The 71,830-nt window shown below is 47.0% G+C and overlaps 1 long non-coding RNA gene and 2 pseudogenes across 2 annotated transcripts; 1 reads left to right on the forward strand and 2 right to left on the reverse strand.

Annotated features, from left to right (window-relative positions):
* Window positions 1-19,700: 19,700 nt before the first annotated feature.
* Window positions 19,701-24,579, reverse strand: LOC141420251 (serine/threonine-protein kinase RIO2-like; annotated as a pseudogene).
* A 274-nt stretch (window positions 24,580-24,853) lies between these two features.
* On the forward strand, window positions 24,854-25,999 carry LOC109679538 (C-terminal-binding protein 2 pseudogene; annotated as a pseudogene).
* Window positions 26,000-60,980: 34,981 nt separating this feature from the next.
* Window positions 60,981-70,355, reverse strand: LOC141420250 (uncharacterized). Of its 2 annotated transcripts, none has more exons than XR_012444892.1 (4): window positions 70,047-70,355; window positions 66,832-66,916; window positions 65,543-66,038; window positions 60,981-65,205 (listed from the first exon to the last, which is right to left on the reverse strand). It is a non-coding gene; the product is annotated as an uncharacterized lncRNA (long non-coding RNA). The 2 variants fall into 2 exon arrangements; XR_012444891.1 differs by having other exon boundaries at window positions 70,086-70,130.
* Window positions 70,356-71,830: the final 1,475 nt, after the last annotated feature.

The following is a 71,830-nucleotide window of genomic DNA, read 5'->3' on the forward strand; positions in this document are numbered from 1 at the left end:
AGCTGTCTCCCCTGAGTCGCCCAGCATTCCCCAGAGTCAAGGAGACTTGGAGCCAATTCTCACCAGGTGAGTGGCATTTGACCTTGGCTCAGGCAGATTGAAAGCCACACCCCGTGGAACTGTCAACACAGCCCTAAAGAGTGAGGGCATCTGCCTTGCAGGACCTACTTGGTTCTGGTCAGCCCTGGGCTAGTACAGCACCCCAGTCTGGGACAAGTGTGTGTGGGTAAGTCCACAGAGGACAAGGCCTTGATCATGGATGAGCAGGGGGTCTTGCGGGATTGGTCTTCCAGGTAGCAGTGTTATCTAGAAGAGGGATTCTGTAGTGTGAGGCCTTCACACAGAGAGACAGGATCCCAGGCTGTCTTCCAAGGCCTCAGCAAGCAAGCCAGGGAACCAGAGGCAGTGAGATATGGCACCGTGGCAGAAGCAGCTCAGTGTGTCTGCCAGGCAGGCCATGGGGGAGGAGGCTGTGGGCAGGCTATTGCACAGCACACCTCTGTGGAGTTGGGCTGCTGTTTGTCACCCATGCTAAAAGCTGACCCTCAATGTGTCCTTTATCGTGATCAGGGCCTGAGGTGTTGACCTGCCATTGGTGTGTCTGGACTTGAGACAGAGGTGCATCCAGCCTGTGCAGTCCATGGCCTGGCCACCCTAGCCCAGTCAGGCTTCCAGAAACCCAAGTGGACCAACCACTAAGGAGTTTTACACTCTGGATCTGTGACAGATTCTATGTGGACTCCATGATCATGGAGGCAAGAAGGACCCCCTGTTTCCACCCTCAAAAGTGTGGCCAACCCAGTTGTGACTCTCGATTGTGAACAAACCCTTACTTCCTCTTGATCTTCTTGCTAGTAATGGCTGTTTCTGTAACTCTTCCTCTTCCCAGAAAGGGAAAACAGTTGCAGTCTGTCGGGAAGGCACCAGTCCTGAAGAGCTCTGTGTGCTCAGAGGCCCAGCTCCCTGCACCCTACTGGCCACGGAGGAAGCAGGTGAGAGTTCCCAGGGTGCCCAGCAGGCCAGGGCCCCATCATTTTGGCCCACTTGGCTGCCAGCCACAGCATTGGGTCCTCCTATGCACATCTATTTGCGTGCATGTGTGCACGTGTATGTTTGTGTCTGCATTTCTGTCTCTGCGTGTGTGTACGTGTGTCTCTGTGGCAATGAATTCATATACTGTGATTGTCTCATCTCTTAACTTTGTATGATAGCAACAGATGACACCAGCCCTCAGGTTTCATAGGTAATACAGGCATTTATGGGCATGTACAACTGATGACAATGTGTGAAGTAGGTGCTGCAGTAATCTTGAAGGAGCAGGTGAAGAAACAGGAGAGGCCCTGAGAGACTACATGATCTGTTCAGAATGACACACCTGGTGCAAGGGAGGGCCCAGGTCTGAACTCAGCTCTGTCTGCTTGAAGCTGAGGTGCTCTCTGCACCCACTCTACCCAGATAAGGTGGAGTGGGGTGGATAAGTTGGCAGAACTGTCCAGATGTGCTCATGCTGATGGGGGAGGGAACAGCAGGCAGCAGTCCTTGGGGAGGTCTTGTGTGACGAAGAGTTTCAAGTAGGGGACCCTGGATGGTGACCTCATTTCCTTGACAGTGGACTACACAGAACTTGGAACTCTGTAGCTACACAGCTGCATAACAGAACGAGCCCAGGCCAGCTCCCTTAGTCCAGGGACCTAGAGAGAGCAGGATGTTTCTTTGCTGTGTCTCAGCTTCTTGCTCAGGCCTCAGGAAAACCCAGAGTGGCTGCCTAGTCTGAATCTGGAGATGGTGGGTCAGCCCTTGCCCCCGACCTCAACGTTTCTAGCCATTTTTCCACAGGGACTCAAACGTGACTCAAGGAAGGTTCACACACGACAGGAAACCTCTCTTGACTCCCCCTGCCCTAGTCACAACCCTCCGCAGATAAGTGTGTTGGAATGAAAATGTCAAGCAGTGTTTTTGCAGTTTTCATGTCACTGTGTGGTATTCAGTCATTTTGCAATTTGATATCATTTCCATGTTTGAATCAACCCTCCTTGGACATCCCAGGGTGAAAATGAGTCACCGAGCCTGGATGAGGCCTGCAGGGTAAGGCCCCTCGAGGTAGGCACACTGGAGAAGCTGGTGAACCACCTGGTGCCTTCCATGCAGAGTGGGGACCCCTTCTTTGTCCCTGCCTTCCTGTGTGCCTACCGAAGGTTTGCCACCACCCAGCAGGTGCTAGAGCTGCTGTTCAGGAGGTGAGTGCCCCTTCCAAGCCCATGGAGCTGTCCTCTTCCTGGCCAGGAATGTTCTGCACTGCTCTGAGCTCGTGTGTTCACATAGGACATTGTAGAACCAAGTAGGACGAGCCCCGGAAGTGCTTGCCCTGGGTCTAGCCCTGCAGAATGGGCTGCCCAGGGCTGTAGGCCCAATATGTGTGACTTTCCCCTTCCACATAGAAGCCATCTTCCCTAGGGTTCCCTTATCTGAGCCTCATGGGTAGCACTTTTCCCATTTGTAAGGAGGTTCCAAAATCCATCTGCAGAGTGTCTGACATATGTAGCCAAAGCAGGGACCCCAAGGGAGGACTGAGAGAGGCCTGTGCCCACTGAGATATCTGGGAAGGAGCTGGTTGGGCTCACTCCTTGCACAAACATATATGAAGCACATACTGTGAGAAAAGTCACTTAAAATATAATTCAGGGAAGAGTGCAGAGAAATTTCCTGTCCCTCCTAATTTTCCATTTCCATCTGGAGTCAACCAGCCCCCTATATGTCCTGGCAGGTGAGGACACAGATCATTAAAGGTGACACTCTCCTGGCTTCCTCTAGGTATGGATTCTTCCACCCTGATTGTGAGGAGGATGAGCAAGTTAAGAAGTGAGTGGGCGTTCGGTCAAGGGGGAGGGTTCCCATCTCCAGAGTAGGAGTATTTGGGGAACTTGGTTTGGAGACTGGGAACCCCTCTTGCTATTTCCATTAGAGGGCTGAGGCCTGGGGCTTCACCTGCAGGCAGAGAAAAACAGATTTGATGGAGTCCTGTGTGCCCAGGGAGCAGAGGGGAGGCTGGGGGCTCAGATTCAGCCCCTGTGAGAACCCACCCCTACCACAGGCTTGTCCAGCACTGTGTTCCATCATGGCCTGGACAGAGGTAAAGGGGAGCACCTTGCTCACAAGGCTTTACACCTCTGCCCACCATGCCCAGCTGCACATGGGCTGAGCAACCTCTGCAAGGTGGAGCGGCTGGGGAAGCAGAGGCCAAGCCCTGACTCTGCTGCCCTCCCACCTCCCCCCAGAGCCATCTGCTCCATCCTGAGAACATGGCTAGACAAGTACCCCGGGGATTTTTGCCAGTCCATGGATCTGGCCTGCCTGAATCAGCTTATGGCCTATGTGCTGCTCAACATGCCCTGCTCAGACCTGGCAGTCCCTGTTGACCTTCTCTTGACCCAGCTGGAGGACCATAAGTCCAGTGAGGTGGAACCCAAGGATGAAGAGGACTTGGGTAAGTGTCCGAGTGGGTGTGAGGAGGGTGTAAGCTCCTCAAGGAAGAGGAAGTAGTTCAGAGTGCCCAGGTACCCAAGGCCCTGTCTCTCATCCCACTTGACTGCCTCTCCCCCAGCACGCCCTTTGCACCACGGCCTCAAATCCCTCCCAAACAATTTCCCCAAAAGCTTTCTTAAAATGTAGACGATGGCTACAAAGCCTTGGGATGGCTTAAGCTCTGTCTCCGGGTCACTCCTGGGAGTAGGGGGATGAGGAGAAGCCGCAAGTTAACCTGACCTGCTAAGGACATGAACGGGCTGATTGCATGAAACAGCTCTATGGACTTTGTTTTCTGGTTCTACTAAGGAACAGTACTTTTTCTTTCATGTCCAGCCCTTCACTGAAGATCTTGGGTTAGGTTCAGACAGGCACTCAGTTTCCATTACCCCTGGGTCTCTTTACCATTTGGACCGGAAGCTCCCTGTTTTCGCACCAGGGTCCTTCACAGGCTTGGCTCCCTCCTGTCAGCCTGTGCTGCTCATGTGCTGGGGGAGGGGGAGGCTGCCCAAGTCCAAATCACTGCTCTGGTTACATCTCAAGTCAATGATCAGAGACTTGGTTTTTATTTGGCAGTACTGGGAGCTGAACTCAGGGCCTTGAACTTGCTAGGCAAGCACTGTACTACTTGAGCCATGCCTCCAGTCCTTTTGCTGTTAGTTTGTTTTCAGACAGGGTCTTGTGCTTGCCTGGCTGGCCTCGGTTTCTCCTTCTGGGGAGCCAGAATTACAGGTGTGAGCCACCATGGTCAGTCAGAGACTCCATTTCTGTTGTGAAGTGGACACAGTACTTTGTTCTTTCAGTTTCTACAGGTTCTTTCTACTCTGTCAGCTTTCTGTGTGTGTGCATCATGGAGACCTCAGGTCCATAGACCACTTAAAGAGATATTCTCCAAAGGATTGTTCACTGGAGTTTGGAGGGGAGTCCCCTGCACCCCTCAGCCTGTGAGATTTCATGTGAGGTGCTCCCCAGAACACACTCCCTTTTTCTGTTTTTTATTCTTTTTTTAAGGGTTTCAGAGGGACCCATCAAAAAACTTGTGGGTTTTTTTTTTTTTTTTTTTTTTTGCTTTCAGCTACTTTTGTAGCAAGTGGAGTCTGTCTTTTATGTAAGGAAATTTTTTTTAGAGATTGGGTCTCACTGTGTTCCCTAAGGTCGACCTGAACTCCTGGGCTCAACTGATCCTCTTACCTCAGTTTTCTGAATGGTGAGGGACTCACATTCCTCCAAGTCCTGCTGTCATTGTTTTTTTAACCTTCTTTTCATTCCTGGATTCTTATTGCTTTTACTACCTTCCAAGTCCTTCCATATTCCATAGGGACAGGTCTAGGAGAAAGCCTGAAGGATTAAGACCACACTGGGAAGGGAAGTAAGTCTGCATATTGACCTCATGCTGGGGGAAACAGCTACCTCCTGATAGAGTTCTCTTCCCAGGGATGAGCTCAGGAAGGAAAAGCAAGTCTGAGTAAAGCATGAAGAAGATTTTGTATTGCATGTGTGGGGTTTGTTTTGGTGGTCCTTTTGTAGGGGGCATGAGCAAGCATAACTGTCCCTGGGGAACTTGGAGTACCAGGCAGGAGGAGCTGCTTGCACATGGAGTAGAGCCCATCCAAGGCTTTGCAGGTGAAGCTTTAATAGAAGGGAGGTGGTACTCACAGCTCCAGGGGCTGAGCTCGCAAGGGACAGGCGTTGCTTTAAGGACTGGGAGTGATACCCTTGCAACCTGCTCTAGGGGCTTAGGGGGAGGAACAGCCCCTCTCCATCCAAGACCACCAGGGTCTCACCTCTTCTCTGGGAGGAGGGAAATCTGGGTGATTGCTTCCTCTGCACTTGTCATTTGGTCTTCTCTGACAACCCACTGTTGGATAAGGACATCTCTCCTGTTCATTTACAGACTCCCTGAGAAATGTGTCCTCAGCCAGTCCAGAACCCAGCTCTTCTGCAGCTGAGCTCAGCAGCTCCACTCAACCCCTTCCTCAAGAACAGAAGCCGTCGGCATTGTCACGCTGTGGTCAGCCCACCATCCCCACATCTGATCTACCTGTGTCCAATGTGCATCGCACCTGGTCCTCTACAGCATCTGGGGATCACGTGCAAATGAATCAGTGCTTGAGTGGGAGAGCAGGAAATTCAAGGTAGGGGCCTGTTGTGAACACCAGCTGGTGACCATGCTCGGGGCCTGTGGTTCTCAGCCTCTGCTTCATAACCCTAAAGACAAGGGATTGAAATGTCCTTTTATAAATACAAAACAAAATGTGTCCTTCCTTATGGAACCACAATAAGGGTGGTGTCTGTCTCAGTAATAGTGACTTGATTCCATCCCAAATCATGGAAAGGGAAGCCGAGCATGGTGGTACACTTCTCTAATCCCAGCACTCATTCGGAAGACTGAGGCAGGAAGATCACAAGTTGGAATAAAGCCTAGGATACATAGCGAGATTCTGTCTCAAATAAACCAAGGGCTAGGAATGTGGTTAGTGGTAAAGCACTTGCCTAAAATACATAAGGCCCTGGGATCTATCCCTAGCACCACAAAAAAGCAAAAAGAGAGAAGTCATGGGAAGGCATCAGGGGCTGTAGTTTCAGAATTGTAAAGACAAACTCAACTGATATTGCTGGTCTTGTGAGTTTAGCTAAAAAACCTTAACATCACTGAATAAATCCACATCTTACAGCTTAAGAAGTGTTTGTGGTGGACTGCTGATGGTGAACCTTGACTGACAACTTGCTTGGATTAAGACGTGCCTGGGAGATTAGAAAGGCACACTCTGGGTGTGTCTGTGAGGGCATTTTCAGGGGAATTAACTAAGGGGGAAAGACCTGCCCAAATGTGGGCAGGACCATCACGTAGACTGGGGGCACAGATGGAATGAAAGGGGGAAAAGGAGAAGGCTGGGAGCCTAGGCATGTGCTGCCTTTCTGCTTTCTAGCTGCCATATGTGAGCTACTGTGCTCTGCCACACTCCCTTCCATGGGGGACTAAAAGCACAAAAACCATGAGACAGACCGTTCCTTTTTATTTGTTTACATCAGGTATTTTGTTATAACAGTGAGTAGGTGACTAACAGACTGTTGTTCCTTTCTTTCTATTAGGAATGCCACCTCCTTCCAAGACACCAGAACCTCGTTCCTTATGAGGAGTGCCATGGCTATGCAGACATTTTCCCAGGAGAGAAGGCTGTATGTCAATGAGGACTGGATCCAGGTCCAAGGCTCCTGTGGCCTCCCCAAGCCACAGTGGCATGGGGAAGAATTCCAAGAAAGCAACATTGATGTTCCCCAGAGCCTAGGCTCCCCAGGACATGCCAAGCTCAGCCCCAGGGACGTTGAGAAGTGTAATCAGAAAACGCACACCTCCAGGACACGCAGTCGTGCCCTGTGCCAGAAGTTTGAGGACCTCATGGTAGACAATAGAGATGTCACATCCAACCCGTTGTCAGCTGAGCAGATCCCTAGGAGATCTGTGCTGAACAAGAGCCACAAGGTCACAGCAGGGCCTACGCCAGAGGACACAGCCATAGCTCTTACATGCCAGCCCCACAAGCCAAGTGAGCCACAAGCACTGCAGTGGAGCTCCCCTCAGCAAAGACCTCCAGACAGTAAAAATGGTAGATCAGCTGCTGTCACTGGCACCCTCCCCAGGCACAGCCCCCTCCCTGTGGTGGACAGCAGCCATCTTCACCAAGGTCAGTGTCAGCCCTAGCTGAGCCCAGAGGGAGGGGAAGGTAGCACAGTGTTCCCAAGTTGTGACCCTCATCATCCATGCTCAGGGGAGATTTGGGAACCCCCTCATGGTCACCAATACTCACGGTGGGTCTTCTGCCCAACCACACCATGCCTTTGCCCTTGCGAGATTAGCTCCAGCAAAACCAAAATGTGAAAATCGGAACATGTGTTTTGAGGGGTGATGGCTTGGTGAACAGAACAAGGGGAGTCAGGCAAAATGTACAGTGAGGGCAAAGTCAAGGAGGACTCTGGCAGAGCCACCCCTAGATCCCCGCACCCACAGAGAGATTTCTGAGCAGGGGCAGGGTGTGTCAGAAGAAAACTACTCCTGTGGGGTCCAGAGCAAGGTCTCTGGGTATCACTGAGATGCTAAGTAGCTGGGGAGGTTGTGGGGAGCGTCTACATGGGATAGACGGGTTCATGTGCTCTCTCGTCCTCTGTCACAGCTGTCTCCCCTGAGTTGTCCAGCATTCCCCAGAGTCAAGGAGACTTGGAGCCAATTCTCACCAGGTGAGTGGCATTTGACCTTGGCTCAGGCAGATTGAAAGCCACACCCCGTGGAACTGTCAACACAGCCCTAACGAGTGAGGGCATCTGCCTTGCAGGACCTACTTGGTTCTGGTCAGCCCTGGGCTAGTACAGCACCCCAGTCTGGGACAAGTGTGTGTGGGTAAGTCCACAGAGGACAAGGCCTTGCCCATGGGTGAGCAGGGGGTCTTGCGGGATTGGTCTTCCAGGTAGCAGTGTTATCTAGAAGAGGGATTCTGTAGTGTGAGGCCTTCACACAGAGAGACAGGATCCCAGGCTGTCTTCCAAGGCCTCAGCAAGCAAGCCAGGGAACCAGAGGCAGTGAGATATGGCACCGTGGCAGAAGCAGCTCAGTGTGTCTGCCAGGCAGGCCATGGGGGAGGAGGCTGTGGGCAGGCTATTGCACAGCACACCTCTGTGGAGTTGGGCTGCTGTTTGTCACCCATGCTAAAAGCTGACCCTCAATGTGTCCATTATCGTGATCAGGGCCTGAGGTGTTGACCTGCCATTGGTGTGTCTGGACTTGAGACAGAGGTGCATCCAGCCTGTGCAGTCCATGGCCTGGCCACCCTAGCCCAGTCAGGCTTCCAGAAACCCAAGTGGACCAACCACTAAGGAGTTTTACACTCTGGATCTGTGACAGATTCTATGTGGACTCCATGATCATGGAGGCAAGAAGGACCCCCTGTTTCCACCCTCAAAAGTGTGGCCAACCCAGTTGTGACTCTCGATTGTGAACAAACCCTTACTTCCTCTTGATCTTCTTGCTAGTAATGGCTGTTTCTGTAACTCTTCCTCTTCCCAGAAAGGGAAAACAGTTGCAGTCTGTCAGGAAGGCACCAGTCCTGAAGAGCACTGTGTGCTCAGAGGCCCAGCTCCCTGCACCCTACTGGCCACGGAGGAAGCAGGTGAGAGTTCCCAGGGTGCCCAGCAGGCCAGGGCCCCATCATTTTGGCCCACTTTGCGGCCAGCCACAGCATTGGGTCCTCCTATGCACATCTATTTGCGTGCATGTGTGCACGTGTATGTTTGTGTCTGCATTTCTGTCTCTGCGTGTGTGTACGTGTGTCTCTGTGGCAATGAATTCATATACTGTGATTGTCTCATCTCTTAACTTTGTATGATAGCAACAGATGACACCAGCCCTCAGGTTTCATAGGTAATAAAGGCATTTATGGGCATGTACAACTGATGACAATGTAGGAAGTAGGTGCTGCAGTAATCTTGAAGGAGCAGGTGAAGAAACAGGAGAGGCCCTGAGAGACTACATGATCTGTTCAGAATGACACACCTGGTGCAAGGGAGGGCCCAGGTCTGAACTCAGCTCTGTCTGCTTGAAGCTGAGGTGCTGTCTGCACCCACTCTGCCCAGATAAGGTGGAGTGGGGTGGGGTAAGTTGGCAGAACTGTCCAGATGTGCTCATGCTGATGGGGGAGGGAACAGCAGGCAGCAGTCCTTGGGGAGGTCTTGTGTGACGAAGAGTTTCAAGTAGGGGACCCTGGATGGTGACCTCATTTCCTTGACAGTGGACTACACAGAACTTGGAACTCTGTAGCTACACAGCTGCATAACAGAACGAGCCCAGGCCAGCTCCCTTAGTCCAGGGACCTGGAGAGAGCAGGATGTTTCTTTGCTGTGTCTCAGCTTCTTGCTCAGGCCTCAGGAAAACCCAGAGTGGCTGCCTAGTCTGAATCTGGAGATGGTGGGTCAGCCCTTGCCCCCGACCTCAACGTTTCTAGCCATTTTTCCACAGGGACTCAAACGTGACTCAAGGAAGGTTCACACACGACAGGAAACCTCTCTTGACTCCCCCTGCCCTAGTCACAACCCTCCGCAGATAAGTGTGTTGGAATGAAAATGTCAAGCAGTGTTTTTGCAGTTTTCATGTCACTGTGTGGTATTCAGTCATTTTGCAATTTGATATCATTTCCATGTTTGAATCAACCCTCCTTGGACATCCCAGGGTGAAAATGAGTCACCGAGCCTGGATGAGGCCTGCAGGGTAAGGCCCCTCGAGGTAGGCACACTGGAGAAGCTGGTGAACCACCTGGTGCCTTCCATGCAGAGTGGGGACCCCTTCTTTGTCCCTGCCTTCCTGTGTGCCTACCGAAGGTTTGCCACCACCCAGCAGGTGCTAGAGCTGCTGTTCAGGAGGTGAGTGCCCCTTCCAAGCCCATGGAGCTGTCCTCTTCCTGGCCAGGAATGTTCTGCACTGCTCTGAGCTCGTGTGCTCACATAGGACATTGTAGAACCAAGTAGGACGAGCCCCGGAAGTGCTTGCCCTGGGTCTAGCCCTGCAGAATGGGCTGCCCAGGGCTGTAGGTCCGATATGTGTGACTTTCCCCTTCCACATAGAAGCCATCTTCCCTAGGGTTCCCTTATCTGAGCCTCATGGGTAGCACTTTTCCCATTTGTAAGGAGGTTCTGGAACCCATCTGCAGAGTGCCTGACATATATGTAGCCAAAGCAGGGACCCCAAGGGAGGACTGAGAGAGGCCTGTGTCCACTGAGATATCTGGGAAGGAGCTGGTTGGGCTCACTCCTTGCACAAACATATATGAAGCACATACTGTGAGAAAAGTCACTTAAAATATAATTCAGGGAAGAGTGCAGAGAAATTTCCTGTCCCTCCTAATTTTCCATTTCCATCTGGAGTCAACCTGCCCCCTATATGTCCTGGCAGGTGAGGACACAGATCATTAAAGGTGACACTCTCCTGGCTTCCTCTAGGTATGGATTCTTCCACCCTGATTGTGAGGAGGATGAGCAAGTTAAGAAGTGAGTGGGCGTTCGGTCAAGGGGGAGGGTTCCCATCTCCAGAGTAGGAGTATTTGGGGAACTTGGTTTGGAGACTGGGAACCCCTCTTGTGATTTCCATTAGAGGGCTGAGGCCTGGGGCTTCACCTGCAGGCAGAGAAAAACAGATTTGATGGAGTCCTGGGTGCCCAGGGAGCAGAGGGGAGGCTGGGGGCTCAGATTCAGCCCCTGTGAGAATCCGCCCCTACCACAGGCTTGTCCAGCACTGTGTTCCATCATGGCCTGGACAGAGGTAAAGGGGAGCACCTTGCTCACAAGGCTTTACACCTCTGCCCACCATGCCCAGCTGCACATGGGCTGAGCAACCTCTGCAAGGTGGGGGGCTGGGGAAGCAGAGGCCAAGCCCTGACTCTGCTGCCCTCCCACCTCCCCCCAGAGCCATCTGCTCCATCCTGAGAACATGGCTAGACAAGTACCCCGAGGATTTTTGCCAGTCCATGGATCTGGCCTGCCTGAATCAGCTTATGGCCTATGTGCTGCTCAACATGCCCTGCTCAGAACTGGCAGTCCCTGTTGACCTTCTCTTGACCCAGCTGGAGGACCATAAGTCCAGTGAGGTGGAACCCAAGGGTGAGAAGGCCTTGGGTAAGTGTCCAAGAGGCTGTGAGGATGATATAAGCTCCTCAGGGAAGAGCCTCCAGAGGAAGCAGTTCAGAGTGCCCAGCAACCCAAGGCCCTGTCTCTCAGCCCACTTGACTGCCTCTCCCCCAGCACACCCTTTGCACCACGGCCTCGTCCAAGCCGACGAGATCCAGCCACCTCCTGTCAACCGTCACCTTAAGCCAGGCAGGAAAAGTAAGTGTATGTGCCCTGTCCATATCTGGACAATAGCTGGGGATGTTTGCATTTGCTTATGTATCAGGTGTATCCTGGACTTAGGGTCAGTGACTGTGGACAAAGTCAATTCCGTGAGCATTGGTTTTGGGTTTCTTGTCTGCAAAGTGTGGGAGTGGCTTCTATCCAAGGTATGGGAAGGAGAGCCACAGGGAGCTCCAGGGCAGGGGCTGGCACTGCAGTCGTTGGCTATAGTCAGGCCGGCATTCCTGCATGGACCGGAAGGAAGCACTTCAAGGTACAGGTTTTTTCCGCCTCATTCTGTGAGCTGCAGGTCAGTGGCAGGACTCACAGAGGAGCAAGTGACTGGCCCTCTGAGTCTCGCCAGTGGAGAGTTGTCTCCCAGAGTGTAGAAGTGAGTCCTCAGCCCTCAGAGCTATTTGCCTCCCTCCACATGGGCACCTAGCCTGCTTCGGAGCAGTGTAGCGCCCCAGTGACCACTTCAAATATGGCCTCTCGTTTCATATAAAGTCATAAATCTGGGGAGGAAAAGCTGTGGCCTGACCCCATGAATCCACCCAGTTTGCATTCTGAAAATAACTATTACCATAGATAGAGTGGTTAGAACGTATAGTTTGGAACCTGATGACTACCTCAAGTGCTGTGCCTTGGTTTCCCCACATGACACTGAGGGCTGCAGGAACGTGGTGTGCAAGTGCAGTATGTGTGGCACTGTTGCTTTTGCTGGTCACCAAGTCCCTGCTCTCATCCCAGTAAAGCCAGTGCCACAGGACCTGCGCAGCAAGGCCATCCTCGAACAGCCCCCCTGCAGATCAGCAAGTGCCACGTGAGTGTCATTAGCTTGTGTGGAGCTTGGGGAGGTGATGTGACGTTGGTGGCAGGAGGGTCAGGTCACTGATGCTGCTGTAGACACTCCCTTCGAATGGTGCCCTTGGCTGATGGAGTCTCTTCTCCTGGGAGTGGGTTTCCTCATCTGAGGAGGGTAAATACCCTTGCCCCAGGGCAGATCCCAGCTGATCGTGGAGTGGAGGCCAGGCCCAGCTGTGTGAGGGCAGCTGGAGGCTGCCCCTTGCTCACCTGTCTCCTCCTACAGCAGCGAACCCTTGAACCCCAGCTACTCGCAGGACTGCCGTCCCCGTGTTAAACCGAGGATCCGCAGCACAGACCCGCAAGACAGCAAGGGGGTGAGCATTCTTAATGTGAGTCCTTTGAGCCCCACTGCCAGCTTGGCTACTTTCCCCTGGCCAGGCTCCCTGCGTGAAGTCACTCATGGCTTTTCCTCCTTGTGATAGCAAAGGCAGAAGGCAACATCTCCAGCTGCCAAGCGTGACTTTGGCCCCGCTCCCAGGAGGGATCCCAGTGATGTCAACTATGCGGTCCTGGACTTTCCGCCAAGCTCCCCAAGTCATGGCCGCAAGGTGGCTGGTGGGTCAGCCAGAGCTCAGGCCCAGGGAGGGTTCCCAGAGGCAGGGGAAGATCTCGAATACTGGGGAGAAGTCTCAGAAGTGTCCCGGAGGAGGAGGAGATGTCCTAGAGACTGGGAGGAGTCCCGGAGGTGGGGGAGAAACCTGGAGGAGGAGGAGGAGGGTCATGAAGACTGGGAAGAAGACTCAGAGGGGACCTGGAGGCTGTGGACAGGTCCCAGAGGCTGGGGAGAGGTCCTAGATTCTGGGGACCGTCTATGAGTTGCAGGAGGATCCTGAAGGCTAGGGCGGGTCCTGCAGGCAGTGACCAGGGCCCTCAGCCTTTCCCACTCCATACCCAGTTCCAGTGATGCAACCTGCTTTAATCAGCTTCCCCTCTCAGTCTCAGCCTTCTCACCCAGCCCTAGTCATGTTGCCCCATCACAGGCCTAATCTGTGTAGAAGTCACGGGGTCAACAGCAGGTTGAGCCTAGTGTCCCCCATTCTGGTCTGTGCTCTTCTCTGGGGCGGGTAATGGGTGTGAAGTGCGTGGGAAGGAGGAACCTTCATGCAGACTCTGGGCCTCAGAAACCCCCAGGGGAATCTTTCTTTCCAGCCAGTCTAGACAGCAGGGAGGCCACCCCACGTTGTGGGCATCATGGGGGCCCCCCGGGCACAGGTAGAGTCCTGTGGCCAGCGCCAGGCATGCTCCCTCCCCTGGGTGAGTGGGAGGGGACGCAAATGAAGGCCTGCACCCACAGCCCAGGTCAAGGAAGGGCTGCAACCCCTCAGAAGTCGGCACAGCTGTTTCCTCCAAGAGAGAGACCTGTCCTGGAGGGCAGGCTTCAAAGGTCACACTCACAAGGACCGGCGAGGTTTCCTCCTGTCCTTGGGTGGCACCTTCCTGCCCTCCCCACTAGTGACTCAGCCACTGTACCCCTCAGCCATCCTCATCATCGCTTAGCTCCAGTGAGCGGGCAGAGTACGCTGTGGTGGACTGGGTCAAGACCCGGGGCCTACAGCGCACCATCGAGGAGTGGACGGCCGTGCGACAGTCCCAGGCCCTTACGAGGGCTCCAAGCCATGATGAGGCCCGCATCCAAGGAGAGGCCAGAGGCAGGGGCCCCAGGGCTGGGTCCTCCCTGTCCTGTCTCCACTAACACTCAGGAAACGGATCAGAACTCTCCCACTAGTGGTCTGTGTGTGATAAAAAGCAGTTGTTAATGAGGTAGATTAGCCGTTTAATAATGTCTGTATGGAAGCATGTGCAGAATAAACGTACAATTCTTGTCTGTTTGAAAAGATGAAAGACCTTCTGTGGATGTCACAGTTGTCACCTGCGGGTGTGGCCCAGCCCTGGTCCTCACCCTCTTCAGAGCTCCTCCTCTGGATGGACTGGGTGCTGCAGAGATGCAGGGGATTCATATTCACACCTGAAGTCAGGGTTCTTCTGTCACCATCTCCCGTGGTGCTACACAACACAATAGTCCAGGGTCTTCTCTGTGTCCCCAGGGCCAGGATGGAGGAGGCTGAGGGGCAGGATGTTGGTGTACACCCATCTCTGCCTATTTTCCCTCGTCCGAGTAGGAAAGGAGCTCATCCACACTGATCTGACTAGCTGAGAGGCTGATGTGGCCTCAGGAGGTCTCCAGACCTCGAGCGTGTCTTTGGGCCTCTCAAGTCCCAGCAGTAGACAGCCTGAAAGACATTCTTCCTCCTAAGACAAGGCCAGCTCACCATGGCCCTGCCTCTGACTGGACAGCCTGGCAAAAAGCAAAACAGGCCTGGGAAGACTGGCAAGGAGGAGTGGTGCTCTCAGTGGCCTGGGACCCACACTGGCCAACCTGCAGCTCTGACAGGTGATCCTGACTGTAGCTGAACACATAGGCTCTGCCTGGTCTCCACTCAAGCCAGCTTCCCTGTCTCTGGGGAGGGACTGGATAAGCAAGCGTAGTGGGAATGGGTCACACAAGTGATAAGTCTGGGGGTTCTACAGGTATGTGACCACACAGATTTGTGTGACATGCCGAGGGTGGTCTCCAGGGACTGCTGGCTGCCTGAGGACAGCTCTACTCCCACAGCAGTGACACCCAGCCACCATTCTCCCAAGCTGATTACAGGGTGACAGCACTGTTGACTGTTGGCTCCATTTGTTGCCCTGGACTGTGCCTGCCAGCCACATCAGGAGATACCCGGGTCACTTCTGTGGGGCTGACCCCATGTCCAGCCAGGTATCACCTGCTTGGTCTCGTGAAGCTGCTGATGGGATGTCAGGGAGGGCTGGTCACCTCAGAGGCTGGGACTTGTTTAGTACAGGGGCTGGGTCCACTTAACCCTCCACCCCCAGGAGCCTCACAGGGCAAAATAGACTGGGGCTTTCTCTGGGCACCCTGTGACTTCCAGCTGTGCCACTATCTAGCCCTTCAACTGCCCCCTGTGCCTGGACCTTGGAGGCAGTGGGTCTGGCAGCTCCTCAGGCACAGTAGCCAAGGGGGTAGGTTCCCAACTGGATCACCTCGAAGAGACTCCAGGCTCCCAAAGTTTTGGCAGGTGTTACTTTGACAAATGTGGGAGAGCTTGAGATAATGGCACTGTCAAAAAATAAATACGCATTTGGGGAGAAGGTGATGAGAGTGGTCACCCGCAAAGATGTTGGTTCAAAGGGAAGGGTCCCAGTGCTTTTTAGTGTGGACAGGAGGCAACTGCCTGTCTCCCACCTTTCTACCCATCATTTAGGGCCCTTGGGTCCTCCACCTTGGGCAGTGTTTTGGGGATGGCCACAGCTCTGCTGCCTCCTTCTGTTTTCCTTGGGGACCTGAGCAGGGAAGACTGGTTTGTGTCCTCTGCCTTCTCCACTCCTGTGGTCTTGCCACGCATGCAACCTGTAGCCTGTTGGGGCTACCTCCTCCTCCCCCTCCCGCAGTGTCACCCCTCCATACGAGGCAAAAAGTTGCCTCTTCCAGCCTCCCTGTCAGAAGAGGAGGCAGCGAGGTGATCACTGCCCCCACTCCCTCGATAACACCCTGAACCATGTTCACCATAGAATCGCTCAACTCGGTCAGGGTTAAATGAGGTCAGTCTTGAGGCGAGCAGACTAGGAATGGGAGCTCGCCACTCAGGGTTTCCAGGCATGGGAAAGGGAAACCAGGCAAATAGTGTTAATGCAGCATGGCAAGAGCCATGTTCTGTGTACATCTGCTGTGTACCCTTGTTGGTGCACGTGTGCTCATTGGAGCTGGAGACTGAGCCTGGGTGGGAGGCCATGTGGGGTGCGGGGTGTGGGTGTGGTGGCCAGGGAAGGGTTACACAGACGACAAAGTGAAGAGGCTGCATCCCAGGGCAGGGGGCAGAGAAAGCAGAAAAGTAGGGTAAAATGCAGAGCAAGGAAATGACCTCTGGGAACCCAGCTGGTGTCCAAGGAGGGAAGCAGGCCACTCTTGTACACACGGGTGGGTGGCGTCTGCAGGTATCTAGGCACAGTGGCTCCACCTGGAGCCCCAGGACCTTAAAGGGTCTAGAGATCAGATGGACCTTGGGCCATGCATGGCTAGGCAGCAGGACAGTGCCCAGTGGTTTCCATGGGTCTTGAATCCTACTTACATCTGCTTTAGCCAAGGAATGACCAAGGCCACGCAAGTGACAGGTGGCCTGGAGCATAGACGAGAATCCTTCGGAGCTCACTTCCGATTGGGAAGATAGGCTTCCTGTGAGAGCCTGAGCAGCAAGTTCTGAAAATGCTCGAAGTTCAAGGACTAGGATTTGTTCTGACAGAGTCCAAGAAGTCTTCCTGGAGGAAGTGGTATTTGAAACTGGTGTCAGGGAAGAATAGGTCAGACAGCCATGGCACTGTTCTGGGTGTCAAGGCTCTGATGGGGCTCTGCAGGTGCCAGGTGTAAGATTCCTTCCCGCAAAGGAAGAAGGGCTGTGTGGCTGCTCACCTAGTCCTCCTGAGATGGCAGGCCTGTGCATGGCACAGTGGCCCAGTGGCAGTTGAACAAATCAGGGAAGAATGAGGCATGCTTTGGCCAGCAGGCACGGAGCAGGAAATGACAAGTGTGGGGCCTGTGGGAAGAGCAGGAGCCCAGAAGAGCTGCCCAGCAGGAGGGGCGGGAGGAAGGAGACACTAAGGGAGTCAGGGGCTCCTCCGAAAGGCGGCACAGGAGAGGGGAAGCCTGGCTGCAAGTCCACTGCCTGTGATGCTTCTGCCTTTGAGGACAGTGCCTGGTGAGGAGGGGGCACAGGAGCCACCCTGGGCTCTAAGCTCCCCTGATGGTGGCTGGAGGCAGCACCCAAAGTGGGCCCCCAACCTGAGGTTTCCAGGGCTCTCCTCCTGGGTGAACTGAGGACAGGAGATTTCCTTGCCTTTTCCTTTTTTATTTCATGTTTTTTCCAGTACTGACCTCTCAGCACAGCTCAGGAAACAAGATGTCTGCAGGGGGTTGGCCCTTTCAGGCAGACAGCTCTCACAGGCCATGCACCCAGGAAGGCATCTTGTGACCACATGCATGCTCCCCTTCCCCTGCCTGATACCTGTGTGGATGTCCCCACCCACTAGGTGCAGGTTCCCATGCTGAGTCAGGTGCCCACATGAATGTCCACCCTCCAGTCAGGCGGCCGTACGCATGTCCCCACCCCTCTCAGGTGTCCATGCACACATCTCCACCTCATTCCAGGTGTCCATGTGCACATCCCCTGTACTCTGTGTCAGGCTCCTGTGTCCATGTCCTCATCCCATGTCACTCCCCATGTGCACATGGCTGTCTGTCACATGCTGTGACACTTTGCTGTACTGCATGAGTGCTGGCATCTCATTGCTGCTCACAGTCAAATGTCCAACTGCATGTTGCACACAGGCCATGCTGAGGCAAGGACATGTGACACAGGCAGCGATCTGGGGTGCACTGCCCCTGGGCTGGTCACCCTGACAGTTGGTGTCAGCCTCTCTGCGAGCAAGCTGCCTCCTGCAGGGTAGCAATCAGCTTCTTCCTGCACACACACTGGACATTGCCCAGGAGGCAGCTGATGATCTCTCCAGGCCACTCTGGCGGCTTTTCTCTAATTTGACGCTCCATGTCCACTTCCCCCAGGCCTGAAAGAAGTGGCTGAAAGCAGAATGTGTTCACACTCGGGAACAGCTGCAAAGTTCTTTCAAACCATGGAAGCTCAGGCCGCATTGCCAGCCTTCTTCCTGAGGCAGGGACAAGCCTTGTGCTGACTTCGCATCACAACTCCCCAGGGAGAAAACTTCCTTGTTTGCATTCATGAGCAGAGACTTGTGGCCCATCTTCCACGTGAACCTACAAGCAGCCACGAGGGGGCAGCAGCGTTTGGGCTTTTCTGGCTCAGGGCCCACCCCTCTCCTGGGTCCTTGTTGAGCACCCAGCCTTCTCCCCTTTGCCTAGACCTCATCCTCTGGGCTTCACCGACATGGGGAGCTTTGCCAGTAAGCCTCCAAAGCCCACTTGTCTGCATTCTCTTCTCTTCCACACTCTTTTTTCTGAAATATTTATTTCATTATCTTACTTGTGTAAATGGATTTAATTGTGAGTTTCCGTGCATGCATAGAATGTAGTTCAATCAAATTTACCCCTTTTGCTTTCTTATCTCCCTCTTTTAAAATAATTTTAATAAGCTTCGTTATCCTAGTTTTGTACATGCATGTAAAACACCTCAATCATTTCACCTCTCCTTTAGCCCTCCTTAGTCATTTTTTTATAAGCCTGTTTCGATGCTCGACAGTATCAGATGCCTGCTGACAGTAACAACTTGTTAGCGAGTTGACGATCTATTGGATATATTGACTTTTAGGCAATTGTCGGAAACACCTGACAGGCTATCAGTTTGCTTTTAAGTGGGCATTGGAATTTGGACACACTTCGCCAACAGGGGACACTCAGTTTGAAGGGTTTCTGGTCCTCTGCTCTGGAGCCTTACCTGGTGCTTTTGAACTTGGGGTTGTATTTCCCGTGGAGACACAGTCAGCTACTGAATTACTGCCTCATGCTGAGGATACAGTGTGGACCCAGCGTTTATAATTAAGACTTTCAGCAGCAGCGTTTGGGGTGCTGATGACTTCTCTTGTTTTGCTGTTGAGCAGTAATTTGGGGTTTTTGAGGCATGGTCCCACAGTGTAACCCAGGCTGGCCTCCAACTTGAGGTCCTTCTGCCTCAGCCTCCTGAGTAGCTTGGGTTGCAGGAGTGCCCTACCACTCACTGCCAGCACCACGAGTGAGGGTTTTGTGTTTGCTTGCTTCTTTTTGCACAATACTGGAGGCTGAACTCGGGGCCTCTATCACTTGAGACGCACTCCAGTTCTTTTGCTTTATGTTTGCTTTCTGGATAGGTCTCAAGTTAACTTTGCCTGGGCTGCCCTCAAGCCATGCTCCTCCCATGTCTGCCTCCCGTGCAGCTGGGATTACAAGACTACAGCACCAGGAACAACCGACCTGTGAGGTCTTTTCCAGTGCTGGAGGTGATTGTTCAAGTCTTACACAGGGATTGATTGGCAGTAGGAAGGTGCTCAGTTGTGGTCTTCCCCTTGTCTTGGTCCTGTGATTTGCTTATTCTAATTACATTGGGAATATATGAAATCGAGTGCTTTTGCATTAATTCAATGAATGTCTACTAAGGGCCTGGTCTTTATAAATTATCAATGCAATTATAATGTTCAGAAAGTTCAGGCTCAAGGAGAGAAAGAGGAAGAGAAGTATGACTTGTTTAAGTTGTTTCTCTTTTAAGCTGTTACTTTTTTGCTCTTTTTAAATGAATTAGCATATTTTAATAATATGAGGAAATTTAAGTGTAATAATTCTTACCCCCTCCATCATATTTGCATTTCCCCTTATAGCTGGCATTTGGTTTTTGGGGAGTGATGGGGGTTTATTAGAGAAAGCCAGGATTACATAGGACTTAAGAGTTGGCACTGTGGCCCTTCTTGTAGTCGAAGGAGGACACTGAATTGAGAAGGTGCTGGTTCCACCACTTCTCCCGGCCAGGATTCTTTTCCTCCTGTTTGACTTTTCCAGCACAGGCCAGGGACCCATGGACTTTACCTCCAGGCTCGTGGCCTACTCCCTCCAGAGTGGTCAGCACCGCTTCCCCACACCGGCCAACGGTAGCCTCTTCCTCCAGAGGCGTGCCTGCCAGGAGCACGACTGATCTTCTGGGTGAGGCCACATGAGCCTTCATCTGGTTCACAGTCTCCTGTCCGGGCACCTCGAGGGTGTGCATGTAGTTCCTGGGTGCCAGTGAAGAGCTGCATGTTGGTGACTAAACCACGGGACCAGGTGCCCATGGCCGGGATTTGAAATCGAGTGATCTAGCTGTTTATCATACAGACAAAACAAAACAAAACAAAAATGCTGATGCGAAGTTTTTAAATATGCAATACCTCTATTTAAGTTATTTTGAAAAAAGCTATTTTAGATTTGCCATAGTTATCTTGTTACTTTAAAAATAGATTGCTTAGCAGAATTGTTACAATAGTTCTTCAGAAGACATTGAGAATGAATCAAGTTTATAGATGAAAAAGGGTTTACTTATTAATATAGTGGCCTTGGTCCTAAAAAGACCAAAATGAGGGGATCGTAAACAGGGCTGACAGAATTACAGAATGGCAGAATGGCTCAAGTGGTAGAGCACCTGATAGCAAGCATAAGGCCCCGAGATGAAACCCCAGTATTGGAAAAAAAAAGAAAAAAGGAACGCCAAAAGTGGCTGAAAATAGGGTTACAGTAACTTAAAAAAATACATATTAGAAATATCCAAGATCTTAAACTAAATTATTTTCCCCCAAATCCTGCTGCTTCCACACTTAATGTAATATTTTGCTTATTTTCCTTCCATTGCTTGGTGAACATATTTGCTTCTTTCTGTAATCGACATCTGACAGCCACCTTTCCTTTTTAGTTAGTTAACATTTCTTGTAGGCTTAACAGCAATGGCAGCCATGTTAGGACCAGAACCCCTCCCTATCACAGGTGGCTGGAAACACCCCACCCACCCCAAAGACTGACGACGGGACAGTTGTTAACATTTATTTCTGGGTAGGCACGAAGGACAGTTGAACAGATGACTTATTTACAACTTACCTTCCTTAGTCGCCCACCAAGAGCATCCCTTTGTGACCCACAAAAGCTTCTTCCAGCCAGTGAGTGACCTTCCTGGCACTTTTCTACCAGCGCCGCTACATCTACCCAAGACCATACGTGGCAGTAGGGTCTAGCTGGAGACCCCCTCCGCAGGCTCTCTTTCCCGAATAAAGCCTGTGCTGATGTTGAGCCGCTTCCTACCTATCCTTCTGTGCCTCTCTTCAGTGTAACTGCTCCACGGTCTGTTTCTCCAGGTCCAGGGAAATTGCTTGCTTTGTTTATTTTGGTTTGGTGGGACTGGGGTTTGAACTCAGGTGTGGACAGGGGAAATTGTTGCCCAGCTTACAACACTGCCTGCAGAAGAAACCCCCAGTAACACTTACCTGTGGTGACTAATTCTTCTCATGTGTTCCTCATGTCAGAAAGACTCGGATTCCTTGCTAATGATGACAAGACATTCAGGGGAGCGCATTCATCTTGGTGTTCTTCAGAGCCAGGGGCTTCCTCCTTGAACGTGATGTCATTGTCAGTTGTGTTCTTGTCCTCAGAAAACCTGCCCTTTGGTTTCCTCTAAAGCTTCACTGCATGCTGTCATTTGAACATCATGTGCAGTCTGCTCTGAGGAACTGGCTTCCTTTAGCTGTTGAAGGTGTCCAGAGGCGCTGCAGCAGAAGACAGCTGACCCGCCTGACTTCACTTTCTCTCTCTGACTCACAAAGCTTTGAGTTGTCTCACACCCTTCATCAGTTAATGAGAAATGAGATCCCTCCTCTGTTTCAATATTTTTACCATCTGGAGCTGCTGGATGAAGCAGTTTATCCTTAGTCTGCATTTTTTGTGTAATTGCTGACAGAAACTTCAATATCAAAGGAATCCTCGCTCCTGGTGTCACTAATGGTTGGAGAAAGTTCACTTTCACAGGCAGGAAAGAAGACACTCCTAATGCACTTTACGCCTCTGCTGAAATACCATTCAGCATTGTAATGGGAAGTCAGTCATGGTGACATGATCGTGTTTATCCAACATGAGATGGAGTTCGTTGAAACCTCGGTGAGTCAGCCTGTGACTTGCACGTTTAACAGCTCCGCAAGCTTCTTCATCTACTGCTGTCAACCTGGTGTTTCTGACATAGAGCTCCATGGCCACTGCACAGAGACTTTACAACTGGAAATTCCCTCCCATAAAATGCCCTCCTCTATGCAAGTTCCTTTGTGGCAGAGAGACAAGATCAATAAAGCCAAGAATCATGCTTACGGTATTCATGTTGTTTTTCAGAGTTGGAAACAAGGCTCTTATTACTCCATGAAGCTTAAATGCAAACTTCGTCCTTGTTCACTGGCAAGAATGTAAATATCTGATTCTTGCTAACATGCATCTGATTTCCAACAGACTCAACTCCTGCCTGGAAGAGAATGTTTTCAAAGCTGGGCAACCACAGCCTGTGTTTGTTTACTGAAAGCCTGGATGTTTTTAGTATACTCCCAAGCTATTGGTTTACGTTTCAATAATTGTCTTTAACATTTTTGACAGGAGATTCCAAGATGGTGACCAGAGGGAGGAAGCAGAAAGCGTGTTTCCTAAAGTAAACTCTTGGACAGATGCTGAAGATACACCTGGGAGGAACAACCACCAAGAAGAGGCAAAACTGTGACAGCTCCACACCCCCAGCCCGTGCACGGCATCCACACACCGTGTTAAACGGAGAAACTAGGAGGGCTCCCGTGCCGCCAGACGCCAGCTCCTGACTGCTTCAGAGACCACCAGGTAAGTGGGTGGAACTGGAGACCATCAGAAGACCAAAAATCATATGTTCTCCCTCATATGCGGACTTCAGATCAAGGGCAAACACAACACGGGGATTGGACTCTGACCACATGACAAAGTGAGAGCACACAAGGGAGGGGTGAGGATAGGTAAGACACCCCCAAAAAACAAGATAGCATTTGATGTCCTCAATGCAAAGGAACTAGTGCAGAAACTTTAAAGTGACAGAGGCCAATAGGAGAAGGGGACCAGGAACTAGAGAAAAGGTTAGATCAACAAGAATTAACCTAGAAGGTAACACACATGCACAGGAAATTAATGTGAGTCAATGCCCTGTATAGCTATCCTTATCTCAACCAGCAAAAACCCTTGTTCCTTCCTATTATTGCTTATACTCTCTCTTCAACAAAATTAGAAATAAGGGCAAAATAGTTCCTGCTGGGTATTGAGGGGGTGGGGGGGAGAGGGAGGGGGTGGAGTGGGTGGTAAGGGAGGGGGTGGGGGCAGGGGGGAGAAATGACCCAAGCCTTGTATGCACATATGAGTAATAAAACAATAAAAAAAAAAAGAAAGCAAACTAAAACAAAAAAGATTTTTTAAAACTCAGGAAAAAAAAGAAAATTAGAACAAAATAAGGGCCAGGCTGCACGGGGCAACAGTGTCCTCGCGTGGCAGAACTCTGCTGGTACAATTAGAAATAATTAACCAAACTATAGCAGTTATGACTAGAAAGAAGCCCAGGCTTCTAGCTTAATCACAGGAAACCAGACCGGGCTAGGAAGGGCCTGCGTTTTCGTCCTGCCCCAGCTAATCTGGCAGTGGAGTATATGCTAAAGATGAACTTGGTTTTAATCGAGAAGTTTGTACTTCTAAGTAGAGGACAGCGTGTGTACTCTGATGGGACACCTTCATATTTGGAGCACTAAGTAGAATCTGTGTAGACCTCAGGACAGTACTTTGGGGGAGCTGTCATTTTCCTCCATGATAGGCAAGAGTTGTCTGAAGTTTAGAGAGATTAAGTAACTTGCCTTGAATAGCAGAGCCAAGAATCAGACCAAACTGTAAATACCCAACATGAGAAAGGGCTGGCAGAGTGGCTCCAGTGCTAGAGCGCCTGACTAGCAATTGTGAGGCCTTGAGTTCAAACCCCAGTACCACCTAGACAGATAGATAGATTCAGAAAGTTAAAAGATTCTGTAAATGCACAGATAAAACATTGTAAGAAATAAATTTGGTGAGAAGACTGAAGAACTGATAGAGCGAGCTGCCAAAAAGCACTATAGAATAGCAGGTTAGTGACCTGGAATACGGGACTCCGTCATAGATTATTTGAAAGTTTGAAAATGTGAAAATGGACCCTTTTGGAGAAGATCGTGAGCCTCTGCGGCCGCGGCCCCCGCGACCCCCCGGCGGGGCCGGACCGGGGTCGGGCTGGGGGGCGCCCGCCGCGCCCGTGCGCTTCGGGGAAGCCACTAATCCCCGCGAGAGCGATCTGTCGTGGGGTATCTGTAGGGCGCGAGACCGGCCCGTGTGGGATTGTGTCCTTGGTTTCCAGCGAGGGACCCCGCCTTTGCGAAAAAAATAAAGAAATGAGATCGTGGAGGGAGCGAACGGCGACCGTCACCTCTCCTCCCGCCTCGCCCCTGCGCAGCTGACGGCCTTTTTCCCTTTCCCTTTCTCTCGGTTTTCCTGCTCCTTCCCCGGAGGAGAAACCAAGGGAAGAACAGCAACTGGCCGGGGGGCGCTCGGCATCCACGATCTCCCTCCCCGATCAAAGCTGGAGTCAGCGTCCTCCGGGGTGGGGGGTGGCTCGGGAGCGGCCCGAGGAGCGAGGTACCGAGCCGGGAGCCACGCAGCGCGACCGCCGCCTCCCGGGTGGGCGCCCTTCGTCGTGGGCGCCCGCGGCCCAGGACAAGGGTTTCGTCGCCTTTCATGGTTGGGAACCGATGAACCTGTGTCCCCATACAAAGCCCACTGTGTGAACCATGGAGTTTGTGGACACATTTACACTGCGTTCACAGTGGCGTAATGCACGCAGGTTCCTGCGAGTTCCCCTAAGTTCTCAGAGGACCTCTTTGCCTTTTGAATCAGAGTTGCAAAGTTTGATAAAGAATGGCCCTTGTGCATAAGCACAAAGTCCAGCGACAGCCCCCAGATCACGAATGGCCCCCCGTATCCCCGCCCCCAGTGGCACTGCTGGATGGCGGAGACTGCACCGTGGGGATGCCCATCCTGAAGGACCTGGCTACTGTGGCCTTCTGCGATGCACAGTCCACTCAGGAAATCCACGGGAAGGGGTTAAACGGAGCCGTGGGCGCCAAGATGTAGCACACCATCACCCTTACCAGGGAAGACCTGGAGAAGTTCAAGGCCTGAGAGTGACTGCGCATCGGCAGTGGCTACGCGGACATCAAGGCTGCGGATCGCCGTCTACGACATCCCGTCTGCAGCTGTGCAAGAGACGGCTGATTCCAGCTCTGCCCCATCCTCAGTCTGTACCAGCGGAACACATGGCTCTACCAGGCTCTGCGGGAAGGCACACGGGTACAGAGCGTGGAGCAGATCAGAGACGTGACCTCAGGAGCAGCCTGATTCCGTGGGGATTCACTGGCGTTGGTCGCACAGGGCAGGCTGTTGCTGTTCGAGCCAAGGCCTTTGGATTCAGCGTCATATTTTGTGAGCCCTACTTGCAAGATGGGATAGAGCTGCCTTTGGGTGTACAGAAGGTCTATACCCTGCAGGACTTGCTATATCAGAGCGACTGCGTACCCTTGCACTGCAATCTTAATGACTTCACTATTAAGCACATGAGGCAAGGGGCATTCCTCATGAATGCAGCCCGCGGTGGCCTGGTGGATGAAAAAGCGTTAGCCCAGGCCCTCACAGAGGGCAGGATACGAGGGGCCGCCCTCGACGTGCATGAATCGGAGTCCTTTAGCTTTGCTCAGGTCCACTGAAAGATGCACCGAATCTCGTCTGTACTCCCCACACCGCCTGGTATAGTGAGCAAGCATCACTAGAGATGAGGAAGGCAGCTGCTACACGGGCTAAGCAATCACAGGTCGCATCCCAGAAAGCTTAAGAATCTGTGTCAACAAGGAATTCTTTGTCACATCAGCTCCTTGGTCAGTAAGAGACCAGCAAGCAATTCATCGAGAGCTCAATGGTGCCACATACAGGTATCCACCAGGCATCATAGGCTTGGCTCCAGGAGCACTTCCTGCAGCCATGGAAGGGATCACCCTGGGAGGCATCCTGGTAACTCACAACCTCCCTACAGTGACACACCCTTCCCAAGCTCCCCCTCCCAACCAGCCCACTAAACACGGGGACAATCGAGAGCACCCCAACTAGCAATAGCAAAGAATGCTGAAAGGTTATCACTTAGATAATCTTGGGACCAAGACAAGAGACCTGGAAAAATGGATGAAGTAAGAGAAAAAGAATTTGAGTCTTTTTATCTGATTCTGGACATATGCATCATTGACGTTGCAGTGTTAAAGCTACAAAAGCTAGAAAACTGAAGGTGTCGTCTGCTTACAGAAGCGCTGAAAGACTAGGACGTGATTTATTAACCACCAACTTCTGTTATTGTGTGTTAAGTTTTTCATCTGTGCATCAAATCACAAAAGAATAAATAGAGCTTTTTTCCTTTGTCAGTTCCTTGGGCACAGCAGGTCCTGAACAACTTGCTCTACAATGCTGCATCGAGAGTTCCAAACACCAAAACAAAAAATTATTGAGAGGAAATCCTCACCTTCTGACTCTAGTCCCTTTGGTCGATAGGGGCTCGTTACCTCTTTTTGCTAATAGGAAGATTAAATTACCTCGAAATGGGGAGAAACTGTTTGCCTGTGTTAGACATCTGCACGGGTAGGATTGAAGACAGCACAGGCTCCCGTGCAGACGTGTCTCACATCTGAACTGTGTTTTGAGCAGGCAGGTTGGGTGTAGGTTCCGTGATGCCCTGTGATGATGCAAAAATAAATAAATAAATAAACAAAAGAAACAGAAAAAGAGTATTAAGTTTCACGAGCTGTTTGTACTCATGTATATTTTCTCAGTTTTAGATCCTCAGCTGTTTTATTGAGTGGAAAAGTCTTGAACTGTAAGGGTTCAAGAAGAATAATGGTGCATTTCCTTATGTCTCAGGAAACACTTTTATAGTAACTTGTCAGATTGTCTATGAAGAAACCCGCTTTTTTAGACATTGATAAATTCTTTTCTTCACGAAATATTTTCTACAAGAACACTTCAGATGTGTTATTAGATGTGACTGATTTTAACAAATCCTATTAGATTTGTATCGACTAGTTACATGTTCTGTTCATAGTGTATTGTGAATCATTGCTTTTTTGTGTAAAAAGATGGCCTATTTTGAGCCTTTGTATAGGTATGTTCCTATTTTTGTGACAAAAGAAAAACTTTAAACTGTCCCAAACAGAAAATAATGATGATCCCAAGTATGCTTTGTTTTAGTGTGAGTTGTCATTGCTGTATTTGTTTATTGTAAAGGAGGACATTTAGCGTTCAGTGCAGTTTTTAATAAAAAGTAATTAAGATTTCAAAAAAAAGAAAAGAAAAACATCATGCTGTTTGGGAGGTCTGTGTACTCCTGCTGTTGTCGTTGTTGTTTGGCAGACCTGATGATCAAAACCAGGGTCTTGCTCATGCCAGGCAAATACTGTACCAGGGAGTTACACCCCCAGTCTCCACATGTAACCTTGATAGAGCCACATCAAACTGGTGTTTTGATTGGGTGGTGCACACTAAAAATGTTATTGAATTGAGAAGGGCAACAGGATTCCATCTTGACCCATTAGAACAAGTCTTCCAGGATGGCATGGAAGTGCTAGTGAGCAGGCACAACGATTGGAGGCCTGGGAGCATAAAGACTCCATGATGGAAATCCAGCTGTGGAACTTGGGCAAAGGGACATAGATGTCCCTGTGACCTTTAGGCAAACAGGCTTGGAAGTAGAGCAGGTGACGAGAGGCAGCTCTCCTGGAACCTGGAGGACAGGGCACCTGTGCCATGGGCAGGATACAAGGGACCAGGCTAAGCCACTAATATGGGGCTGTCTGTCACCATGAGCAGTCATGCCTTCCCTCACAGGTACAGGTGAGGGAGGCTGGGAAGCAGAGACTTGCTGAGAACTTCCTCAGTCAAGACATCAAGGCTACTGAGGAGTCATGTCTATGCACCCACTGCCTAAGTGTCCTGCAAAGGTGACCTGTACCTGCCCATCTGTACCGGGTCCCTGCCAGGCAGAACACCTCACTGTCACAATGCATGTGCCCACATCACTAAGCGCAGGTTAACCCTGTTCTAGGTGATTTTCCCCTTTTGACTTTGACCCATGTGTATACCACTTCTTCAAGTAAATGAGCACAATGTAAGTTAAAAGGAAATAATGAAAAACATGCTTATGCAAATTGAAATTCTGGTAAGCAGTGGGGTGGAACTCAAACATCTGAACTCCAGGTGGAGAAGAGAAAACACCCAGGAGCAAAGAGAGGGGCAGCAGCCGGAAACTGAATCCAGGAGGGTGACACTGGTCTGGAAGAAGCAGGACTTACAGGGCCACAGGCATCTTCCCTGATTAGGTGCCAGAACTGGGCTCAGCCTGTTGCAGAGTTTGTCCCAGCCCCACTGGGTGTTTCTGGTGTCAAAGAAGAAAGCCTGTACCACCTGGCCTACCAGGTGGCCACACACCATTCGAGGTGCACAGGTGACTTTTCTGCAGAGGAGTCTGGGTTGCTGTTTCTGCCACTGCCTTTCCTCCTCCCTAATCTTTTGGCTTCTGCTGTGCACACTGAAAGATCTATCACCATAACATGCCAGGGCCCCTCTTCAGGGTCTGGGTCACCCTTCTGCAGGAGCTTGAAAGTCCATTTCTGCCTGCATGACAGGTGTCAGAATGACCACATCAGGCCAGTGAGATGCAGCTCCGTCTATTTCACTTCTCTTTAGTCCACTTCTCTCTCTGAAGCCAGAAGAAGGGACCATCTGGCAGAACCCATCCTTTATTTAAGATGCTCAGACATCTATGCCATAATGACCGAAATTTAATAAGTAGACCACCCTTGAAATCTCCGGGCCCAATTAATAAAACAGTGAATCCCTGAACTGTCTCTTGTGAGACCCTGGGCAAGATGAGGGTGGAACGGCAAAAGGAGGCAGCAAGGAGCTGTCATCAATGCATAACTCCCTTCCTTCTGGGGGTCATGTAGCTAGGAAAGTGGGGTTGTCAGATGTTGAGGAGACCTTGAAGGTGGCGATTCAGATACCACCCACATTGTGAAGAAGAGCAGGGGCCATCCCCAGGCAAAGAAAATGTCCAGCAACCCAGACTATGATTCTGAGGGAACCCTGGTACTTCTGCACACAGGAGAGAAGCATGTTGGGAGCAAGTGGACAAAGGAGGGGGACAAGAATTCCATCTCCCCTGTCATTCACACAGTAGAAGTTTAATATTTTCTAAAAAGCAGGGGTAATAAGGAGATATAGGTGCCCCCATGTTGGAGGCTGCCTATGTCCGGATCAGGGAGATATATCAAGATGCCTGTGCTTCCAAATTCAAAGGGTTAAAACTAAATGTGACTGAGATTTTGTGTAACGGTCTTACTGCCTCCCTGGCACAGAGGCCCTCAGAATCTGGTACACTGTCATGTCCACCACTCAGCTGACCAGTTGGGAAATGATCTCCTGATTCTTCCACTGAGTAGCAGGGTCTTGAATTCAACTCAAGGTGGTAGTAATAAGCTGGTGCTTCCGGATCAAAGGAGGAGTGGGAGGTCCCGACATGGGCACGCCCTTTGCACCATCTTTGAAAATGGTGGCACTGCTTCCATCTTCTCCCATTTTCCACCCTCTCTCTTCTGTGCAGTCAGAACCCTTTCTGAACCCTGGGGGGCTTTCTCAGGATGACAGTGCAGGTGTAAAGTATGTGAAATACCAGTTGTGAAAAGAATATCTATACACTTCCCATGAAATTTCTGAGAAAAGGTGAAAAAATTAAGTAATCTACTGCATACATTTCAGAGAAACTAAACTCAAAGTCAACAGCAAGGACAACTTCTGTAGATTCCTCAAAGAACAAGGACTGAGATATTGGTCAAGCAGTTCCCATGCAAACAACCCTGAGACAAGGAACGGCCTGACCATTTTCCTCATACCACCGCTCACCACCAAGACACACCTGTGTTTGGAACTGTTTAACTCTGCATACCTTTTGTCCCCTGCCCTAATTCTTTGTCTAATTAACCTAAAGCTCAGGCCTGTACTCTGGAAGATGCCTGAAGATGGGCTGAAATGCTCACCTTCCCTCTTCCCAAAGCTGCCCCTTTTTCTGACCGTCACCATGTCTCTTTATTTGTCATACATGGGTGAGTGGCCCAGCCTGACATGGAAGCCCAGGAGTTTGGGCCTGGGATCAAAAACACAAGTTTCAGAATTCCTGGGGCTGCAGCTACAAATTTTCAAGGCAATCTTAGCCTTCACTAGGGGCAGAGGTCATGGTTGGGACTGTCCAACTTCTCTGGGTCAAGAGATAAGATGTGCCCAGTCTCAGGACACAGTGACTTTTAGAACCCAGGAGGGAGACCATGACCATGCTGGACTCTTACCTCACTGCCTCCCCCAGTGCCCTCTCCCAGCTCCCATGCCTGGCAACTGCAGAAAGGCACTGGGCATTTCCTCCAAGACTTCACTCCCAGCTCATGTGTGTGCATGTGGGTTGTTCAGATTCCCTCCCTTCTAGGAGTGGCGATTTTTGGCAAACTTGACCTCCATTGGTGCATGCTCAGGCAATGACAGCTACCCTCTCTAGCACTGTAGAGAGGCACATAGGGTGGGAGTGTGAAGGATCCACTGAAAGCCGTGGTTCCTGCTGGATTACATCATGCATGGTTCTGAATAACTCTCAGCTCCTGTTTTCCAGTGTGCCCTTTAGGAAGGTGTCCCTGTGCTGCTCACCATGGGTTCCTTTGGCCCTTCTGCATGGAACATATACAGGTTTGTAGTAGAAGGTATTTGCAAAGTAGGGGAATTTGAGGCCACTTGATTCCAAGAGAGGAGTAACCCTATATTTGCAGGAGCAGTAGGCTTGGTTTTGAAGTGGCCTGGCCTAATCCACAGATGCATGTCATCCTCTGTGTGACTGGGAAAGAGAGGAAAACTTGGTTGCCTCTTTGAGGAGTAAATCTGGAGCTTCCTGCACGGACACTGGGAAAATCTGAGGGACCCTGCATCCCTTAGTAAATCCTGTTTGGAAAGGCATGGTTCCTTCTGTGACAGATATGTGCTTACTGATGAACGTGCTTGAACGTCACTTTCAAATTTTTACACATGTGATCTCCATTTCCTGATCAAGAGAACAACCATAGGACTTTTTAGTTAAATGGTTTCAAAATCAATGAGGAGCCTGGTCACCAACAGGGAATGTTTCCTTCCACGCCTCATAGTTTTAGGGATGATTGTGGGCTCGTGGTGTTAGGAATTAAACCCAGAGCTCCATGGTTATTTCTTTTCAGAGTAAAGGAGAAACCGTTTTATGAAAAAATGTTGAAAAGTCTTTCTTAGTGGTGGAGTACTTGCCTAGCATGCACAGAAAATGGTCTTTCTAAGTTTGCAGATAAATTGCCTGAGGAACTATGATGTTCATTTATCTTGAATTAATACTGGTGACAAAAGTATTCAGGAACCTCTTTTAAAGAAACATACTAAAGTATCTCTAATATTGGAAAGAAATTATTGTCAAGTAGAATATGTTTCTGTAGAAATTCCAATTCTGAAAACTTTTTTCTCCCTTTCCATAAAGTACTTTAGAAATAGTTCTGAAGTCTGAGTTTTGGACTCCAGGCCCAAATTCTTGGCTTTCCACATTCAGATCTGGACACTCCCCCAAATAAAGAGATATGGCAAAGAGTAGAGAAAGGAGGCTTATTACAGGGCTCGGGGCATGTCTGGGAAGAGGTTAGCACTCAGCCCATCTTGGGCTATCTTCCAAGTACAGACGTGAGCTACATGTTTAAGTAGACAAAGAACTGCAGGCAGAGGGGAAGAGGTATGCATAGTTAAGTTTCACTCACAGTTGTGTTCCAGTGATCGAGTAGGGCCTGGTTGACCATTATCTCAGCCTTGTTCTTCAAGGGCCTGGAGAAGTTGTTATGGCTGTCATTACTTGAGGGGAGCAATCTGGTTAGCAAGATATGAATATTCCTGCTCCAGGATGCAGCCTCATTATCACAGGTAATTGTTCTCATTTGGAGGGGTGGTATGTCCTACAAGATTTTCCCATTCCCTAGCGGTAGTTTCAGTTCCTTGGCATAAAAAGCGTATGGCTCATTGCTGACCTTTGTTGATTTCAAGGTGGCTGCAGATAGAATGTCTCAGAGCAAGGACAACATGTGCAAAATGGAGACAGAGATGCCAGGCTTTTCTCTTGTGTTTAGTTAATTCATAGGCCCAAGTAATGCATCAGTGCTTTTTAGCAAAAGTGGTTTAGGCACCTCTTACAGTTCCTGGGCTGGGGATGTAGCTCAGTAGTAGAGTACACATGTGTGAGGTCCTGGCTTTGTGACAGGTGCTTAAGAGCTAACTTTGTTGAGAAATATTGACTTCTTACTGGACCCATGAATTAATTGAAGGCACGATAGAAGCTAGACACCCCGTCCTCCAATATGCATGTGTCCTTTGATCCTGAAGCATTCTCCAAGGCAGTCACTTTTCAGCCATCTTGGAATCCAGAAAGAGGTGGGCCTCCTATCAGGCATCCATGACTCTTTGTATAATAAGCCTCCCCCGAGCAATCTTCATTAGCTGCTAGACCACCTGTGACTGCTGCTTGCCACCTACGACCGCTGAAACACACTTGTGACTGGGACTGCTTAACTATGCATACCTCTTACTCCCTGTCCCAGTTCTTCCTCCTATTCTGGGATGGAAGTTTGGCTGAAGCTGTGGAGCATCTGCCTAACAAGTGGACAACCGTGAGTTAAAACTCCACTACCTTCAAAACAAAACAACACCCCCCCTAAAAAAAACCTAAGGAAGATGTTCATGGAAGATGGCTGAAGATGGGTTGAAATGCTGCCTTTCCTCCTTCCAGGTCTCCCTGGAATTTTATGGGCAATACATTTTTGGTGTGGGTGTCAAAGGTGACACTGGGGTTTGAACTCAGGGCCTTTTTCTTGCTAAGCAGATGTCTACCACTTGAGCTATGCCCCCAGCATTGTGCAGAACTCTGTGTCATTGCATGACATATTAGATTTGTGAAAGTCAGATGTTCCCTTAGTAATCAAAGGAAACATCACAAAAGTATACAAAAACCTACGCTATAATCTATAGCCGGAAAGAGCTTAAAAATGAAAAATAATGATGTCTCACTTAAAATGCATTCTGTATTGGTTTGTATGGGGGATAATGATGTGAAAACATTTTAAGAAGATGCTGTCACTAAAAATTTTCAGAATTCAATAGCTTACACACTTTCTCTCCACACGGAGACTCAGTATGTACCATCGGCATGGTTTGTGTTGAAACCATACTTCTGAAAGCCACAAACACTTCCTGTCCAAACCATGAATTGCCTTTCTTTATTATTTGGTGGTACCAGGGTTTAACTCAGGGCCTTGCACTTGCTAGGCAGGCACTCAAACTTGAGCTGCACAACCAGCCCTTTTTTGCTTTAGTTTCCTTAGGATAAGTTCCCAGGTTCTTGCCTGGGGCTGGCCTCAGACTGCAATCTTCTGACTATGTCCTTCTGAGTAACTGGGATTACTGTTATGTACCCCAACGCCTGGCCATGAATTTGCTTTACATAGGTTAGCACAGTTCTAACTGGAGACTCACTTTTGGATTTTTTTTGGGGGGGGTGCATTGGGATGGGGACAGGGGTTTGAACTCAGGACTTCCAGCTTGCAAACAGCTGCTCTACCTTTTGAGCCACACCTCCAACCCCTTTTGCTCTGGTTATTTTTGGAGATGGGCCCTCAAACTATTTGCCTTTCCTGGTCTCAAATCACGATCTTCCAGATTTCAGCCTCTCAAGTAGCTAGTATTACAGACATGAGCCACCAATACTCAGTTGAGACTTACTTATTCATTTGTCATAATATTTACACCATAGACTCAGGGCATCAGTGGCTCAGGGCTGTAATATTAGCTCCTCAGGGGACAGAGATCAGGAGGGTTGCAGTTTCAAGCCAGGCCCCGGCAAATAGTTCCAAAAGAGCTGGTAGAGTGGCTCAAGTGCTAAGAGGGCCTGCCCAGCAAGTGTTAGGCCCTGAGTTCAAACCCTAGTGCTGCAAGAATAAAATATGCACAAGATAGAATAAGACTGAATGGTCTTCCCTAACTATTGAGTCCTCAATGTCTAAACATTTTTATGTGGATTGTACTGTGTTTTAAATCTGCCTCAATATTTACTCTTGGAAAAGTCAGGAATTTCTATTAAACATATATAATTTATAACAATATAATATACAATTTTTAAATATATCATATATTATATTACATATAATTTAATATTTGTATTAAACGTGTTACATATATACAGACACAATATGTTATTATATGTTATATTTAATATACATAATATTAGCATTAAATATACTGTGTCAAAAGTGCAGGATGCATTTGAACAATGTATGCATGTTATCATGCAGTGTTAGCGATGGATCCACAGGGCTCACAGGCTAGCCAAGCTCTCCAGCACTGAGATACACCCAAGCCCATTGGTACCATACTGATATTTCTCAATATTTCCTTTCATTCCAATTTGTTGTATACCGATTTAACTGCGGACTTCAGCATTGCAGCATGCCGATTGTCATGTATTTACTATTTAATTTCATGTGTCTATGAAACTTTAGAGGATCCAGTTTTTGTCAGGGTCATTCAGTACATTTCTTCTTTTAAAAACATGCCACCTATCTGTGCTTTTTAGTTCTAAACGGTGAAACGTTGCCTGTAATGTGGTGCATACCAGACATTGCTCAGTTGGTTAAAACGCATTCTCATTTGCATCACAAATAGTTCAACTTTTCATGAAAGTGGTTAGACCTGTAACTAGCCAGGTGTCTGACAGAGAGGAGATTACTGAGTATTTCCTGGCTTCATTTCCTATTATGCAACTTCAAGTTTAAAATGAAGGTACTTCTTATCACATATATTAATAAAATGATACCCTGACATGACAAATGTATAGATGTTTGTCACAACGATTTCGTTGTTATGTAATGCCTATCCCATGCTGGGCACGCTTCTGATCACATTACATGTGACCCATTCCAGTATTAACATTGTCATCCTCAGCTCTTTAAAGGTTCCTGAATCCTCAAGTGGCCCCCTGGAACTTAGATGTGGGAATAAGGTATGACCTGAGACACAAGCTGAGCAGCTCCCACTTGCCTTCCATGTCCACTGTCCATGTGCGTGGGCTCCTTGTCCAGCCAGTGACAGGTAGACAACGGAGGAAGTGGGATTTTCAGGATGCCCACCTCTGGTCTCAGCCTCAGCCATCCTGAATGCTGCCATTTGTTTCCAGTCACCATCTGAATGAGGTGGCAGGAGGAGTGTGGCCCAGAGAAGGACATGACACACAATGAAGTCATATTGTTCATTATAGTGTGACAATGACTCCTTCTGTGATTTCCTGCCCTTGCATCCTCACCTCTATTTCCCCACAGAACATTTGGTACAAGAGATACATGTAGACCTCAGAACCCCAAGGAAATGGCACAGATAAATCCATCAGGTACCAATTCCTTCACTGAAACTTCTACACCGGGCTCAGAGTGACTACCTACACCCAGCCTCCTCGTGGGTGGTGGTAGTAGATGTCTTTCAGAGCTGCACCTGTCCTGGAGGCCTCCATGCACCCAGGTCCACTGCTGGGAAGAGCCTGCTGAGGTATAGTGACCTTCACCCAAGGGCAGTGTGTGTCATGAATCTTGCAATGAGCAGAACTGAGTGCCCCTCCCTTGCGCAGGGATGACAAAAGACAAGGCCTTTAACAACTGAGGAAGTACACCGAAGGGCAACCGGGGTTCACAGGAGCAGGCAGGATCTCTCTGTGGGGCTGACACTCATGCAGAATCCAAAGGGTCACATGGAACGAGTCACAGCTCGAGCCTCTAGCAGAGGGTGTCATTCTTAGAAAGGTCCTGACAGAAATATCTTAGCAGTGCCAGGGCAGGAAAGGAGGTCACAAGCCCTAGAGACAGCTGGGATGGGACAGGGAGGACACTGGACAGCAAGCGCTGCCAGGTTTATCCCTCTACACTTTAAAACTCCCTCTGGCTGCTGAACAGTTTGAGGGAGCAGAACATGGCTTTAGCTCTAGGAGTGAAAGGTAGAAGTAGATTTGGAGGGAACTGATGTCGTGGAGTTAAACTCACAATGAATTATGCATGGGTTGTACTGTAGGTGAAAGAGAGGGAAAAACAAGATCCCAAATCCCTTTTCCAAGACTCTTTGTATCAGATGTTTACAAGATTTCATATTTGTCGGTTTTCAGGAAGAAAGGCATATCATACACAGTTTGTACCAGGCCAGCACAACCCAGCAGCACAGTTTAAACAAGCAAACCACCATTTAGGCAGCAAGATGTACAACGGTCACATGAGGAAGACAAAGAACATGGATGGCTCTATAGCAGCTCAGGTCAGAATTTGATTGGTTTTAATTTGTATTTTGGTTTTGGTTTTTGGGGTTTTTTGAGACAATCTCCCTATGTAACCCAGGCTGGCCTTAAACGTGTGAGCCTCCTGCCTCAGCCATCCTAATGCTGGAAGTGCTGAGATTACAGCTGTGTCCATCCATCCCCAGCCTGATATCAGGGTTTGGTGCCAAATGTACTGAGGTTCAAGATGTCACTACATGAGCACTAAGAAAATGTTGGTTTCATCCTAACTGGGGATGGAGATCCTGGTCCGTGTGACCATCCTGCTTGTCAGAGTGGCAGCAGTGCAAAGGGAGTCCATGTTTTATGCAGTCACTTTGTTCATTAGTTGGCAAAGGCCTTGCCTCACGGTCACCACTAAATACGGACTTGATAAATGGGTAGTTTTACTTGATTGCCTAGCTGGTTATCATTTGGCCAAGGGAGAGTGGGCCATCCGGACTTAGCTGGTGATGGTGGAGGCTGCCGATCTCTTCATCCCTCCCCCAGTCCTTCCTCCAGAAGTCAACAGGCCGCCTGCTGCTCCTGCTGGACCACAACATGGATCCACACCAAGGCCACGTTCACTTAGGTGGCTGTCCAGAACAGCTGCCACCAAAGGCTGCATCTCAGAAAAATTGTCCTGCAGGTGCTGGCACAGCCTGCCCATGAAGGTCACCAGTTCTGATGAGGGCTAGCCCAATGCTCCTTCTACAGCAACAGGACAATCTGCGCCCTGTGTGAGAACAGCCACTCTGCCAACACAGAACTGTGAAGAGCGCACCGTCAGCAACCACGGCCTCCCAGTCCATCAGTCCTCAGGCCAATTCCAGGAGACAGGTGATTGCTGACTCTCAGGCCACAGACATTTGCAAAGTAGGATAACAGCTCGCCTGAAGATGATGTCCCACACCAACAGAATTTCATTCTAATCAGTTCCCCTGCCAAAACAAATCCTGCTGCATCTATAACCAAGGTGGATGGGGACAGGGCAGGCATCGGGGTGCCTCTGCAATCATCCATCTCACTAGTCTGAGACTCCCCTCTGTCCCAGTCCACTGTTCCTTCTCATCTTCTCTGACACAAGCTGTAACCACATTTCCTCTCACCCCTGCAGCCTCGCTGGGTTCCACAGGGGCCATGGTACATGCCAGATCGGTAGCGATGCTCCTTCTAGCTACACATATGTCCTCACTGTGGGGACAACGCTCCTTCCTATACCACCCCAGTTAGTGTCACAGATTTCCTGGGTGATGGGCCTCCCTGCAGCTGGTTCTCTTCCACTGGGAGGTGCTCTGTTTATGCTACACAACTCACTGGCCCCTCCACCAAGGGCCTCTAGGCCTTCCATGGAGGGGAAGGAGCTCTATCAGGACTAAGGTTTCCTCCAGTGGTGTCCAGCAGCTAGTGGGCAGAAGGGAAGGTGGGGAGGCCAGAGCTGGGTTCCAACCAGATGGTACCGTTAACTGAGGAAAATATGGCTCCTGTGAGGTTCCCGACCTGACACATGGTGCACTGACGGAGCCTCCCCTGCCAAAAATAGAGAGAACATTAGGTCTGTGCTGAGGTCCTACCCAGGCATCAATCCTAAATCTGGCCTAGGTCGCCTTAGGAGATTCCCACCCCTGCTTGGATTTGGGGTAGCAATCCTGACTGCCCAAGTGTATTGAAGCTGGAGAAGCCCTGAAGTGCAGAACAGACCAGAAATGAGAGGTGGTCTGCGGAGAGCTCCTCACTCACAGAGGACACACTACATGGTCCATGGAAACGCCTCTCATTGTGCACATCACAATGTACCAATGAATTTTAAACCTCAATGGAAGCTAAAATGTGCAAGTACCTACGTTATTGAACTGAAGTAAACTGAATTAATTTTATGATTATTATTTGTTGCTATTGAACTGATAGGTACCAGTTAGACACAGTGATGGGATATGCAAAAGGAAGCTAAAATGGAGATCCATGGTTCAGTGCGTACGTGCTGAGAGCCCTTTCTCTCCTTCGTGACCTGTTTGCTTGCATGCTGCAAATTAAACTTTTCTTGACGTGAGCTTTTGACTCTATATCCTTGCAAAACTAAAAAGAGCAATGATACAACCAACAGGGTTGAGGGCTGGTGTAGATCGGTAAGGGAGAGGCCTGATGCAGCTGCACCCTCCTCGAGATTGGGTTAGCTGTGGGATGTATACCTCATATGTCTCCCTATGCATGGTTCCAAATACACAACAAGCTCTGGTCTAATCCTGTTAAGATGGGCTACTTTGACTAAGAGTTGCTTTTTGCCCATTACCGTGTCATTATAATCTCTCGTATTTTAAATTTCTTCTCTGACTGTGAGGTTTTCTTAGGTGGCCTGAGTAATTGCATATGCAAAGGGATTCTTGAGGCATTTCATAATTCTTTACAATTTCCATGTCGATCACTCCCCATAGGCTGGTCCTGGGGAGGTGACTTGACACTCTAAGGCCATTAAACTTCAATAAAATACCATTTGGGTGGATGTAGCCATTGGTCTTGTCCTTTCTTTCTGAGAGGATCCACTCTCACCTCTGAAAGTGTCTGTCTATTCTAACAGTCTTTACTGCTCTTAGTAAACTTGACTATCATTTTCACTGTGTACGGTTTCTTGTCTTGCTCAGGTAGAGATACCTACACTGACCTCCAGTAACAAATTGGTGACTTTTTTCCAGTGGCCATTTGCAGAACACTCAGTGTCCTGGGTAAGGGTTTATTGATTACAAAGATTGTTTTACTTGAGCCTCCCCACCCATCTCTAAAGGAAATTTAATTTTTTCTAGATGTTCTCCACCAACACCTGTCTTCCCTTTAACTATCAGTCTCTGAAGCCTGCATTCTTTAAAGACATCTTTCACTGTGGATCCCAGGCAGGTCTGGAACTCCCGGGCTCAAGTGATTTTCCCACCTTAGCCTCCCAAGCAGCTGGGGCTGCAATGTGCCTCAGCACACAGACGTTCAAAGCCAGTGTTCTTAGTTCATCCCTTCACTCTTAAATCACAAGTGTTCTCATCAGGACAAACCGTGATAATGTGAACGTCTCTGTCTTTCCCTCCAACCTCCCTACTGGGAAGTACAACCATTAATACAGGGATTTCTACAACACACTTACCTAGGTGTCTAGATTTTTCTGTTCCATCCTGGACTGGCTACCCAGAACAGATGCCCTGTTTAGTTACTTACTGTCTATGTGCCTTTGTTACAGATGCTCTGTTCAAGAAAATGGGAATTATATGATCTCTTTCTTCATGGAATTGAGATAGAGTCCATGCTGAAAAAGTATCATCCTCATTTTGATTCCTATGTGCCCTGTTTATTTTTAACACATTTAAATTCTAGCAAATCCTCTCTCAGTACTTTTTCTTTTTAGAATTTCCCTGGAAATCCTTGCACTTTCCCCCATGGTATATAGCTGAACAAATTTTTACTGCAGGACTAGGGTTTGAACCCAGAGTCTCACACATGCTGGGCAAGTGCTCTTCCATTTGAGCTACACCACACTTTTGTTTGCTTTTGTATATTTTTCAGACAGGCTCTTGCTGCTTTAGCGTAGCCTGGCCTCTGCCTCCCACATACCTGGGCGGCGTGCATAAACACTTTATCCCTCCTCATCTTTATCACCACTGCTTCACAGAAGGCTGGAGCAATTGAAATCAGCTTCCAGGGAACCTGTCCTTCACCCTGACTCTGACACCTCCAGTGAGTCACCCTCACCACCAAAGGTTCCCTTGAGAGGTCCCCACCCTCTGCAGTGGCCCATGATGCTTTGCTGTGGCTTCTCTGTGGATAGAAGTGTCTTAGGAGGTGTGTCTACTTGAGAGCAGTCCATAGTTATTGGGGGTCAGTCCTTCCATGGGCTCACAGAACTAGAGAGATGGCCTTGCAGTAAACACTTGAGAAACATGCCTGACAGGAGAGGGGGTGCCTGATGTCCTCACAGAATCACATAAAGGAAAAGGGAAATAAGAGCAACTCCACAGTCCTTCCTCTCTGGGAGACAGGAAGTCCCTCAGAGGCAGGGGTGAATGGGGCGGTGAACAGGAACACAGGATCCTCAGTTTACAAATACAAGTCCAAGAAAAATCAAAGTGTGTGTTAGAAGTTCTGAGTGTGCAAGATTTTTATTCTATACTTTTCTGTGAAGGTACAATTTATAGAAAGTGCACACATCATGAGCGTGCATCTCGGAATTTTCTGCACATGTGTATATTTATGTTCTCACCATTTCTAGGACCCTTAAGGCTCTCTCATACTGATGTCCACTTGGTACCCCCAGCAGTAGCCACACTTCTCCCTGACCCTTGACCTGCTTTTGCACCTTTCAGAACTGGAATCCTCTCCTCGCACTCAGATCCACACAGCACCTCAGAGACATCACTGTGTCCCTTCCAGGCAGTGCCCCAAAGACAGTCACTGTTTTGGCTTCTACTGCTGAGGACTGGTTTTGCCTAACTTAAAATTTCATAGAAACAAAATTATGGAGGATATTTTCCTTTGAGTCTGGCTACCTTGCTCAACGGTGTTCTGAGATGCATCTGTGTTGTCGCAAATAGCAATAGTTCATTACTTTTTCTTGTGGTGAAGAAATCTATGGTTTAATACATCACAAATTATCCATGCACTCAATAGTGAACATGAGAATTGTCTGCCATTTGTGTATTATTAAAGATGCTATGGACATTCTTGTAATGCTTTTTAGTAGATGCATGCACTCTTTCCTTTTGAGTAAGCACCTAGGAGTGAAAATGCTGAAATATGGTGGAGGCACAAATTTGTCCTTAGAAGAAAAGTTCAATTTGTTAAGTAGCTGCAGAAAAATGCACTTCCTTCAGAAGTGCATGAGAGTTCGAGGTTCTCCTCATCCTACATAAATTTCGTATTTTCAGTCTTCATCTCAGTCATTCTGGAGGGTGTGTGGTGCAACAACATTTCTGGCGTTTGTGTTCTGTAATGTTCTGATGCGCACATTTTCATGTGCACACTGTTCATTTAGTTACCCTTTTCTGTGAAGTCTTGCCTCAAGTCCTTTGCCAACTTTACACTGTGTTGTCTTACTTTTTCCTACTGATTTCTTTGCTGTGTTTTGTGGTTTTCATTTTTTGGAGGAGGAGTTTTCTTGGGTTCTGAGTATTGAATCCAAGCACCCATGCAGGCTGTATAAGAGCTCTACCACCGATACACTGCAGCCCTGATTTTTGTGTTCTCTGTCATACGTCCCTAAAGAAACTCCTTTCCAGATGGCAGCCTTGAGTGTGTGTGTGTTCCTAGGGATTCAACCCAGCTCTTGGGCATGATCAGCAGGTAGTCTAACACTGAGTTACACCTCCAGTCAAACTTATTGCTTTCTTGAAGATGTCATTTGGAAAAATTAAATTGCTTGATATTAATGAAATCTGATGTATCATATTTCCTTTAGGGTTGAACTTTTGTATTCTATTTGATGGACTTTTGCCTTCCCAAAGGACATAGCAGTATGGTTAATTACATTAAAAGATTTCCTAATACTTTCTCAGCATACAGTGTTCCAATTACAATCAAGGTCAGCTACACCTCACAGAACCAACTCCTGTCCTACCCAAAAATTCAAAAGTGGCTCAAACACAGAGGTCCATCTTTCTTTCCTGTGATAAACAACCAGATGCAGGTGTCCAAAGCTGGAACAGAAGCTCCTGAGTTGTCAGAGAGCCAGGTCACTCCATCTCTCTGCTGCACATCCTCAAGAGGCACTTGGGTCCTGGATTGTCACTGTATCTACAAACACCATTCCTGTTGCAAATAAAAATGGGAAAGGGTAAAAAGCACAAGGTGGCTTTCCTCAGGTGTCTGCTTCTTTTCTAGGGAAAATTCCCTTTACACACCTTCTTAACACCGTCCATTTCAACTTCACCAGTCACAACTCACTATCACAGTGCAGTATGAAAGCATATTGGGCCCACTATTAGAAGTCTGAAGGAAAACACAGGGCCAGGGAGAGACAGGGACTAAGAGATCGTGGGAGAACAGGGCCATAAATGAGAGAAAAACAGTACCAGTGAGAGGGCACATCACATCAGAATCCATCACTTCTGAATGAGGGAAAGGATCTAGGCATCTCCACCACTCACCTCAGGGCCCTGTGTGGGGTTTGGGCCTGCACCATTCACCGTTCTTCTCCTTGTTCCAGATTGAAGACAGGTTTGGAGTTTGATACCTGCTGAACACACAGCCATAGACAACCTACACCAAAACTGCTTGGGATTCAGGGACTGGGAAAGATTTGCTTCACAGATGGTGTGATGTAGCTGCACTTTGGCAAAGCAAAGACTATTTGACCTGCACATGCTGGTGTCCCATGCAAGTGGGCGACTAAGAAAATCTGACCTTGAAGTGTGAAAGTCTAACATTACTAAGTATTTCACAGAAGAACCCAAGCTTTCAGCAACTGAGGAGGGAAGGCCTAAGGCAGTGCTTACACAGGGACAACAGGTGGAGGTCGCTTCCATCATCACACTGCCGTGTAAGGGGAAAATGTTAGAAGACACTTATTACAAATGTCAGAAACAAAAGAGTGTATCACGATTAGTTTCCACAGAGGAAAAAAAAATAGGCTTACAGCTCTATGAGCTAAATTCAGTGACTTACATGCAATGCACACAGTCCTCAGAAGACAGAAATTCTCACCCTCACTCGAGAACAGATAACCTGGGCTGGAGTGGAGTTCAGTGGTAGAACACTTGTCCAGCGTGCACAAAGCCCTGGGTTGAAACCCCAGCACCTTAGTAGGAAACTCCACATTTTGTAGCTAAAGGTATAGAGATTGAAAAGAAAGAAATAAAACAGGCTTTTTTTTTAAGATAGCATGATTGTTTATAAAGAAAAATCACAAGATCATAAAAAATGTTTCTGGGAAACAACAATGAGCTTAACAAAGTCAAGGGAGCAAGGTTAATCCTCAAAAGTGGGTTGTATGCCTAAATCGCAACACTAAAGAGTTAGAATTTTGCAATTAAGAAGTCACTGTTGTTTATAACAGCCTCAACTAACCACAAAGACCAGAGGAATAAAACTTTGAAAAGGATGTGCAGACTCTGTATGCTGAAAACTACAAACACAGGATCTTGAAAGGTGCCAAGAAGCCAGCAGTGGAGCATTACCTGGAGCCCAAGCTACTTGTGAGGCTGAGGCTGGAGGATGGTCTGAGCCATGGAAGGACAAGACTGGGCAACATAGTAAGACCCTGTTCTTAAAACACATTAAAATGAGAATAAAAAGAAAGGAAAATCTAAACAATGACGCGTGCACTGTGTCTATGGCTTAGAAAACTTGGTAGTATTCAGACGTAAATAACCCTCAATGTGATCTATGGAGTCAATGCAAACTAACCAAAATATGAGCAGGCAAGCATTTTATTAGCTGTTTACAAACTTTTCTAGAATTTCTATGGAAAGGCAATATAAAACCTTGAATGGCTTCTTTTTTGGTGGGACTGGGATTTGAACTCATAGCTTCATACTTGCAGAGCAGGTGATCTATGGCCTGAGCCACACCTCTGGTCCATACTGCTCTGGTCTCTCGAACTATTTGCCTGGGTGGGCCTCAATATGCAATCCTCCCAATCTCAGCCTCCTAAATATCTAGGACAGCAGAATGACCCATCAATGCTTAGCTCATAAAGTCTCTGAGGAAACTGCCCTAAGCTTTCTGATAGAAATTCTAAAGAATATAAACAATTCTCAAGAAAAACAAAGAAGGAAAGCCCCATTACCAATTTTAAGACTTACTATATGTGGTTCTGGTGAAAAGTTAAACACACGGGTGAATGAATAGAATAGTGGATCTAGAAACAAACTCCCCCCTCCCTAAAACACACTTCTCCTGAGTTTTGACATACACAATCCAGTGAAAAAAGGCATGCTTTTAAACAAATGGTACCAGAACACTTGTAAAGCTATATACAAAAATATGAAATTCAACATATTTCATCCCCTATATAAAAACTAACTTAAAATGGATCACAGACTTTATTGTAAATATTAAAACTGCAAAAAACCTAGAAAACAAGAGAATATTTGTGTGTTTTTAACTGGGCAATAAGGTTTGCAAAATGATACCAAACTCTTACAAAATTAAAATATTTTACCTTATGAAAAGCAGTAAAGTGTTATGACTATGAAAGACATGTCACAGAATGTGTAAATATATTTACAGTCTGATACTAGTTCTTTGAAAGAAGAAAGGTAAAATTATGGAGTGAGGTGGACTCTGACACTCTGCATCTTTAACAGCTTCCAGAACAATCCACATTTTGCAAACACACACCAATAAAAGACTCTCATAAAGCACAGCATAACTGGGGGATGAGGAAAGAAAAGGCAATCGAGTTGGGAAAACAAGGGAATATATAAAGATAGTAAGGTGTCTTACGGGACCCAGTTATGTATAGAAAGCCTATGAAGTGAGATGTGATTAATTCCTTTGACTCACTAAGGGTCCTCACCTCATCCCCACAAGAAAAGTCAGAAAGAAAGGAAACAAACAAGCCACCAACACAGGACTCAATTTCTGGCTGTCCTGTGGAAATCATCAGCCACTGGGATTTGTCCTGTCACTGGGCGGCCTGCCCTCTCCAGGGAGAGGCCTCAGACTCTGGGATCTCTTGGCCTAGAAACTTCTTTTGTGTGTGTGAGTTGAGCTAAGGATAGCTATACAAAGGGATTCCTAGCATTGCTTCCATGTACAAATGTGTTACATCCCAAGTTTCTTGACCATGGAGATTTCTGATCCTACCACATGAACTGTCTCCTTCCTGGCAAGGTGGGACCTGGGGACACAAGAGGAAACTCACTTTGAAGAGTGTATTCCTTCTCCCCCAGCCTCAATTGGAGGCCAGGCTAAGAGTTCTGTGGATTGTGACCAGTAGTGCTGCAAGGAAAGAGTGTCATTAATTAATTAAGAGGGGACAGAGAAGGTTTACTACAAAGAAGGGAGGATCCAGAGGAAGCATATTCCTGAAAAGACTTTCACAACAAAATACACCATGTAAATGTGAGAGAAACACAAGGAAAAAACAGACATGTTCAACTCCAGGAAACACAAGGTTAGAGACAGAAACAAAGATCCTGAGGAGACTCAGCACCAAGAGTCAGATTGTGTCTGAGCCCCTTATGGTGTCAACAGAAGCAAAAGAGTCAAACAGTGATGCCAGATAAAGACATCTTTCCCCATCCCAGCCCTAAACAGGGAAACAGCTTGCCCCACCACAGAAGGATTTCTTCTTTTTTGTGGGGTTTGGAATTGGACGCAGGAACTCTCACATGCTAGGGAAGTGCTCTACCAATGAGCTACATCCCTGCCCCAGAACGGGTTAGTAGTCTAGTAAAAAGAAAAACTATAAAACATTATTATGAAAAAACAAATGAGGCTGACAGACAGGTAAGACAAATCCAAAATATCTGCTACACACACACACACGCACACACTGTGTAACTTGGTATTTTAAACGAAGTAAAATGAAACTAGGGAAACATAACTTGGAAAGGACACACATATCACAAAAAGAAGGGCCTAGGAAGCAGATGCCTTCATCTGGGGATGGCAGAGGGCCAGCCTAGCATGCACAGGGCCTGGGTATAATTGCACCGCTCCAAAAGCAAAAGAAAGGAAAACGGAAAGCGGGGACGATCAGCAGAAGAAATAAACAGCAAGCGTAGTGACTCGTGAAGAAGATATTCACAGAAGAATTATTATAACCCACATGCCAAATATGTGTGATTCCACTGGTGGTTGAATAAGTCATCACACAATGGAAGATGACAGAGATGCTAAAAGACAAGGTGGGGGGGGGCAAGAGAACTTCCTGTACCTACCATGATCCATTTATCCACCAGTTCATTTTCACTCAGCAGCCAGAGGGTGATGCAAAACTCTAAGCAGGCCATGTTGATCCCTTTCTTAACAACCACAGGCAGATTTCCACCTGACCTGGCCTCTGGCTACCTCTGTGTTCTTCTCCTTCATCCACTGCCTCTGACCACCCAGGCCTTCCTTTCATCTAACAAAGCTCCAATCTCCTGTTGCCTCCTGGCCTGGCTCTGGCTCTTCCCATCCTGGATCCGTTTCCATATGCGCTACTCAAGGATGGCTCACTTTAGTGACTCAGCCTCAGCTTGCCTTCCCCAAGCACCCACCCTAAAGTAGCCACTCGTCTTCTGGTTTGCAGTGCTGTCCTGGGTCAATAACAGCAAATTCCCAGCAGACTCTGTAAAGAGTCACACTCAAAGAAGGACCATACAGAACATTAAGAATCTAAATGCTATCTGCCCAAGGCACTTAAATGGCACCCACTGAGAATGTTGTTTTTCTAATATAATGAGCTATCTGAGTATTGTGGTTTCATCAATTTTTCAAAGTAAGGTCATAGGTAGCTTTGGTTTTATAATAAATATATATCCTTTTAGAAGTGAGTTATCTGCACTTTCTCTGCTATCTGTTAGGATTTTCTTATTTCTACCACATCAACTAATGTTGCCCAGTAAATTTTAAACAGGACTTAAAGACTTGGACACATTGCTTACTTTTATAGGATTTTTGTCCCGTAATAATTCTCTCACATACATCAAAATATGAGGTATGAATAAACGCTTTACTACACACTACATTTGTAAAAAGTATTTTCTCCAGTGTAAATATTTTGCTGTTCGCTCAGCTGTGTATTTTGGAAATAAGTTTTTCCACAGTAATTATACATATGAAGTTTCTGTACAGTATGAATTCTGTGAAGTTCAAAAAGGTTTGAAAATTGAATAAACGCCTTGTCAGGTTCTTTAGATTTTTTTTTTCCTCCACTATGAATGATCTAATTTTAAGTAAGGTTGAATACTTGTTAATGTATTGCCCACTATATTTGAACACTTGTAAAGGGTTTTTCTCATTCTTTATATATTTAGGGGTTCTCTCCAGTATAAACTCTGATGTCTGAGATTTAAATATTTCATAAAAGGCTTTGCCACAGTCTTCACATTTAAAACTCTAGTCATGAATATAAGGCGTTGATGGGTAGCAAGTTGAGTATTGATGAAACATGTTTCCGTATTTGTTACCTTTGTAAATGTTCTCCAGAAAACAAACATGTTGATATTTATAAGGATTTAAGCCACTGTTAAAGTTTTATGAGTTGCATTATGTTCAAAGTTTTCTCATCAATACAAATATCCTGGTAAGTATTGCTTCACTTGAGTGGTCTTTTATTACCTACCTTTTGTCCTTACCATTCCTAGAGCTGGCTAAGCTGGTGACACAAAAAGGCCATAGTGGAAAATGCAGCAGAGTAGTGGAAGTGAGGGTGGTGACAGCGGCAGTAGCACTGAGGGGACAGCTGAAGAGATACAGAGAGTGGCTGGGGAAGAAATGATGGGGAGCAGAAGCCACAGAGACAACAAGGGCTATGAAGAGATGAGAACAGGAAACTGTGGGTCCTGCTCAGTGCAAGAGGTTCAGAGATCTGCCAAGCCTTAAGGACTAATGTGTAAAAACTAGAGCTGAAACACTTCCTACTTCAGGGCTCATGGTCTCAGCACCTGTGGCCTGGGAGAGCGCTGTGACACTGGACCAGCAACCTCCACCCACTGCTGGCTTAACTGTCACAGCATTTTAGCCAGAGGGAGTGTTGGCATTCCAGGTTCTTCCTTGGTCTCGGGAAGCCAAAGAATGAACTTCACAACGGGTTAGTGTAAAAGTAGCAAAGTTTATGAATCAAACAAACAAAAGCTCCCTTGGGAAGGGAGGCCTAGGGTTTTTATAGACTTGGTTCTAAATATGGCTCAACATACATGATCATTAGGTGCATGAAATGAGCTATGCTCATGGCTGATCGCCATCACGGCAAGCACAGATCGCAGAGCTAGGTTTGCCTCATTCGCATCAAGGGCAACCAACTGTCCCATTTAGGTGCCTGCTGCCTTTTCTCCCTCCTCACCCCCCTCTTTTCAGGCCAGAGGGAAAAACTCCAAGAAAACATTTTTTTCCTGGTCTGGGGAAGACGTTGAGAGATCCTCTGTGATTTCAAACATTTTGTGCAACCTTGAGTGCAAAGCTGTTTTGCAAGATAAAATGTTACTGGGTCTGCTTCCGAGTGGAATGTTCCTGGGGCCCGTTAGCTATTCTACCTATTCTCTCTCAGGTGTTGCCTGTTGCTTGCTGCTGTCTTCTGTCCACTGCTGTTGGAAGCCAAGGATCCCACCGCCTCCAAGTGCTTCTACTTAAGCCAGAACCAGTTAACCTCCCAGCTGAGTGCCTAGAGCCACGACCTACAGCTGAAGCAATGGGCTCTTAGCTCTCAGGCCTGGGAGCTGTAAGGCTCTGGGTTCAGCCCCTGTGCCTTGGACACTCAAGGACCGGGACTGTCAGAGCTAGAAGTGCTTTTCCTCCCCTACCCAGTACTCCAATCTGGCCAGAAACCAACCCCAGCCAGCAGATTGGCGGTAAGACTGTGGCTTCAAATGTTAAACAAACATCATTACAAAGTACCGGTATTACCTATGATGACATTGACCAGAACTGTGTTAATTAAAATTAGGGGCTGAGGGAATAGTTCAGTGGTTTGCAGAAATGTGACTGACCAGCGAGAATAAGACTCAAACCTATGTGGTTGGAGGAAAGGAAGGTTATTACACTAGCAGGCCAGCACCTGGATATCTCCAAAATGGTGCCGGTCCTGAGCTCAGAGGTTTTTATTCCAAGAAGCAGACTTGGCAGTTAGCTTTTCAAGGTAAAAAATATATTATGTCAGCGCACCTATGGATGAATGGGATGCAGGGGCTCTGCAAGGGGGAAGGCCTTTACTAGTCTTTGATCCTTTCCCTGGCTTTGATCTTTCTCTGGGTTTCCTTATCATTGGCAGATGGCTTCCTACCATGTACAAGGCTCGGACAGCACCAAAAAAAATAAATAAATGAAAATAAGAATAAGTTATAAATCATTCTACTACAAGCATGACATTTGGATGCAAAACTGGCCAAAATCAGTCAAAGTGGAAAACCAAAGACTATGGGGAATATTATTTTCTGCACTTGAATATTTTGAAGTTATTTTTATGTTTGAATTTTACTTTAAAAAAGCTGATGTTTTTATCTTATGTAATTTAATTTTCCTGAAATTTATTTTTCTGTATATGTGCCACTTCATAATTTTTAAATTCTTCATTTCAAAATAATTACCCTTACTTGTTTTAAAGGGAAAATCTTGTGGTGGTGGTGTTTTGGAGAGAGGCTCTCACTCTGTCTACAGTGCTGACTCAAGCTTGCTCGGTCTGCCCTGGATCTTCTTGTCTCAGCCTCCCAAGTGTTGGCTCCTAAAGGCAAAAACCTTAAAAAGTACAATATGCCTCACAAACCCTATGTGATCAGTTTTATTTTCAGTGTCACTCCTAGATTTGTTTAACATATTATTGTAAGCATAAAAGAAAGACTCAGATCCATAATTGTGTTAAAATTAAATTTTAGTTTCATCCTACAGTCATGTTAACAGGAACCCTTAGAGAAAGTCAATTCAGCAGTTTATTTGAACAAGGTAAAAAGATCCACTATATCAGGACAGGGGCACAGAACTCCCGTGGGAACATGGTGATGTACACTTTATGCCCTGAACACAGAAGTGAGGACAGAACAGCTTAACTGGACACAAAGATGGCAAGTGCTGTCTCCTCTGAATCACTGCCACCCAGCCTCGCAGAGACTGAGCAGATTGTTACAGAGTCTCACCTGAGTGAGACTTCTAGTTAAATGGACGTTTCTAGCACAGAGACTCAAGACAAATTCAGTTTGATAGTAGTGAGAAAGGCAGGAAAGCTAAGAAGAGCTTCTTTCTAAGGCCATTTGGAAGGGAGGAGTCACACTCTGCAACTGTCACATTTCAAGGCCCCCCTGTAAAAAATACACTGCAAATAGACAAGCAGGACCCTTCCCCACTTCCCACACCGCTGACTTAGAACTTGGCTCTGCACATCTGGGAACTTTGGCTACCTGTGAAGTGCAAGTACCACTGCCTGTCTGCTTGGTGGCTGTGTGACATAATGCTGGAGGCAAAGACCACCACAAAAGCTTGTAGCATCAAGGGGGTGTTCCCTTCTTTCTCCCTCCAAGGGCTGCTGGAGATCGTGACTTGCTGGGAAGAAGGTCACCAAATTTGGGGGGATCCTCACCCACTGGAGCATTACAGTAGGAATGGGTAAGAAGCTCAGCCGTCCTCAACTTCCCTCCCAGTTGACCCTCCAAGAAAACTCCATCTACCTGGAAGAGTGCACCCCTTGTCCACCCCACCCTCACCAAGGGCAGCTGGGGGCCCCTTGTCCTCCCACCTTGGCTTGTGGGGGTCGAAAGCCTTGAGCCGGGTGCAAGGCCTGGGTTCCAGCTGTGGGCGTGGGAGGGAGTTCCGGCCAGATGGAGGTTGCATGAGTGGTAATGACGCCTGTGCATGCACAGGTGAATGCGGAGGCCTTGCTCTTGTCCTGCTGTGCACTCGCCATGGATGGCAACTATGTGCAGTGCTCTGGCTGGCTGAGGAAATCGCCCCCTGAGAAGAAGCTGACATTCTGTGTGAGTGTGGGCAAGGGGCACATGGTCAACAGTTTGGGGTCCCAGAGAGGCCAGGATGGAGCCTCAGGTGGACCCCGGTGGCAGAAAGGGGTCAGGGTGGCATCTTCTCATTTGGGAAACATGGTCCCCAGTTCCAGTGGCTTCAGGAGAGGCCACAGACAGGGTGGCAAAAGGCCAGCAGAGGTCAGGGCTGCTTGTCCTTCTCCATGGGGGACGGTCACCAGCTCCTCCCCAGACACCCTCCCTGAACACTGATTGCAATTTCGAGTTTGTACCATACAGGAGCCAGCGACAGTGCATTACCACAGCTCAGGCCACCTTACCCTGAGCAGTATGGCTTGGGGACATGCCAGGAGGGGATGTAGTCCCAACCTTCCCTCTGTCCACCCCTGGGGATTGCCTGCCTCCCACAGTCCACATCCACTACTGATCTAACTGAGCACTGTACCCTCGGTTTCCATTGATTTCACTGACTTAAAAGATTTAAGAACAAAAAAAGTGACAGCACCACTCCCCAGGGCTTCTATGAACATTGGGGACACTGCGGTTTGACCTCAGGACCTTGCACTTACAAGCAGGAATGCTTACCACGGGAGCCACTCCACCAGCCCTTTTCTGGGGATGGGTTTTTTGGAGAAAGGGTCTCTGGTAATATTAGCCCGGGGCTGGCTTTGAATCACGATATTCCTGATCTTTGCCTCCCAAGTAGCTAGGATTGCAGGTTGTGATCATCTCCATCCACTGCCTCTGACCACCCAGGCCTTCCTTTCATATAACAAAGCTCCAATCTCCTCTTGCCTCCTGGCCTGGCTCTGCCTCTTCCCATCCTGGATCCGTTTCCATCTGTTCCACTCAAGGATGACTCACTTTAGTGACTCAGCCTCGGCTCAAGTTTCATCTTCTACTGGGTGCCTTCCCCAAGCACCCAACCTAAAGTAGCCACCACCCATTCTTTCATATCAACCAAGTTTAATTCTGAGTTTAACATAGATATTAAAGCTGAATGAAAACAATGAGTCCAACAGGCAGTTATGGTGGAAATAACTCTTCAATGCCAAAGTTAATCTGAACCACATCTGGTAACTGCTGTAATGCTAAGATCTCGAATGGTGTCATCCACTGTGTTACAGTGTACTAGCTGAATTCTGTGACGTAACACCCTGTCTTCTGGTTTTCACTGCTGTCCTATGTCAGTAACAACACATTCCCAGCAGATTCTGTAACGAGTCACACTCAAAGAAGGACCATACATAATATTAAGCATCTAAGTGCTATCTACTCACAGATTTAAATGGGAAACACTGAGAATGTTCTTTTTCTGATATTATGGTCTATATGAGTGTTGTGTTTCCATCAAATTTTCAAAGTAAGGTCATTGGTAACTTTGTTTTATAATAAATTCATATCCTTTCAGAGGTGAGCTATCTTTACTTTCTTTGATACCTGTTAGGATTTTCTTATTTCTAACATATCAACTAGTGATGTGCAGAAAATCTGAAACAAGACATAAAGACTTTGACACATTGGTTATTTTTATGGGATTTTTGTGCGGTAATAATTCTCTTACATATGTCAAAATATGAAGTTCATACCTCATAAAAGCTTAACTATATACTACATTTGTAAAAAGTATTTTCTCCTGTGTAAATATTTTACTGTCCTCCCAGCTGTGTATTTTGGAACTAACTTTTTCCATAGTAATTATATGTATGAGATTTCTATACAGTATGAATTCTCTGAAGTTGAATAAGTTTTGAAAATTGAATAAAGGCCTTGTTGTCGTCTTTAGATTTCTTTGGTTTTCCTCCACTATGAATGATCTAATTTTGGGTAAAGGTTGAGTACGTGTTCAATGTATTGCCCACTATATTTGTAGGACTTCTCTCCAGTATGAATTCTCTGTAATTCAGTAAGGTTTGAGCTCTGGTTAAAAACTTTGACTTGTGTACATTTGTAGAGGTTTTCTCCAATATGAGTTTTGATGCTGTCTGATCCTTGAACATTTGGAAAGGGCTTTGACACACTCTTATATTTGTAGGGTATCTCCAGCATGGAATGTCTGGTGTACACTAAGGTGGGAACAACGTTGGAAAGCTCTGCCGTATTTTTCACATTCAATGATTTTCTTAACATATGAAGCATGGGGTACTGAGGCTTGAACACTTGGTAAACGTTTTTCTCATTGTTTACATTTTTAGGGGTTTCTCTCCAGTATAAACGCTAATGTCTGAGAGTTAAATATTTCATGACAGGCTTTGCCACAGTCTTTACATTTATAAGTCTCTATATAAGACTTGAATATAAGACTTTGAGTAGTGATGAAAGATGTTCCCACATTTGTTACTTTTGCAAAGGTTCTCTGGAAAATGAGTACGCTGATGTCAACCAGGACTTAAGCCAACATTATACTTTTTATGGGTTGCATTACATTCAAAGTTTTCTCATCAATACAAATATTCTGGTAATTATAGCTTCACTTCAGTGGTCTATTATTGCTTACTTTTATCTTTATCATTAGTAGAGCTGGCTGAGCTGGCAACACAAAGAGACCATAGTGGAAATGCAGCAGAGTAGTGGCAGTGAGGGTGGTGACAGTGGCAGTGGCAATGAAGGGGACAGCTGAAGATGTATAGAGAGTAGCTGGGGCAGAAATGATGGGGAGCAGAGGCCACAGAGACAAAAAGGGCTGTGAAGAGATGAAGATGGACAACTGTGGTCCCTGGCCAGTGCAAGAGGTTCAGAGAGCTGCCAATAGCCTAAGGACTAATGTGTTAAAAACTCCAGAACTCTAACACTTCTTACTGCAGGGCTGATGGTCCCCGCACCTGTGGTCTGTATGAGAGCTGTCACACTGATGATAAGGGAGATTTGTGCAGGACCAAAAGCCTTTGCCCCAACTGCTGGCTTAAATGTCACAGGGTTTTAGCCAGAGGGAATGTCTGAATTCTGTGTTCTTTCTGTCACACAGCTAGCTGAAGGCCAAGCTAAAATTGAGAGGGTATTAAGGAAAAAAGCAAATGTCCCATGGAAGGGCAGGTCTAGGGGTTTTTATAGACCGAGTTCTGGGGGTGGCTCAACATACATGCTAATTAGGTGCTTGAAGGGATGCTATGCTCACTGGCTAATTGCCAACATAGTGAGCACATACTGGAGAGATAGATTTACCTTATCACCATCAAGGGCACCAACATCTCCCATTTATGCCCCTCTTACCTTTTGTCCCTTATACTTACACACACCACCCTTTAACCTAAGGGGTAGTCTCCAGGAAAGCAGGATGTTTTTCCCAGTGATTTGAAACATTTTGTGCAACCTTGAGTGCACAGCTCTTTTGCAACATCAACTGTTACTGGGTCTGCTTCCTAGAGGAATTTTTCTGGGTTCCCGTAGCTTTTCCACCTATTCTGTATAAGGTGCCACCTGTAGCTGCTGGCTGCTGTCTTCTGCCACTGCCTTTGGAACCCAAGGATCCCAATGGCTTCCAAGCGCTGGAACTACTGGTAGTTAATTTAAGGCATAAACCTCCCGCCTGAGTGCCCAGACCTGCAATCTACAGCCTGAAGCAATGGGCTCTTAGCTCTCGGGACTTGGAGCTGAAAGTCGGGGGTCTTCCAGTCCAGCCCTGTGCCTTGGACACTCAGAGACCACAGACTGCAGAGCTGAAGTGCTTTTCCTCCCCTACCCCTTTTTCCAATCTGGCCAGAGCAAAAGGACCCCAGCCAGCACATTGGTAACACTGTAACTTCCGATCTTAAACAAAGTTAGCTGCTACCAATATTGTATGAAATGAATAGACTTTTTAAATTAAAATTAGGGACTTGGGGAATAGCTTGTTGGTAGAGGGTTTCCTAACATGTGCAAGGACCTAGATGCAATTGCTAACACACACACAGAAAACCAAATTAAATCATTCTCCGTAAATATTACAAGAATGGCGTTTGGATGCAAAGCTTGCCAAAGTCAGTCAAAGGCACTTGAAAACTGAACACTGTAAGCAATCTTATTTTCTGCACCTTACTAGTTCAAGGTTATTTTTCCCTTCGAATTTTGTTTAAAAATATTTGTTTTTATTTTTTATGTAATTTGGATGAAGTTATCAAGCTACTTTTCTGTATGTGTGCCAATTATTAAACTACTACTTGGGTGTTGAAAATAATTAAACTTAACATTTTGTGCAAAATCTTGTGGGGTGCAGCTGGGGGTCTCTGGGTCCTCCCACCTTGGCATGTGGGCTCCAGCTGTGGGTGTGGGTGTGGGAGGGAGGTCCCTCCCAGCTCGGGGGCGGGGGGGGGGGCAAGTGGAATGCGCATGCGCACGCCCGGGTGGACCCGGCCCACTGCTCCTTGCTCTCCAGGCCTCGCCCTTGTCCTGCTGCGCTCTCGCCATGGACGGAGGGCAGGTGGTGTGCTCTGGCTGGCTGAGGAAATCGCCCCCCGAGAAGAAGCTGAGATTCTGTGTGAGTGCGGGCAGGGGGTGGCACGGTCCCCAGCTTGGGGTCCAGCAGAGGCCGGGACGGGTGGACCCCGGGTGGCTGGAAGGGGTCAGGGTGGCGTCTTCTGGGGCTTCAGGAGGGGTTGACCCAGTGGCAGGTGGACACCAGGCAGCCGCGCAGTCCCAGCTCCAGGGGCTCCAGGATTGCGCACAGACAGAGCAGCAGGTGTGGCCGGCAGAGGTCGGGGCGGCTGGTCCTTCTCCATGGGGGACGGTCACCAGCTCCCGCCCAGACCCCTCCTTGACCACTGATTGCAATGTGGAGTTTGTACCATATAGGAGCCAGATACAGTGCATTGTCACAGTTCAGGCCACCTTACCGTGAGCCGTGTGGGTTGAGGACATGCCAGGAGCGGGTTGAGTCCACCCTTCCCTTTGTGCACCCCCGGGGGGATGGAGGTCGTCTGCCTCCCACAGTCCACAGCCACTGCTGATCTAAGTGAGGATGTACCCTCAGTTCCCGTTAATTTCAATCAATTAAATGGTTTAAGGGCAAAAAAGTGGCAGCACTACTCGCCAGTTCTTCTATGAAGAAAGTTGCTTTTTCTTTTTTTGATGGTTTTTTGGATAGGTGATAAGAACTGCCCCTTGCCACCATTCTGCAGCCTGAGTCGCAGCTGGGTTCATCCCTTGCAGAACAAAGCCCCAAGGCCCCTTATCTCCTGCCACCTCTCTTTGTCCCTCCCTAGCCCTTCTTTTCTCCCAAATGCTACTTAAGGCCAGACCCCCCGAGAAAAGCTGCTGTGCCATTTTTTTCTTCTGGGCCACCCAGCATGCTTAGTAAACTTTGGACATGAGAAAACTCTAGTATCCTCCTTTGTGTGCGGTGTGCGGTGTTTTCTTAACAATAGTGTCTTGGGAACTTTTTACCTGGGACTGACTTTGAACCATGATTTGCTGATTTCCGCCTTCCTAGTAGCTAGCATTGCAGGCGTGAGCCACTGGCGCTTGGCTATATCTTGAAGTAAAACTGTAGGTGCTGAATTTTGCTTGGCTCTTCTGATGTTAAAGACTTCACTTGTTGTAGGATTTTTAATAGAGAATTCTTTGGAATTTTTCTACGTAGAGAATCTGTCATTTGCATATAGGATTTGGCATATGGTTTTATATTTTCCTATCTAATCTGTAAGCTCTGTTTCATTTTCATGCCTTCTTGAGCTGGCTAGATGTTGAATAACAGTGTTGAAAGTGGACATCTTGTCCTAAGTCCCAATCTCAGGAGAAAGCTTTCAGTCTTCCACCATCAGCATAAGGTCAGCTGTGGGGTTTTTGTGTCTGTTCTTTATCAATTGAGGAAGTTGCTCCTGTCTTTCTGAGAGTATTTTATGATGAATAGATGTTGAATCTTGTGGAGTGTCTGTTTTGTTTCCGTTGATGTAATGGTTGTTTTTCAAATAAACACAAACTGGAGCCTCTGGAATGAAACCTGGTTAGTCATAGTGCAGAGTTGTGTGTTGCTGAAATGTGTTTTGTAATACTTTGTTAACCATTTTTGTGCCTTTATTCATGGCAGATATCGTCCTATAGATTTTTTGTTTGCACTGTCACTATTTGTTTTTAATGCCAGGGTAATATTACTTTCAAAAATTGAACTAAGCCACGTGCTAGTGGCTCACACCTGTAATCCTAGCTACTTGGAAGGCTTGAGCTTGGGAGGATAGGGTTACAGGGCAGCATAGGCAACACTTCAGGAGACCCTATGTCAACTAACAGCTGATAGAATGGTGCACCTGTCATCCAAGGTACAGTAGGAAGAGTACAATAGGAAGATCAAGGTCAAGGCAAGCCTGAACAGAAAATGAGACCCTGTCTCCAAAATAAGTAGAACAAAAAGGGCAGGAGGCATGGCCCATGTGACAGTGTGCCTGCTTAGCAAGTGTGAAGCCCTGAGTTTAAATCCCACTAGCACCAAAAGAATATTGAACTGAGATATGGTTCCTTCTCTCCTATATTCTTGAAAAGATTGGGTACAATTGGTATCAGTCACTGAATAGTTCATTGAACTGTCCAAACGAAACCATCTGGGCCTGGAATTATCTTTGTTAGGGATTTTAAAAAATTATTTATTCAAGTTCTTTATTAGCTATAGAGCTATGTAAATTACCTATTTGATATTGGGTGAATGATCCTAGTTTATAATTTTGAAGAGATCACTTTACTTTGTCAGTCGTTAATTATATGTGTGTAGAGTTGCAGTCCCTATTTTCCTCTCATTATCTGCAGGGTCTGCCTTAGTTTTTCGGACCAGGTCTTGCTATGTAACCCAGGTTGGCCTTGAACTTGTTGCATAGCCCAGGCTGGCCTCAAACCACTTTTCCCTCTGCCTCACCTCCTGAGTGCTGGATCACAGATGTGCACCACCACACCTGACATCATACTTTTTTTTTGTAGTGCTAAGGTTTGAGCTCAGATACTACATTTTGAGGAACTCCACCAGCCCTTTCACTGAGTTGTGTTTTCAAGATACGTTTCACAAACTATTGGCCTGAGTTAACTTTGAACCACGATTCTCCTGATCTCTGCCTCCTGAGTAGCTAGGATTACAGCTGAGCCTCCAGCACTGGGCTCTGGCTTCATTCTTGTACCAGTAGCTTGTGTCTTCTGATTGTCAGTCTTGCTAGAGGTTTGTCAGTTTCATTGCTCCTTTATCTTCTGTGTTGTTTTTCTGTTTTTAATTTCAGTAATCTTTGCTCTTTATTACATCCTTTCTTGTGCTTGTATTAGATTTCTTTGATTTTTGTTTTCCTAGATTTTTGATTTGAGACTTTTCTTGTTTAATTGTCCATTATAGGTTATAAATTTCTGCTCTGTTTTCATATGTCCCCCAAATTTTGTGAAGTAGTTTTTTAATTTTTTCTTTGCTTTAGTGTGTTGTGTTATTTCTTCTTAGACACATGGAGAATTTGGAAGATTGTGGTATCATTTCCAAATATTGGAAGATTTTCCTGTTGTCTTTCTGGACTGATTTCATTTTCATTCTGTTGTTTGATTAGGAAAAACTGAATATTTTGACTCTTTTGAGTTTGTAGAGTTTTATTTTTTTGTGCAAGCCTGATTTGCTTTAGGTTCCATGGGTACTGGATTGTTTATTTTGCTTTCATTGGGCAAAGTGTCCTAAAATGTGCTTTTGACTGATGGTGTTGTGGAATTCTACAGCCGGTCAAATTTCTGTCCAGCTCTTCTCTCAGTTGTTGAGAGGCAGGTGTTGGCATCTGCAGCTACACCTGAGGAGCTGTTCATTCCTCACTTCAGTTTTGTGAGCTTTTGCTTTATGCATTTTAGAACTCAGTCGTTTGGTGCATATTAGTTGGGAGTCTTCTTGGAGGCCTGACCTTTTTATCATTATATGATAACCCTCTGAGTTTCTCATAGTAATTTTCTTAGTACTGAAGTCTACTTGCTACTTGATAAAGTAGCCTACATTTGATAAGATAGCTGTTTCCTTTCATCAGTGTTCACAGGATACATCATTTTCCATCTGTTGCTTTCAACCTATCTGCATTGTTGAGTTAGACATTTCATATAGACAGCAGATTGTTGAGTCCTGATTTAAATCCACTCTGCCATCTTCTGTGTAATTGGTGTGTTTAGACAATTTACATTTAATAGAATTGTATGTTATACCTTAAGTGTGCTTTGTTTATGGTTGTCATGTTTTTTGTGCATTGTACTAAAAGAAGGGAAACAGGAGTTTTTCATTCTCATTGTGTGACATTTACTATGTATGAGGAACTGCTGTAAGTACAAGGGACACAGCAGTGAAACAGACAGGGAAAACATGGTGAGGTTTCAGAGGGGCTTCTCCATGATTCTTCCAAAGAATCATGAATTGGCATAAAGTGCATTGTACTAAAAGAAGGGAAACAGGAGTTTTCATTCTCATTGTGTGACATTTTTTCGTCTCTACATGTTTGAGGGAAGGGATGTCCCTAGCTGTAGACTGAGACCCCATAGTGTGGGAAGATCTACCGTGCCTGAAAGTACAGTGTACATGGATCTCTATTCCCGCCTGAGTAGATGGTTGCTGTGAGGTGCTGGGTCTTCAGTCAATGTCCTGACCTGAAGTGTGGGGTGCCACCTCTTATTTTACAAAATGAGACCTTTTGCCAGCGATGCTGTGCTAATGTGCATTCTGAAATTGTCCTCCATTTCTGACACTAGGGACATCTCAAAGGGAGATGGAGACCATGAGCAGCCTCTATCCTTAACTTAGCAGCCTTTCAAAGCTTTGAAATAACTAGAGAATCTGACCTCCATTATGTCTTCCTGATGGGATCTAGGCCTGGAGGAAACACTGGTTTATCCTGCGGCGTGGCCAGACGAGCGGTGACCCAGATGTTCTGGAATACTTCAAGAACGACCACTCCAAGAAGCCCCTGCGGAGTATCAGCCTGAGCCTGTGTGAGCGAGTGGATGAAGGTGCCACGCTCCCTAAGAAGAGGCTGCCAGATGGTTTTGTGTTTCACGTCCAGACCGCAGAGCGCACCTTTTACCTGGTGGCCGAGACAAGGGAAGATATGAATAAGTGGGTGCAGAGCATCTGCCAGATCTGTGGCTTCACAGAGGACGTGGCGAGCACAGGTAGGCAGACCCCAGAGGGCTGAGGTGGGGAGAGCAGCTGTGGCCCAGCCTTCGTCCTCAGCAGAGTTGTCAAAGGGTAAAAGGAAGATGGGGTTGGTAAATAGTAGAGGGATCCCTGGCCCTAATTATGCTCCAGTAGGAAACCAGTGGTAGTCCTCTGAAATTCAGCTCTTTTGTGCTGGCCAGTGCTCCATCTCTGTCTGTCCATCCCACTTTTTCCAACCTATCCTGCAGTTATCCTCTACCAACAGTCCCTTAATTTTTGGCATTTTAAAGGCATTGAAGTGACTAGTGAATTTTATCCTCCTCTTTTGTTTTTTGAGATCCTTTGTGAGTACTGTGGTTGTTTAATCCATTTGTGAGGGAGGAGGGCAGGTGAGAGAAGGAAGCAGTACCTTAGCTTTGGGTTTTCGTGAGCCATGTTCAGATTAGGAAATCCATAGAGACAGAAAGTGGAATGACAGTGGGCTGGGGAGTGGGATGACTGCTACTGATGACAGGATTTCTCTTTGAAGGGGAGAAATGTTCTAGACTGAGATAGTGATAACTGTTGTACACCTGTGTGAATAGACTAAAAACCACTGACTATTGCACTTTAAAATGGTGACCTTTACAGTAGATGAATTTTTATCTTAGTTTTTTTAATACAGAATTTCCTCAGATGTTTCTAGGACCAGCCATGTTTGGGAGCCCCTGGACTTTGGAGCAGCTTCTGGCAGGGATGCGAGGCCAGCCGGTCTCAAGCATGTCACGCACAGAGGGCCACACTGGCTTCAGCTCTGTGATGCCAATTCTGTGAACAGTTGAACAGGGACCCACTTCCCTCATACTCCAGGCCCTGCAAATCGTGTAACCACACTGCCTGGCCTGGCATCCCACTTTAAGCTCTGTGATTTTGTCTTCCTTAGAGAAGGACAATGAGCCCATCTCCTCTAAAGTTGTTTGGTTTAATCTTTGCTTCTGTTTAACTCAAAAATTTGGCACTTAGGGGCTTCATGTGTTTGTTGCTCCTCTTTATTTTGTTTCTAATGAAAAATAATTCATGCTCATTGGTAAAAGGAAAAGAAGATGGGAATTAAACTTGTGCAGAACAACGCCACCAGCCCACCAGTCTCTGTGCCTTTATAAATGTTACAAATGTCCCCAGGAAATATCTCATCTTTTAGGAAATAGGTCTGGCCAGGAGGAAAGTTGCCAGAAAGCCAGTTGCTTTTAACTGAATTGGTCAGAGGTATTCACATAAATACAAATTCATTCTTCGGCTACAGCAAATGTTACCCTTGGTGCAGATGCCTTTTCGAGCAGTCACATATGTGAGGATGTTGTTGAGTCCTTGCTCTTACTGAGTAGGGGTTAAGCACAACGAAAGTGTGGAATCCACATTTTCTGGGCTTGCTTTCATTGGTGGGAAGATTCATTTGCTCCTTCTCAGGTTATTCATTCACGCGTTCTGTCGGTCTATGTTTATTGAGCACTTTGTGCCATCCCTGTCGTAACCGATGAGCACGTAAAGGTGAACAGCAAGCCTCCGGGGTGCAGATGTCCCCACCTGGTGGAGGCGCTGATGTGCAGCCATACTCATGGGGCGTCTGCAGCAGGCATCACCAGGGTCGGAGACGCTGGCTTGGGCTCCTCAAACTTAGTGATGGAAGGAGGATTTGGGAGTGTTACGTGGTCAGGAAGATCCTCAGTAGGAAGTAATCAACTGAATATTTTATCAAGTTCTTGGTCTATTAGAGGATATGTTCCCTTAAGACCCTGGCTTCCTTTTCTGAGGAGTTGTTTTATAGGCTGTCTGTTGGTCTAATTGCCAAGCAAGGATATGAGTTGTCTTAAGAGAGAGTTGGTTCTTTGGGAACTCTTTCTGATGATGGCAACCGCTTTTCTTCCCATTGAAAGGGGAATCTGGTCACCTAATAAGTTTTGTTTTAATCAAGCAGCTTTCTTTTCTTTTTTTATTGTTGGGCTGGGTGGGAGTACATTGTGGGATTTACAAAAGTTCTTACAATATATCGAATGTATCATCCTTGAACTCACCTCCTCCACCATTCTCCTTTACCCCCCTTTCCTGGAATAGTTTGAACAGGTGTCATTTTTGCATTTACACGCGTGTACACGGTATTTACACTATATCACCCTCCAGAACCCTTTCCCCAACAGCTTTCTTAAAATGTGGACGATGGCTACAAAGCCTTGGGACGGCTTAAGCTCGGTCTCCTGGTCACTTCTGGGAGTTGGGGGATGAGGAAAAGCAGCATGTAGAAATAGAAGGACAGGCATATGATTCCTTGCACAGCTGTTATTTTTTTTTCTCTCTTGCCATTGCCAGATTTTTATTTCTTTTGCCACCCTCCAATTCTTTCCATATTCCATACAAAAGTGTGTAGTCTGAATCCTGCAGGATTAAGAGTACACTAGAAGGGAAACTGCGTCTGCATGTTGACTTCAGCCTAGAGGAAACAGCTACCTCCTGACAGAGTTCTGTTCCCAAGGGACCCAGGGATGTACTCATGATGGGAAAGCAATTCTGAGTAAAGCAGCAAGATTTTTTGTTGCGTGTGTGCAGTTTATTTCAGTGGTCCTTTTGTCGGGTGCATGAGCAAGCATAACTGGGGACTTGGAATGTCAGGCAGGAGGAGCCAGTGACACGTGCAGTGGAGCCTGGTCAGCGCTTCACTATCCCTGGGGAGTGGGAATATCAGGCAGATGGAGCCTGTTTCACACGTAGAGCCTGAACCAAGTGTTTGCTGATGAGACTTTAACAGAAGGGAAATGGTACTCACAGCTCCAGTGGGTGAACTTACAAGAAATGGGATTGACTTCTGGAGTGGGAGTGACACCCCTGCAAGCTGCTCCAGGGGCAGCAGGGCAAGGAACAGCCCCTGTCCAGCTGAGATGGCCAGGGTCTCACCTCTCCCTGGGAGCAGAGAGTGGTAGCATGTATGTGGGAGGAGAGAAAGGTGTGGTCATTGCTTCCCCTGCACTTAGCATTTGCTTTTGTCTGACAACCCAATTTAAGATAAAAACACCTCTCTTCTTTTATTACAGGCTCCCTGAGAAATGTGTCCTCAGCCAGTCCAGGGCCCAGCTCTTCTCCAGCTGGGCTCACCATCGCCACTCAGCCCCATCTTCAGGAACGGAATCCCTCAGCCCAGTCATGCCATGGCCGGCCCACCTTGTTCATGGTTGATCCACCTGTGTCCAACATGCGTGGCACCTGGTTCACCATAGGGTCTGGGAATTACGTCCGTTTCCATCAGAGTGGGAGAGGGAGAGAGAGGCCTGCACTGAGCACCATCTGGTGACCTGGCTCAGGGATATGCATCTTAGCCTCTGCTTTGTAATTCAAAAGACAATAAATTAAAAGTCTTGCATTCAGTACACAAAAAACACCTTTTTTTTTACTGATGTAACCACAGCTAATGCTGTCTGTCTCACTAACAATGACCATTGGGTCCCAGAGAAACTTCCTATCATCCAGAATCATGGATGAGGAAGGCGAACATGGTAGGACACATCTGTAATCCCAGCACTCATTCTGAAGGCTGAGGCAGAAGGTCACGAGTTAGAATACACCCTAGGCAGCATAGCAAGATTTTGCCTGAAATAAACTGAGGCTGGGCATGTGGCTTAGTGGTAGAGCACTTGCTTAGAATACACAAGGCTCTGGGATCTATCCCCACCACCACAAAAAAGCAAAGTGATAGAAATCATGGGAAGGCATCAGAGGCTGGAGTTTCATAAGTGTAAAGACAAACTCAACTAGTTTGCTGCTCTTGTGAGTTTAGGTAAAAGCCTTAACATCACTGAACAAATCCACATCTCACTTTTTCTGTGGAGCTGTGCCATTCCTTCTGGAAGCTACTATCCACATGAGCTATTCAGATTTAAATTAGTTAGAACTAAGGGAAATTTAAAGTCCAGCTCCTTGGATGTGTCAGTCACATCCCATGTGCTCAGGTGCCCATCACAGAGAAACCCTTCCATCATCACAAAGTTCTGGAGTAAGGACTCAGCTCTATGACATGGCCTGGATTTTCCTAACCCCACCAGCTCTCTACAGGTGAGAACCTGTGTATCCCCATCACCTGTTACTCCCATCGTGTGTGCAAACAGTCGGCCTTGCCAGAGCTGGTTCCCACTTGCTCCACAGTCAGAATACCACGAATCATGGTCCTTAATTAATTTAGAAATACCTAATCTGTGTTAGGAAAATTGTTGCAAACAGAGACGTGGTCATGTTAATACATCACCTCATGATGTCCACGAAGACATTTTCATACATAACCTCACTTGAGCCAGTCAAACACAGATGTAGACGTGGGCAAGTACCTCGTCACAGCTGCAAGAGCTAGACTCATGGCTAACACTGGCCAGGACAGGACAGACCGGGGCCCTCATTCCTGTGGCCTGTGCTTTCTTGACAACGTGGCTCAGCCTCGTGGTCTGGGAGTCACTGGGCATCACAGCAGAGGGTTGACCCCATTGTTTTTTGGTTGGTTTTGATTTTATTTGTTGAGATGGGACTTGCTATGTTGTCCAGGCATCTTTCAAACCGGGATCCTCCTGCTCTGGCCTCCTTAGTAACTGGGGTTGCAAGCAGTTGCCTAGTTCAGACCTTGAGGTTCTTCAGGACCCATTTCCTGAAGAAACCTGATACCTTCCTCTGTGAAGATTCATGGTCCAACTACTCACACACGAAATGAGTCCCAGCAGAGAGGATGAGCCAGTCAAGGCCACCGACCTCAGCCTCAAAACTGAAAATGCTCCCTGATTCACAAATCAGAGATCCAGACAGTGTTGCAGCAAACCACAGGTGTAGGCTTTGTTGTCAGTCAGGTTTGGGTCCAAATTCAAGTCCTGCCCCTTCCTTTGGAATCTTGGGCCACAGACTTAACTGTGTCTCCAGTTTCCTCATCTTCAACATTGGAATTCCTAATTCATGGCCAAGTAAGGAGTGTAAAATGACAACACCAGGTGTACAGCAGTGGATCCTCACTTCTGCTTTCCAAGTATCGTCACGCTCTGTCCCTTTCCACCATTTGTGGGACTGCTGGGTGTAGACGAAGAGGCCTTGGCACCACAGTTCTAGACAAAGTACTTGATACCAGGGCCTCATAATGACTGTCCACGTGGAATTCGTGAGGCTCTTGTTGGAATTCTTCTGACCAGCAAGGCCACCAGCCCGATCCACTACAGGAGGTCCTGAGATGCTAGTGTGTCTACAAACACCATTCCTGTTGCAATAAAAACAGGAAAGGGTAAAAAGCACAAGGTGGCTTTCCTCAGGTGTCTGCTTCTTTTCTAGGGAAAATTCCCTTTACACACCTTCTTAACACCATCCATTTCAACTTCACCAGTCACAACTCACTATCACAGTGCAGTATGAAAGCATATTGGGCCCACTATTAGAAGTCTGAAGGAAAACACAGGGCCAGGAAGAGACAGGGACTAAGAGATCATGGGAGAACAGGGCCATAAATGAGAGAAAAACAGTACCAGTGAGAGGGCACATCACATCAGAATCCATCACCTCTGAATGAGGGAAAGGATCTAGGCATCTCCACCACTCACCTCAGGGCCCTGTGTGGGGTTTGGGCCTGCACCATTCACCATTCTTCTCCTTGTTCCAGATTGAAGACAGGTTTGGAGTTTGATACCTGCTGAACACACAGCCATAGACAACCTACACCAAAACTGCTTGGGATTCAGGGACTGGGAAAGATTTGCTTCACAGATGGTGTGATGTAGCTGCACTTTGGCAAAGCAAAGACTATTTGACCTGCACATGCTGGTGTCCCATGCAAGTGGGCGACTAAGAAAATCTGACCTTGAAGTGTGAAAGTCTAACATTACTAAGTATTTCACAGAAGAACCCAAGCTTTCATCAATTGTGGGGAGGCCTGAGGATTGTACACACTCCTCCATAGTGGAGGAGCACCCACACAGGGACACCAGGTGTCTGTTGTTGCCATCATCCCACCGCTTACAAGGTCTTCTGTGCAGGGTCAAATGGCCACCACACCTCCCACATAAAATCCACACACTAGTCCATGGATGACAGTGGTCCCTGAAATAGAAGACATTCACCCAATCACAATTCAGCTTACTGAGTTTTTGGAAAACAACAAGCTGGTTAGCATGTGTGTTTACATTCCACTTTGGGAGAAAACAAAAACTATATTGAAAACATCCCTCAAGGTGAATCAAATCAGCCATGTTTTCATTCACACGTGAGAACAGGGTAGCTTTTCTTTACAGTTGCAGGCTATCCTAAGGACCATTCGCACAGTGTCCCTGGACACAGGGACTCCAGAGCTCAAGTCAGACAGGGACAAATGGTCACCCTCCAGCTGCAGCAGTTTCTGACTTATAGCTGCCAGGTATCTAGCTAGGTGTAGGTAACATGCAAATTAATGAAACCTGGCTCTGCTCTCAAGAATCATCCAGCATTACTTTGGGAGGCAAAGATACACATGCAAATGCAACTGGGAGTCAAAGCTAGAGATGTGGAAGCCACAGGGACTTTCATTCATCATTGGCAGAAATGCAAAGAGGTGCAGCTAACCAGGTGCCAGCGGTGCACACCTAAAATCCTAGGTACTCATGAGGCAGAAATCAGGAGGATTGTGGTTCAAAGCCAGCCAGAGCAAATAGAGTTCATGAGACTGTGTCTCAAAATGTACACAAGCAAAATAGTCTGGCAGAGTGGCACAAATGGTAGAGCACCTGCCTAACAAACGTGAAGCCCTAAGTTCAAACACCAGGGTCATGACAAAAAATTATGTGCACAATCTTTATGCTTAAAAATACAAACACTGGTTTTTGAAAAGTTCAAAGAAGACAGGCCCAGTGGAGCATACCTGTAGTTCCAGCTACTTGGTAGGCTGAAGCTTGAGGATGGTTTGAGACCATGAGTTACAAACTAGACATAGAAAGTGCCTGTTCCTGAAAATGAAAAAATAATAATAATTAAAAAATAAAATAAAATGTAAACAATGAGGGGTCCACTGTGTCTATGAGTTGGAAAACTCAGTAGCGTTAAGATGTAAATACTCTCCAATTTGATCTATAGATTCAATGCAAATCTAACCAATATGTGAGCATGGAGGCGTTCTTATTAGCAGTTTACAATCTCAAATTTCTAAAGAAAGGCAAAGAAACGTGAACAGCTTTCGTGTGGTTTTTTCTGGGGGGGGAGGTTGGACTGGGGTTTGAATTATGGGCTTCATAATTGCACAGCAAGTGCTCTATGGCCTCAGCCTCACCTCTAGTCCATTTTGCTCTGGTTTCTCAAACCATTTGTCTGAAATAGCCTCAAACCATAATCCTCCCATTCTCAGTCTCCCAAATTGCTAGGATTATAGGTGTGAACCACCAGCGCACCACTCAAAAAGTTTCTAAAGAAAACTACTGTAAAGTTTCTAAAAGAAATTTCAAAATTTGTATAGACGATAAATAGTTCTAACAAAAATCAAATGAAGGAAAACCCCATTACCAGTTTTAAGACTTACTATATGAGCAAAACACTGTGGCTCTGGTGAAAAGTTAAACACACAGATTAATGAACAGAATAGTGGACCTAGAAACAAACTCCCCCCAAAAACCCATTTCTCCTGAGATGTTACAAAGACAAGCCAATGAAAAAGGTATGTTTTTAATAAAATGGTACTGGAACAACAAACACTTGAAAATCTAAACACAAAAAATTAAATTCAGCATACACCTCATCCCCTATATAAAAACTAATGCAAATGGATCAAAGACTTTGGTGTAAAAATTAAAACTATAAGAGTCCTAGAAAATCTAGAAAAAATCTGTGTGCTCTTGTTTGGGTGTTGAGATTTTAGATAAGATACCCAAAGCACAATCCATTTATAAAAATTAAAATTGAGAAAATGGACCTTATCAAAAGTAAACTATTTTACTATATGAAAAACAATAGCAAACTGTGTGAGAATGAAAAGACAAGTCATAGAATGGGCGAATATATTTACAAATCATTTTTCTGATGAGGGATTTCAATCCAATTACTCAATTACAATGAAACAACCAGTTTAAAAAATGGTGAAGTCTCTGAAAACACACTTCACCAAAAACATGCCAAGAGCAACACCACACATAAGTAGATGCTCAACAGTGCTAGCAGTTACGGAAATGTGATTGAAAAGCACAATGAAATAATATTACACACCTATCAGGACAGTAAAATAAAACACCAAACACCGGCAAGGATGTAGAGCAACAAGGACTCTCACCCATCGCTGGTGGGAACACAAAGTGATACAGCAACTTTGGAAGAGTCTTTACAAAGCCAAATTAGGCTCACCACACAATCCAGTACTCATGCCCATAGGTGTTAAAACAGTTTATTTGAAAAGTCCATCCACACAAAAACCCATACACAACTGTTGATGGCACTCATCGTCACTCAAAATGACAGCAACTGCACAGAAGATGTAAATAAGATACTGCTGCCTCAGTACAGAAAAGCAAATCAGCAGAACAGACTAAAGACTTGCGAACCCAAAACGAGTATATGAGCACCTGGAACTGCTCACAAACATGAACTCCATCCCAAATGCATGACAAACCTACTGCTAATAAAGTAAGGAAAGGAATTATCTTCATGAGTTTAGGATAAGAAAAAAGTTATCAAATTGGCCAGGCACCAGTGGCTCACACCTGTAATCCTGGCTACTCAGGCAGTTTGAAGCCAGCCTGGGTAAATAGTTCCTGAGACCCCATCTGCAAAAAACCCATTACAAAAAAAGGGCTGGTGGAGTGACTCAAGGTGCGGTCCTGAGTCTAAGCCCCAGAGCCTCAAAAAAAACAAAGAAAGGAGCATTGATGGGCTGGATAGCTTAGCAGTAAAGCACTCGCCCCACAGGTACAATGAAGGAAGGAAGGAAGCAAGCAAGGAAGCTAAGGAAGGCAGGGGGACGGAAGGAAGGAAGAAAGGAAAAGCATGAACAGAAAAATCAAGCCAAAAAGAAAGAAAAAAACTCAAGGGGCCGGGCCAGGGACATAGCTCAAGTGGCAGAGCGCTTGCCTAGCAAGAACAAAGCCCCAATTCAAACGTGAGTATCACAAAACAAACAAACAAACAAAACTGCTAACAAACACTGAACACAGTTAGCGCTATACATAGTGACAAGCTGAAGTGTTTAAAGGCAGCATTTGCTGACTTCTAAAAGATATCATGAAATATACCAAAAATAAGACGCACTCGTGGTCGCATAGGGGATGAAAACATGGACACTGGGATAAAGCAATTGTAGTAAAATGCCAGTAGCAAGTTTGATGGCCACTGGTAGTGTTCTTTCAACGCCGACCTGTGTTTGAATTTTCATAACAGAAATGGTTAACAGGTGGGATGTGAGGTACACGTCTGTAATGCCTGCAATCAGGAGGCTGAGGCAGGAAGACTGTGAGTTAGAGGCCAGGCTGGGCTACAGAGCATGACTGTGTCTCAAACATAAACGCAAATGGTTAAAGAAGCACTGAGGTAGTTTTGTGTATCAAGTTTGTTTTAAACTTTAATAAAGCACCTTGTAAGGATCAAGAGTGTGATACTAGTTCTTTGAAAGATGAAAGGTAAAATTATGGAGTAAGGTGGACTCTGACACTCTGCATCTTTAACAGCTTCCAGAACAATCCACATTTTGCAAACACACAGCAATAAAAGACTCTCATAAAGCACAGCATAACTGGGGGATGAGGAAAGAAAAGGCAATTGAATTGGGAAAACAGGGAATATGTAAAGATAGTAAGGTGTCTTACGGGACCCAGTTATGTATAGAAAGGCTGTGAACTGAGATGTTATTAATTAACCCTTTGATATCAGTAAGGATCTCCATATCCTTCCCACAAACAAGTCATAAAGAAAGAAAACAAACATGCCACCCATCCAGGACTCAATTTCTGGCTCTCCTGTGGAAATCATCAGCCACTGGGATTTGTCCTGTCACAGGGAGGCCTGCCCTCTCCAGGGAGCGGCCTCTAGTCTGGGGTCTCTGGCCTAAAATGGTTTCCTGACTATGGAGATTTCTGATCCTACCACATGAATGTCTCCTACCTGGAGAGGTGGGACCTGGGGCGACAAGAGGAAACTCACTTTGAAGAGTGTATTCCTTCTCCCCCAGTCTCACATGGAAGGCAGGCTAGGAGTTTTGTGGACTGTGACCAGTAGTGCCATAAGGCAAGAGTGTCATTAATTATTAATTAGGATAGGACACAGAAGGTTTAGCTAGAAAGAGGGGAGGATCCAGAGGAGGCCTATTGCAGAAAAGACTTTCACAACAAAATACACCATGTAAATGTGAGAGAAACACAAGAAAAAAAACAGGCGTGTTGAACTTCAGGAAACACAGGGTTAGAGGCAGAAATGAAGATCCTGAGGAGACTCAGCACCAAGAGTCAGATTGTGTTTGAGCCCCTTATGATGTCAAGAGAAAAAGAGAGTCAAACAGGGACTCTAGACAAAGATACCTTGCTCCAACCCAGCCCTAAACAGGGAAACAGCTTGCCCCCCAACAGAAAGATTTCTTCTTATTTTTGGGTTTGGAATTGGACCCAGGAACTCTCACATGCTACATCCAATGAGCAACATCCCTGTCCCAGAACGGGTTAGTAGTCTAGTAAAAAGAAAAACTATAAAACATTATTATGCGAAAACAAATGAGGATGACAGAAGTAAAGACGCATCCAAAATACCTGCTACACACAGAGACACTGTGTAACCTGGCATTTTAAATGAACTAAAATGAAAGTAGGAAAACAAAACCTGGAAAGGACACAGATATCACAAATAAAAGGCCTTAGCAAGCAGATGCCTTCATCTGGGGATGGTAGAGGGTCCACTTGGCATGCACAGGGCCCGGGTGTAACTGCACCATGGCAAAAGGAAAAGGAAAGGAAAAGAAATCAGAAAGGAGAAATAAACAACAAGTGAAGCAGAGGCCACAGAGACAAAAGGGGCTGTGAAGAGATGAAGATGGACAACTGTGGTCCCTGGCCAGTGCAAGAGGTTCAGAGAGCTGCCAATAGCCTAAGGACTAATGTGTTAAAAACTCCAGAACTCTAACACTTCTTACTGCAGGGCTGATGGTCCCCGCACCTGTGGTCTGTATGAGAGCTGTCACACTGATGATAAGGGAGATTTGTGCAGGACCAAAAGCCTTTGCCCCAACTGCTGGCTTAAATGTCACAGGGTTTTAGTCAGAGGGAATGTCTGAATTCTGTGTTCTTTCTGTCACACAGCTAGCTGAAGGCCAAGCTAAAATTGAGAGGGTATTAAGGAAAAAAAGCAAATGTCCCATGGAAGGGCAGGTCTAGGGGTTTTTATAGACCGAGTTCTGGGGGTGGCTCAACATACATGCTAATTAGGTGCTTGAAGGGATGCTATGCTCACTGGCTAATTGCCAACATAGTGAGCACATACTGGAGAGATAGATTTACCTTATCACCATCAAGGGCACCAACATCTCCCATTTATGCCCCTCTTACCTTTTGTCCCTTATACTTACACACACCACCCTTTAACCTAAGGGGTAGTCTCCAGGAAAGCAGGATGTTTTTCCCAGTGATTTGAAACATTTTGTGCAACCTTGAGTGCACAGCTCTTTTGCAACATCAACTGTTACTGGGTCTGCTTCCTAGAGGAATTTTTCTGGGTTCCCGTAGCTTTTCCACCTATTCTGTATAAGGTGCCACCTGTAGCTGCTGGCTGCTGTCTTCTGCCACTGCCTTTGGAACCCAAGGATCCCAATGGCTTCCAAGCGCTGGAACTACTGGAAGTTAATTTAAGGCATAAACCTCCCGCCTGAGTGCCCAGACCTGCAATCTACAGCCTGAAGCAAT

The sequence above is a fragment of the Castor canadensis genome, unplaced genomic scaffold (assembly GCF_047511655.1).
Source record: "Castor canadensis unplaced genomic scaffold, mCasCan1.hap1v2 HAP1_SCAFFOLD_66, whole genome shotgun sequence".
Taxonomy (NCBI): domain Eukaryota; kingdom Metazoa; phylum Chordata; class Mammalia; order Rodentia; family Castoridae; genus Castor; species Castor canadensis.